Below are 72,089 nucleotides of genomic sequence, written 5' to 3' on the forward strand. Positions count from 1 at the left end.
TGAGCAGCATCCAGAGTTATTTGCAGAGCGAGACTTCGAGGGCGAAGTCTAGTTCTAGTGGGGGAGAATTGTAACAGCCCGGATTCCCAGGTATTATTCATTCTTATATTTTTGGCGAATTGTGAGGAGACTCGGCGAGTTGGAGTCCAAACTCGCTGAGTATGATCGCGGCTATGGGCACGGGTTTGCGTCTGGACTCGGCGAGTCCATGATGTTTAATGAAACCCTAATTCCTCGGGTTTCGAGCCTATTTAAGGGCACTTATAGCCTCTCATTACGGCTGCCAGTCCCTTGAGAGAACCCTAAGAGAGCTAATTCGTTTTGGGAGTGAGGAAGTCACTTTTGGGCCTTTGTATTCCTTGTTTAGCAAGAAGAAGGTGGAAAGAGTAAGGAGGGGGTGAGATTCCAGCAGATCCAGAGTCCAGAGGCTTCATTTTGAGGTAATAGTTCGAACCTCCTCCAGTTTTAGGGTTGATCTTTAGAGTTAGGGTTTTCTAACCCCCTTTGGAGAGTGATTATGTGAAGCAAATGGTCCCACTTCGAGTTTGTGCCTTGGATCTAGACTCAAAGAGGTCCAGAGACCTTAACCCTTGGAGCTTTTTGGGTTATTATAGAGTTATTGGACCTAGGTTGTAATTTTTGGGACCAAATCTCCTTTTGATGCCTTGTGGGGGTTATACAAGCATCAAGTTTCGAACTTTACGTGACATTCATGCTTGGGAATGCCAGATCTATGGTTTGGGAAAGCAGATCTGACCTCAGAATGTCAATAGAGTGTGTGCATGGCATGAACTCGCCGAGTTGTTCTTGAGACTCGGGGAGTAGGGTTGGGGTTTCACGTAAATTGTTCAGCGAGTAGACTCGCCGGGTTGGGGGATGACCCAGTGAGTCAGGGAGAGTCAATAGGGGGCTGAGTCAAGCCGGAACTCACCGAGTTGTTCTTGAGACTCGGCGAGTTGAGTCGTGGTGGCCCCGCGATTCATGCCAGGTGGAACTCGTCGAGTTAGGGAAGTACTCGACGTGTCAAGAGAGGATGCTAGGAAGTCAGTGAACACGTATAGACTCGCCGAGTCGCTCTAGTGCACTCGCTGAGTCCGGTCAAAGTTGACCGTTGATCGTTGACCAGAGTTGACCAGTGTTGACTTGAAAGGGTTAGTCAACCTTAGTTGTGAAAGTGTTAATGAGAGATATATTGTGTTATAGGAGGATTATAGCTCGGGGGATCGAGCGCGAGTGATTTCCGAGATTTGCGAGTTATCGAGATACGCGAGGTGAGTCTTCTCACTATACTTTACCTTGAGTAGGTAATCAGAGTTATGTGACAGAGTAATTGTATGCTATATGTATGTTATGTGTCGTACTGCATTATTTCTATGTGATATATGTTGTGCATGTTTATAGAGTTGGAACTGGAAGGTTCACAGAGTTAGAACCAGAGGGTTCACAGAGTAGGGTCCACGGACCCACAGAGTTATAGCCTCGAGTGGCTAATATGTGTTAGGTGTGGTATTTTGGGGAACTCACTAAGCTTTGTGCTTATAGTGTTGGTGTTATTTGTTTCAGGTACTAGTGATGACCATGGGAAGGTGTCGGCTTGATCAGTACACACACACGAAATTTTTATGTTATGAGATCTTGGGATTTTTGTATGGCAAGGATTGAGCTTCAAACATTGATGTTTTATGAATGTTAAATGAATTGTGTTTTTATAAAATGCGAAAAATTATTTTGAAATTTACGGTGTTACAATAAATATACTTTTCTCAAAGGACTATCCATATAAATTGTGCAGGTGAAGTGCAACCCAAATGGACCATGCCGGGTCGGGTCAAGTACATACAAAATATAGTTATGGACTTAGACATTAATCCAAAAGTCTCCCACTTGGATAAGTCTAAAACTATTATTAAGTATGAGTTCAAAAACCAACTGGTAATCGTAACTCTTAATTGTCGAACTCTGACCTTGTCAACGAACTCTGACCTTTGTTAATGACTTGTCCATTAGATGAGGGATCATATATTCCTCCATTCTAGATATCATATGGACTAAGACATGGATTATAAATCATTCTCTCTGTCCATTTGTTGTTTCCCGATTTCCAGTTTATGATAACTAACTAATTCAACAAATCAAATCAGTCCTGGCTTGGCCATCCACTCACATGTGTCATCGCTAAGTCATCGAGGGTCCCACATATATCTCTTTTATCCCGAAGGTAAAAGGAATGGATACACTTCGACTCATATGGCTTGTTCTATTACTTGTTGCATCATACACAAAGGCTCATTTTATAACATCGAGCTACCGAATGTGTTTTCGTGCAATTAATGTACAACCAACTCATAGTAACAAATCATATATCTAGGTTTGAAGAATATAAGATTTTATAGTCTCATGATCACTCGTGATAAAATCCATGAGGTGATTCAAGTGAGCACGGCTTGAATCCAATACTCAGAACTTATGATCACTCATGAGTGTTGTAGCACAACTTTGTCCACCAACTTGGACCTCTACAAGACAACCCATGACAATCTTGATTCATATCTATTTCCAACATATGACCGACTGTGGATGGTTTGAATAACTTAGTCATTCCGGAACAATAAGCTAGTTATTATGGAAGTCAAAACATGCAAAGTGATACACAAGAATAAATGAATCCAATATGGTATCAAAACCTATGAATATAAATAAAACACTTTCTATTTATCACCATATTGATTACTCATTATTCATTATTTCGGTTTTATCAACTTTATACTTGAATTAAAACAGTAGGTGTCCCATGCTCCAAGCATGTACAATATGTTCTCTAAAAAATAGCTTTGCTATACACCAAGTATGAACTCTATGTTTGTCTATGATCCTTTTCTTTGTGAACTAGATCAATTGAACATAATTTCAATGATTATCTTTTCACACTCCCAAATCCTTGTCGTAAATGTAAGAATTCCTAACATTTATTGAAACCTCTTTAGATTTTAAACTTATATGCACTGTTCCTCTTGTAATGATTATGCACAAAGCCACAAAGACTTGGCAACAATCATTACAGACTACTCCAATGGAGAGCAATTCCATGAAACGATGTCTCAAATTCAAAGCGCATTGCCTTGAACATGCTTCTTGCATTAAGTTTCTTCAACCTTACACAGATTGCTTCCACATATGAAACCAACTCTATATTCCCATTTTGACTACCACTTCTAATCAAGAGTTGCCTCTTTCCAGACTATTGCAATATAGTCCTTCCAATATTAACAGTATACTTCCAACTATCCTTGAGCAACCAATCTTTGGTAAACCTTAGATTGTCGTCAATAATTGCTTAATCACTTTAGTCATATCCAATTCTAGACATTGTTCCCCTTAATGCCCCAAGGCATTTGGAAAGTTTAGAAAGGATAAATATTATAGCACATGTCATCGATCTTGTACCCAAAGTAAATTGGACATGATTCATGATGTTTCACATAAAGACATGGTTCTAGACCAGTCTTTTACCATAATAATTTTTGTTTGTCATATTCTCAAAATTTGACTATGAAAAGGGATGTCGTAATCATAATCGAATTTTGACAACGCAATATATAGAATTTTCTTATGTTGAACCAATCCAACATGAAATATATATATATATATATATATATATATATATATATATATATATATATATATATATATATATATATATATATATATATATATGGGTCATTTTTATAATTAACTTCAATGATTATAAATTAAAAAAAAGATTAAAAAATATCAACATAGATCTCACGATAAATGACAAAGTTAGGTGCGAAAGTCGTCAAAAATCAATCACATAACCATTTTTGTAATTTATTTTTTAGAAGAAATTCATAGTTACTTTAAAATGACAAAACATTGAAAAGTTTTAGTGACTGAAATAGGAGAAATATATATTAATTGATTGAAGTAAGACATAACTAATAGTTACAAGCAGCAATTCAATTTTTTTCCAAAAAGAAAATAACATAATATTCTAAATATTAGGAAAAATAATAATCAAACTCCTACATTAATAAAATGACAAAAATATATTATATAATTTTTTGGTTTATTCTAAATCAAATAAATTTCTTAGTAAAAGTTATACTTTTTATTGCACGATATAATAATGTAATTAAAGTAGGAATGTAAGTAGGAATGTTTCGATAATTAAAATTAGAAATGATTATTTGGATAGATTTGTTCTGACCACGTAATACACTAAGTTTTCATTTTTATTAATTAATTTTGACACGAAGTTTTATTTATTTTTATTTTTTAATTTTAACACTATTATTTTGTTTCAAATCGAATATCCTATATTTTTTTTTTAATTTTGTTCATTGTTGACCATTTTTCATTGAAATCATATAAATATTTTATTTTTACATTTGAATCGTATAAATACATTTTTTTCATTTAAAAACCATATTTTCGTAAAAATACAAGGTTTTTTACATTCAATCTATAATGTTATGTATAAATATGTATCAGTTATATTATAAATGTATTTTCATTAAATACACTGTTTTAAAATGAGTTTTGATGTGTGAAATGCACGGTCAGATAAGATAACCAGAGATCGCTTTAATTATCAATATATCATTCGTTATATATATATATATATATATATATATATATATATATATATATATATATATATATATATATATATATATATATATATATATATATATATATATATATATATATATATATATATTAGGCGAATAGACGCACGTTGCACATAATACAACAATATATTTGAAATCTTTACAAATATATGTTTTGTAAATATATCAATGACATTGTTGTTAACTCTTATATAATAAGTATTATATTAAGTGTGTATAAACATTGTTTATTTTAAATTATATGACACTGTAGACATCTTTTAAAATTTTATAATTTCAATTGTCTGAATGACCTCTACATGCGGACTACTAATGAATAAAATTATCTTTAATAATATTTATAGTTGTGATAATTAATTAATTTAAAAAAAGTTTATTTGCTTATGATTTTAATATCTATCATTGTAATTATTTAAAAACATCAAAACTTGTTTTTATTTTTAAAAGTAACAATATAATTTTTGTATATAATGTTACTTTTAACTATTGTTGTTATAAGTTATTTATAATTATATATTTAGAAACTGTTACTTATTTTAAGTTTGTTTCAGAAATTTAACTTTTTTAAATTTTATTTGATGAATATTGTTAGTTTCTTTGATTGTAATTATTTAAAACAACAAACATAATTTTTGTTTTTAAGGATAACATTATAACTTTTTATATAACATTACTTTTACAGTTTTTATTGTAAGTTATTTATAAGCTACTGATTTTAAAATGCTTAATGATTATAAAAAAGAGTTTCATGGTCTTTTTTTAATTTATGATTATAATTTAGGTTTAACAGTATAATTTATAATATTTAACTATTTATAAAATAGTATCTTGATATTTTTTTAAGTTTAACTGAAATTATGATTTAATTTAAGCGTTTAACATTATATTAAAATTAATAATTTAACTATTTTGTATAAAATGATAAATTATACAAAAGTTGTGACTTTAAAATAAAAATTGCTTACATATGTCAACATATTTAAACAAATAAGTTAACTATAATACTCCCACCGTCCCAAAATTATAGTCCATCTTTCCTTTTTGGTTTGTCTCAAAATAACAGTCTACTTCTAAAAATAAATAGCATTTTTACCAAAATACCCCTTATTATTATTTAACAACTAAGCATTTAATTGAACATTAAATGCAAAGTAAGACAAAACTGTCATTTTATTACATATAGTTAGTGGTAATTAATGATTCCTTAATCTGTATGTTTTTTTTCTGTAGACAATAATATTGAGACGGAGGGAATATGTTACAAAGTTAAAGTCATAATTTCATAAATAGAAATAAAATATGATATTTTGTATTTTAGTTAATTTAATGTTAGAATATAGTTTTTGTATCAATTTAATATTATTAATCAATTTAATGCTAAGAAGGACCTTGGTGAAGCTGCCTATATTCTAGGGATAAGAATCTTGAGAGATCGGAGTAAAAGACTAATTGGACTTAGTCAGAGTACCTACTTGGATAAGATGCTGAAGAGATTCAGCATGCAGGATTCCAAGAAAGGAGAGTTACCCATCCAGAGTAACACCAGATTGAGTAAGACACAAAGCCCTAGCATTGAGGTTGAGATAGCAGAAATGAGTCAAACACCTTACGCTTCGGTTGTAGGATCGATCATGTATGCTATGACGTGTACTCGACCCGATGTAGCTTTTGCCTTGAGCATGGTTAGCAGGTATCAGGCGAACCCTGACAAGGCACACTGGACTGCGGTAAAGAATATCCTCAAGTACCTACGAAGGACTAAGGACTGGGTCCTTACCCTCGGTGGGAGTGATGACTTGAGAGTTGTTGGGTATAGTGATGCTAGCTTCCAGACTGATAGGGATAATTTCCGCTCTCAGTCGGGCTGGGTCTTTACCCTAAACGGAGGAGCAATTTCTTGGAAGAGTTCCAAGCAAGAGACAGTGGCAGATTCTACTTGTGAATCAGAGTATATTGCAGCTAGTGAAGCAGCAAAGGAGGCGATATGGCTGAAGAACTTCATTGGAGACCTTGGAGTTGTACCAGCTATTAAAGAGCCAATGGAAATTTTCTGTGATAGTGAAAGTGCTGTTGCCTTAGCCAAGGAACCAAGGGATCACGGGAGATCCAGACACATCGACAGAAAATACCATTTCATCAGACATCGGATCGAAGAAGGACTCCTCGTGGCAAAGAGGGTATCATCGGATGAGAACCCAGCAGATCCCCTCACGAAGGGACTGAGTAGGGTTAAGCATCTTCAGCATGCTCGGAGCATAGGGCTGAAGGATGATATAAGTTTTAGTAGTTAGATGACCCGGAAATTTGTAAAGTGTAATTGACATTTGATGATGAATAAAAGGTGTTTTATTTATGAGTAAAGTGTTGCTATCTCTTGTCAATCGTTTACTATATTTCTTTTGCATGTTTTGACTTCCAGAATAATTTTGTTTGGTATAACATATTATTCAAACCTCCACAGTCAGTCATATGTTGGAAGTAGATATGAATCAAGACTGTCATGTTTGGTTGTAGAGGTTTTGGACAAGGCTACAACAATCATGAGTGCTCATAAGTTCTGAGCATTGGACACAACCCACGCTCACTGGAATCACTTCATGGAATTTTATCTCGAGTGATCGTGAGACGGTAATATCATATAAGTCTTCAAACCTAGAGATATGATTTGTTACTTACAAGTTGGTTATGCATTGACTGTACGAAACCGCATTGGTAACTCGATGTTATAAAACGTACTTTTGTGTGTAATTCAATAAGTGGTAGAACAAACATATGAGTCGAAGTTTATCTGTTCCTTCTTGGATTAGAAGCTGGTATCTGGGCCCCTCGATGATTTTGTTTTGACCCATGTATCGGGCCCGGTCAGAACTAAGTTGATGTGTTCAATTAAGTTCTATGTCAAACAAATCGGAAATCGGGAAACAAATGCTGGACAATAAGCAAGACATGTTCCATGTATTTGTCCGGCTGATATCTAGAACAGAGGATTATATGATCACTTATCTTAAATGGCGTATCATCATCTTCTCAGTTCCGAGAGACCTTGAAAGAGCTACGATTGCCGGTCGGTTCCTGAAGTACTAGAGATATAGTTATTAGACTTATCCAAGTGGGAGACTGTTGGATAAGGTGTCTAAGTCCATAACTATTTCGGGCTTGTACTTGACCCGACCCGGCATGGTCCATTTGGGTTGCATGGCACCATGCAATTGGATAGACTAAATGAGAGAAATAACACTTGGAGATTATTAATATATTATAAGTTCTAATATATTAATAATATTATTTAATTAGTTGATCAAAGAATTAATTTGGAATTAATTAAGTGATCAAAGGATAACTAATTAAATATATGGGTTGGTTATGTAAATCATCCATATCTTGTATAGTGGGCTAAAAGGCTCCATGGATTATCAAGTTGGGTTCTACCCATAGGATTCTCCATGGATGCTCCATGGGAGTTAAAAACCCATGGGTCATGGAAATGAAGAGTCATGACACATTAGGGTTTACATGGTGTAACCCTAGATGTGCCAACACTATATAAGAGTCCCATTCTCCACAAAATTGGCAACACAAGTTGAACACTAAGAAACTAGAGGGCTTGGCCGATTTTGAGAAGTGTGTGTTATCTCAAGAGTCTTTCCAAGAGCATTTGGTGTTGTGTGAAGCATTTGAGGCATCACACTTGGGGTGCTAGGCTCACAAGGTTTCAAGGAACACAAGCAACAACAAGGTAAGTTATTCTATCTATGATTCAAGTTAAAATTGTTCCCCATGTATGCTAGATAGGAATATAACCTTGGAATTCAACTTTGCATGATAATTAGACAAACATAGATCCAAGGTTATTAGGGTTGCATGTACACTTAGGAAGTGTTAGAATGCTCAAAACCCATCAGTGGTATCAGAGCCTAGGCTTGTTTGTTTGTTATTTGTGCTTAAAAGTTGAAGAAAGTCGAAAATTTTGTTGTCTGACTGATGGACTCGGCGAGTCCATGGGGAGGACTCGTCGAGTTCATGTGTATCTTCAACCTACTCGGCGAGTAGGTTTATGCACTTGGCGAGTAGGGTCGACAGAGTGCAGAATTTCGACTTGAGTTGTTGGAAATGGATTAGAATCATTACCCTAAAATGTTTTGGTACTTGAAAACTTGTTTTAGAAGGTGTAATGTCTTTTCTAACTCATTTACAACAACTAGTTATCAAAATTACAAAGATTAAATGTGATTTTGATTCTTGAAAGTGTTCATATTCATATTCTTGTTCTTATGATGTTTAGATGATCATAGGAATTATTTGTAACCTATGTGGTAGATTAATTCATGATCATAATGTGTTTTAATGGAGTCCATAACTTGTCCTCAAGTTATGGAAAACCAAAAGTCTCTTGGATTAAAAACCATTAAAAGAACACAAGAGTTAGGAAAAATGAAAACTCCTCATTTTATTACTCTATTAAACTCATAAGTTACAAGAAATGAAAAGTTTTGAAGGTTTACAAAACTTGCCCTCAAGTTTTGGAACAAGTAAAGTTAAGTTAAAACTTTAGTTCCAACCCCTAGAATTTTAAAAGTTAAAATTCAACCCTTATACTTATATTATTATGATTTAATAATTATATATATGTATAAGAACAAAGTCGTCTTACCGCTAGTACGCCTCATTCACGAAGCCGGTCTATAAGGTGGGTATAAGGTTGTTGCCTATAAAATGGTGACTTAATGGGTGTCCACTCTCACCAACCGCTTGCTTGATCGGTGGAGGGTCGTTAGCCGAACGGGTAAGACAAGGACTTATTCTCATTCAAAGTATGATGAATATTATAAAGTAACTAAATGTTTTATTAAATTCCCAATCTTAGTTACTTTAGGAAAAATGTGAATAAGGTGCTATTCCATGAAATTACACTTTACACTTTGATTAAGTCGTTGGTGGAGCGTGTGTGGTTAACCGGCACACTAACTTGGACTTAACAAGGTAGGTAAAGGGTGACTTAGGGTTTATTATAGTATCGATGGAGCGTGTGTGGTTAACCGGCACATCGATTGAGTGATAAACTTTAAGGGTACCAAGTGATTTGCATGGTTACTTCACACCTCGTTTTGTGATCCTCGGTATCCCAGTCACAAAACTTGGAGGGCACACTCGAGATTGAAACATGCCTTTGAAAAGTTCATTGAATCTCAAAGAATCTAGGAATTTCTAAGAACCATTCAAAAACCTAATACTAAAATATTGCGGTTTTCGTGGTGGAAATTGGTGAATCGTCATTCACCTACCTTTCAAATATGATATAGCTTAGATTACGGCATACCTTTTCTAAGTTATATTATATTGTGATTGGATCCTAGCCTTAATATTACATTTGGGTGTTTTATTAAGGACTCTCTTATATCTAAACTAATCTTGTCCTCCTTCCTTCAGATGTCTTTCAACAATGCTTCTAGCTCTAATCCTAATGGCTCCTTTACCCTTATGAACTTGTGTGGGAAAGTCACCTTTGATGGATCCAACTTCAATGAGTGGATCAGAAACATCAGGATGATTACCCGCTACGAGGACAAAGAATATGTCCTTGACAAGGAGCTTAAGGAGATTGATGAGTCCACTGCAACTCCTCAGGAGATCGCTGAATTTCGGGCACATGAAAGGGATGCTACGAAAGTGGCTTGCATCATGACGGCCACGATGACAGCGGAACTCAAAAAGTCTTATGAGGATTTCTACCCTTATGACATGCACCAAGATTTGATGGAAAGATACCATCAAAGTGCAAGACAAGAGAGGTATGAAATCATCTGCTCCATGATAACAACCATGATGAAGGACGGGGAATCCGTCACGAGCCACATGCAGAAAATGCAAAGGTATGTGGATCGTTTGCTGAAGCTTAATGTGAACTTCTCGGAGGATCTTGCAATAGATATTATTTTGCATTCCTTACCATCGTGCTATGATCAATTCCGCATGACATATCACATGAACAAGGAAGAAGTCACCCTCAGCAAACTTCAGGGACTTCTCAAGACCGCAGAATCAGGTCTTAAGGGGAAGTCGGTTGCTATCACTCCTACTCAAAACTCTACTCCGGTTTTGGCAATTGGGAAGAATCGATGGAGGAAGAGAAAGAGATCTTCGAAGGGTACCAAGGCTCGGACCCTTGATGGCTCTTCTTCAAGTGGAACCAAGAAAGGTTTCATTACTCCTTCTTCTGACCCAAAAGAGGCTGAATGCTTCTATTGCCATGAAAAAGCTCATTGGAAGCGGAACTGCCCAAAATACCAGCAAGATGTGAAGGATGGGAAAGTTAAACCCAACCATGCAGGTATTTACACTATCATTTCTAATAACTCACCCCATTCTAATTCTTGGGTCCTTGATACCAGGTGTGGTATTCACATTTGTTGTGACTTGCAGGGACTAAGAAGAAGTGAGGATGTGGAGCAAGGAAGGATAAACTTGATCATGGGGAATAGGAAAGCTATACCTGTTACCAAGATTGGAGTTTATACTTTATCGCTAAGTAGTGGGTTTAGTTTAGATCTGAATAAGTGTTGTTATTCGCCAGGAATGGCAAGAAATATTATTTCCTTCCATGCTTTGTACAAACAAGGGTTTACCTTTTCATTTAATAATGAAGTTGGTTCTATTGATGCTTTCTTTAATAATATTCTTTATTTTAAAGCATTACCTTGTGATGGTGTGTATGAAGCTGTATATGTTGTAGATAACTTAGGAAATAATGTTTTGTGTATTGATTCTACTAATAGTAACTTGGATAAAGCATCTTTATGGCATTGTCGTCTTGGACATATAAGCAAGAAGCGCATAGGCCAACTCCAAAAGGATGGAGTCTTGGAGTCGTTTGACCTAAAGTCAGATGATAGTTGCGAATCATGCTTACTTGGAAAAATGACAAAGTCACCCTTCACAGGTTCGTGTGAGAGGGGTGAAGGTTTGTTGGACCTTATACACACGGATGTGTGTGGACCATTCAAACATGCCACAAGGGATGCTAATAGTTATTATTTGACTTTTACTGATGATTATAGTAGATATGGATATGTCTACTTGATCAAGCATAAGTCAGAGACTTTCGAGAGGTTTAAGGAATTTAAACAGGAAGTCGAGAATCAATTGGGCAGGAACATTAAGATGCTTCGATCCGATCGTGGTGGTGAGTATCTTAGTTCAGAGTTCCTCGACTATCTAAGGGAATGTAGGATAGTCTCACAATTGACACCTCCCAGGACACCACAGTTGAATGGTGTGGCTGAGAGGCGTAATCGAACCTTGCTAGATATGGTTCGTTCCATGATGAGTCGAGCTATGCTACCAATCTCATTCTGGGGGTATGCCTTAGAGACTGCCGCCCATATTCTTAATCTAGTCCCTACAAAGAAAGTTGCCAAAACTCCTCACGAGATGTGGACTGGTAAAGTACCTAAACTAGACCACATCAAGATTTGGGGTTGCGAAGCTTTCGTGAGACGCGAGACTCATGATAAGCTCGAACCTCGAAGCGAGAGGTGTATTTTCATCGGTTACCCACAACGATCCTTTGGTTACCTCTTCTACAGACCTAGTGACAATGTGGTCTTTGTAGCAAGAAGAGGCGTCTTTCGAGAAAGAGAGTTTATAAGCCAAGGAGACAGTGGGAGGCAAATTGATCTTGAAGAAATTCAAGAATCAAGCGGTGAAGGAACTTCAAACTCTAGCCCTCAACTTGAGGAGGAAACTCCTGTTGAGCCAATTGACAAATCTGTACCTCTGAGACGTTCCACGAGAGTTAGGAGTGCACCTGAGCATTACTATGGATTCCATATTACTGCAGAAGGTGAGACACTTATTAGTGATGAGACACTAGTAAGTCAAGATGACCCTAACAGCTACGAGGAAGCCATGGCAGGCCCCGAGTCTGCTAAATGGAAAGAGGCTATGGATAGCGAGATACAATCCATGTATGACAATCAAGTTTGGAACTTGGTTGAAAATGTACCAGGTCGTAAGACAGTAGGGTGCAAATGGGTCTTCAAGAAGAAGATCGACATGGATGGTAAAGTACACACTTATAAGGCTAGACTGGCTGCAAAGGGCTTCTCTCAAATTCCTGGAGTGGATTATGATGAGACCTTTTCTCCGGTATCCAATATTAAGTCTATTCGGGTTCTGTTAGCCATAGCTGCATTTCATGACTATGAAATATGGCAGATGGATGTCAAAACCGCTTTCCTTAATGGAAAGTTGGCTGAAGATGTTTACATGAGTCAGCCAGAGGGTTTTGTCAGCAACGAGTACCCTAATAGAGTGTGTAAGCTTGAGAAATCCACTTATGGATTGAAGCAAGCACCTCGCAGATGGAATCTTTGCTTTGATGAAAAGGTCAAGGAATTTGGCTTTTCTAGGAGTGAAGATGAATCTTGTGTGTATGTCAAGGCTAGTGGGAGTATAGTTAGCTTTTTGGTATTGTATGTGGATGACATACTACTCATAGGAAACGACATTCCAACCCTGCAGGAAGTAAAGTCCTGGCTTGGGAAGTGTTTCGCTATGAAGGACCTTTGTGAAGCTGCCTATATTCTAGGGATAAGAATCTTGAGAGATCGGAGTAAAAGACTAATTGGACTTAGTCAGAGTACCTACTTGGATAAGGTGCTGAAGAGATTCAGCATGCAGGATTCCAAGAAAGGAGAGTTACCCATCCAGAGTAACACCAGATTGAGTAAGACACAAAGCCCTAGCATTGAGGTTGAGATAGCAGAAATGAGTCAAACACCTTACGCTTCGGCTGTAGGATCGATCATGTATGCTATGACGTGTACTCGACCCGATGTAGCTTTTGCCTTGAGCATGGTTAGCAGGTATCAGGCGAACCCTGGCAAGGCACACTGGACTGTGGTAAAGAATATCCTCAAGTACCTACGAAGGACTAAGGACTGGGTCCTTACCCTCGGTGGGAGTGATGACTTGAGAGTTGTTGGGTATAGTGATGCTAGCTTCCAGACTGATAGGGATAATTTCCGCTCTCAGTCGGGCTGGGTCTTTACCCTAAACGGAGGAGCAATTTCTTGGAAGAGTTCCAAGCAAGAGACAGTGGCAGATTCTACTTGTGAATCAGAGTATATTGCAGCTAGTGAAGCAGCAAAGGAGGCGATATGGCTGAAGAACTTCATTGGAGACCTTGGAGTTGTACCAGCTATTAAAGAGCCAATGGAAATTTTCTGTGATAGTGAAAGTGTTGTTGCCTTAGCCAAGGAACCAAGGGATCACGGGAGATCCAGACACATCGACAGAAAATACCATTTCATCAGACATCGGATCGAAGAAGGACTCCTCGTGGCAAAGAGGGTATCATCGGATGAGAACCCAGCAGATCCCCTCACGAAGGGACTGAGTAGGGTTAAGCATCTTCAGCATGCTCGGAGCATAGGGCTGAAGGATGATATAAGTTTTAGTAGTTAGATAACCCGGAAATTTGTAAAGTGTAATTGACATTTGATGATGAATAAAAGGTGTTTTATTTATGAGTAAAGTGTTGCTATCTCTTGTCAATCGTTTACTATATTTCTTTTGCATGTTTTGACTTCCAGAATAATTTTGTTTGGTATAACATATTATTCAAACCTCCACAGTCGGTCATATGTTGGAAGTAGATATGAATCAAGACTGTCATGTTTGGTTGTAGAGGTTTTGGACAAGGCTACAACAATCATGAGTGCTCATAAGTTCTGAGCATTGGACACAACCCACGCTCACTGGAATCACTTCATGGAATTTTATCTCGAGTGATCGTGAGACGGTAATATCATATAAGTCTTCAAACCTAGAGATATGATTTGTTACTTACAAGTTGGTTATGCATTGACTGTACGAAACCGCATTGGTAACTCGATGTTATAAAACGTACTTTTGTGTTTAATTCAATAAGTGGTAGAACAAACATATGAGTCGAAGTTTATCTGTTCCTTCTTGGATTAGAAGCTGGTATCTGGGCCCCTCGATGATTTTGTTTTGACCCATGTACCGGGCCCGGTCAGAACTAAGTTGATGTGTTCAATTAAGTTCTATGTCAAACAAATCGGAAATCGGGAAACAAATGCTGGACAATAAGCAAGACATGTTCCATGTATTTGTCCGGCTGATATCTAGAACAGAGGATTATATGATCACTTATCTTAAATGGCGTATCATCATCTTCTCAGTTCCGAGAGACCTTGAAAGAGCTACGATTGCCGGTCGGTTCCTGAAGTACTAGAGATATAGTTATTAGACTTATCCAAGTGGGAGACTGTTGGATAAGGTGTCTAAGTCCATAACTATTTCGGGCTTGTACTTGACCCGACCCGGCATGGTCCATTTGGGTTGCATGGCACCATGCAATTGGATAGACTAAATGAGAGAAATAACACTTGGAGATTATTAATATATTATAAGTTCTAATATATTAATAATATTATTTAATTAGTTGATCAAAGAATTAATTTGGAATTAATTAAGTGATCAAAGGATAACTAATTAAATATATGGGTTGGTTATGTAAATCATCCATATCTTGTATAGTGGGCTAAAAGGCTCCATGGATTATCAAGTTGGGTTCTACCCATAGGATGCTCCATGGATGCTCCATGGGAGTTAAAAACCCATGGGTCATGGAAATGAAGAGTCATGACACATTAGGGTTTACATGGTGTAACCCTAGATGTGCCAACACTATATAAGAGTCCCATTCTCCACAAAATTGGCAACACAAGTTGAACACTAAGAAACTAGAGGGCTTGGCCGATTTTGAGAAGTGTGTGTTATCTCAAGAGTCTTTCCAAGAGCATTTGGTGTTGTGTGAAGCATTTGAGGCATCACACTTGGGGTGCTAGGCTCACAAGGTTTCAAGGAACACAAGCAACAACAAGGTAAGTTATTCTATCTATGATTCAAGTTAAAATTGTTCCCCATGTATGCTAGATAGGAATATAACCTTGGAATTCAACTTTGCATGATAATTAGACAAACATAGATCCAAGGTTATTAGGGTTGCATGTACACTTAGGAAGTGTTAGAATGCTCAAAACCCATCAGGAACAACCCCTAAAATGAATTTACTCCATTATCATCCCCTAAAAGAGGCCAAAACCTAACAAAACTAAAGATAAGGCGATCTAATCATCCATAAGTCAAGGTATGAACTTGATACCTTAAAGTGACTGCAAGAAATGGAGTGATTTTGGTTCCAAGACTTCCTTCTGCAAGCTAGAAACTTCAAGATTTTCTAATTCCTTCACAAAGCACAAAAAGAACACTAAACATCCTTTCATGGCTCCAAAAACTTGATAATGGAGGCTTCAACTCGATTTAGGGTTTGGACTACAATGGAGGCTAATAAAGAGGCCAGAAGAAAGACTTAAGGACTTTTAATAGGGTACAATACCCTAAAAATTTAGGTTTCCTTCCCATCTGCCAACTCGTCGAGTTGAGGCTCCCTAACTCATCGAGTTGGTTCATTAAATCCATGCGATCCTTCCATCTTCAACACGACGAGTTGGTGCCTACAACTCATCGAGTTAACCAAGAATTCGGGTTTTTATCAACAATTTCTCTTCAAGATTTCAGATGTTACAACTCTCGGCCACTTAAATTAGATTTCATCCTCGAAATTTCTCCTTACTAACACTCATAACCAAAACAAACACTTGAGGAACGCACCGGAAAATTCTGCACATAAACGACCTTCCTAAAACAATTATAACATCCCGAGACCAGGTATATCTCAAATAGCCCTTACTTTATTGAATTTGTCAAGTTTGGCCCTTAATTGAGAAAAGGTGGTAGCTAAGTACGCAGGGCGTACGCATGTGTACGCTCAACGTACTCATGTGCGTGATTTGGACGCGGAAGACACCTAGTACACTGGGCGTACTAGGTTCAAAGTGAAAACCCTAATTGTGTGGTGTGTCCCTATGTAAGGAACATGATGGCCTCATTTCCATCCACCATTTCCAGTCTTCAACTCCCCTGAAAACCCTAATTTCCGTTTCTTAGATTGAGGGGTCATTTGAAGCTTTTGAGTGATCTTTATGGGATTCTTTGGGTGAAGAAGGAGCTTTAAAGAGGGTAGAGTTAGTTTCCAAGCTTTGGATATGAGTTTCCATATGGTTGGTGCATCATTTGGACGTATCAAGCTCAAAGCTTTCTCATTGTTTTGATTTTGCATATTGTGGTTCATTTTAGGGTTTATGTCCCAAAGCTTGAATCTTTATAGAGTTTTTTGAACTCCAAAGCATACTACTTGCCCCTTTAAGTTTCTCTAGTTGAGTGGACTCATAAAAATGGGATCTTGGACGTCAAGATTTCCCCATGCATGATATCTAAGAACGTTTGTGAGTAAAGAGTGAGAGCTTATGAGTTCTAGACTTGGTAAGCCATGCTAAGGCTTAAAGTCACAAACTTTATGGAGGAATGGCCTTTAGTGAGTCCAGATTTGAGATTATATCTATGGTCTTAACGGATTAAGACAAAGAGAGTGGGAAAAAGTAAGTATGGGACGTACGCTGAGCGTACTCCCAGATATGCACAACGTAGCGTCGAAATTTTCTGATGCATGCATGGTGACGTAGTACACCCAACGTAAAGGGCTGAACACCTAACTTATGCGCTTGTTGTTGACTTTTGATGACTTTTCGGGTTTGGTCAAACTATGGACTTTGGAGGTCATGGAAGCGTAAAATGGTATTTTATCCTTCTGAGAATTAGTAGAGGGTTTAGCCTAACATCTTTGGGGGTCATTTATTAATTATATTTAATTACGACATATGTTAGGCGGAGGCTAGACCGGTGGTTCGAGTATGAGACATATTTGATTTACTTACGAGGTAAGTCTTCTCACTATAATTACCTGAGTGGTAATACGGTGTAACCGGAGGGTCTTATAAGCTTAAGATGATTTATGTGATATCATGCATTTTTCTTTTTGATATATGTTATATATTATTCTATGCTTTATTGGTTAAGACTGGAGGGTCTAACCCGAGTTGTGAGACCGGAGGGTCCTCACTGAGACACATGGACCGGGGGTCCTTATAGAGATATAGCCATGAGAGGCTAATTATTTGTGTGTGGTATTTTAGGGAACTCATTAAGCTTTGTGCTTACCGTGTTGTGTAATATGTGTTTAAGGTACTTCTCAGGACCGCGGGAAGGCGCCGGCTTGATTGTACACACCAGTTACAGATCATAATTTTGAGGGTTATGTGATTTTATTAAACATTTGTTGACTTGAGTTTTTGACAACTTATACATCTTGTGGTTTTTGGAAATGTGATATGGAATTTATGTGATTTTAAAAATGAAAATTTTACTTTAAAATTTACAGTGTTACAAGTTGGCATCAGAGCCTTGGTTTGAGGGATTCGGATATACTCTTGGGTATGTCTGGACTCAAACTGAGGATTTGAGAAAATTTTCTAAAAAGAAATGATTTTTCTAAAACGAGTAATAGTTTAAAGAGAAAACGTGACGGAGAAGTGTGTAAAATCAGCCAGAGCCCGAGCGGCGATTTCCCAAAAATACCATTACTTGTTTACATTTTGAGATATTACAGCTGTATGCTAGAAGATAGGCTAGATATTTCAGAAATTAGGGATAGATTTGTCTGATTCATGATGCATTAGCCTAAGGGATGCTATTGATTGATATTATATGCTATTTTCTATGTGTATGTGATGAGTAGGAGTGCCTAGCAGGAATCTTTTAGAAAGAGTTTTGAGTCGAGGAGCAATCTAGGAGAGATACCTAGATGAGAAATTGACGACTATACTAAGAGGGTATTTTAGTATCCGTGAAGGATAGACTACTTGTGAATTACGATCCTTGGAGGAGGACTTAGGATGACTACAAGTTGGTGTGGAAGGTAGTATTGGGCCCATACTACTGAAAGCAACAGATCTATATGCGGCCTAAGTAAGAACCTTGGAATGCTAAGGAGCATGTAAGGGTGGGTAATCAAGTGTCTGAGTGTTTGAGCTAGTCTCTGATGATTTTGTGTTTGCGATTCAGAGCCACTATGGTGATTACCCGCAACAACCCCAGGAGCAGTGATACAAGTGATGACGAGATTCGCATGATCATTCATGAGGAGGTGGTCGCAGCTATCAGAGAGGCCATACCAGAGATGTTCGAGTCAATTAAGACCACGCGTATTGAGACTTATGATGAGTGATACACTGCTAGCATAGAGGCTACTGCTGCCGCAGCCACTGCAACCCTACTTGCTGTGAAGCCTCAGGGGAGTGATTCCTTGTAGCTTCGGGAGTTCAGCAACACGAAGCAACTAGAGTTCGACGGGACCTAGGACCCGATTGCTGCTATGAGATGGATTTCTGATATTAAGGGATGTTTCTTTACTTGTTTATGCCCTGAGGACTTAAAGGTTCGATTTCCGTTGAACCAGCTTCGCTTGAGAACGAAGGATTAGTGGAGATTCGTGAGGACTGTTTTTCTCCTGCGGATCATGCAAGAGTGACATGGACGAGATTCACATAGCTATTCTGAGATGAGTACGTTCCCCAGGTGGAGAGGGAGCGGTTGGCCCAAGAGTTTTTGTCTCTCAAGCAAAAGACAGAAACTGTCATAGAGATTACGAGAATGTTTCATGAGAGGGTGTTGTTTTGCCCTGGGTATGTGTCCACAGAATAGGCACGTGTGATTCGGTACTTGAGCATACTGAGACGAGATATTTGATAGTTCGTTGCAAACTATTCGTATCAGACATTGGCTGGGCTACATGCCAATGCTAGGAGGACGAGATTGAGCTAGAGTTTCATAGTAGATGGAAGGATAAGTCTCATGGTAAAGACAGGAGACCAGTGCAGTCCCAGTCGGCGACCAAGCGGGCTAAGATCATTGATTCGAGAACCGGAGGCCAGAAGGGCCGCAATTATGGCAAGTGCAGCAAGAGTCATGAAGGATCTTGCCGAGCAGTGATTTGCTATAAATATGGCAAGGAGGGGCATATGGAGAAGGACTGCCCCACGGGATTTGCGGTTTGCTTTCATTGCAACCAGACTGACCACCGAAAGGCCGAGTGTCCTCAGCTTACACAGGGATCATGCTAGGATTTTGCTCCTACTACTTTGTGCGTGACTGATGGCCGACCAGTGAAGGCTGAGGCTCCGAGAGCTCGTGGGAGAGCATTCCAGCTGACTGCAGAGGAGTTCCGCACAACGCCTAATGTTGTTGCTGGTACATATCTCCTTATTTACATTATTTTAAGATTCGTTTATGCTTATACTGTGTCGCTTATAGGTACTTTTCTTGTGAGTTTTGTGCCTACCTTGGTGTTATTTTACTCAGGTGTGAGTCAATCTTTCGTGTCCTTATCCTTTAGTCGTTACATTAGTGTTAAACACAAGTCATTGAGCCTGAAGTACCTTATGGATTAGCCCATCCTGAATATGAGTCATAAGAGGTGCTTGGATGTAGTGAAAGACTATAACTGTGAGATTTTATATCACCCTGGCAAAGCTAATGTTGTAGTCGATGCACTGAGTCGTAGAGCAGTAAGTGCTCCAATCTGAGACGTGTACATGAGGATGACGGTGATGACTCCAGTCTTAGATACCATTCGAGAGGCCCAGGTGGTGGCCATGAGACCAGAGAACTGTAAGAGAGAGTGGGTGACCAGGCATATTTATGAGTTTGAGACGAATAGTCGGGATCTTATGACCTTCCATGGGCGGGTATGGGTGCCATATACGAGTGGAGCTCGACATATTTTGATGGAGGATTCCCATAGGTCGAGATTCTCGATCCATCCGGGGGCCACAAAAATTTATTTGGACTTAAAAAGGGATTATTGGTGGCCCTTTATGAAGAGAGATGTGGCATGGGTAGTCGAGAGGTGCTTGACCTGTCGTCAAGTCAAGGCGGAGCACCAACAACCTCATGGCTAGTTGCAGCCTTTAGAGATTCCCCTGTGGAAGTGGGAACAAATTTCCATGGATTTTATCACCAAATTACCAAGGACTGTGCGAGGTGTCGATGCGATATGGGTGATTATAGATCGGTTGACGAACAGTACTCACTTTAGGGCTATCAGTGAGAGCTCTTATGCGGACATCGATAGTGTCAGATCGAGATGTGTGTTTCATTTCTTGGTTCTGGAAGAAATTTCATAAGAAGTTGGGTACCCGTTTGCATTTCAGTACCGCATATCACCCACAGACAGAAGGGCGGAGCGAGCGGACGATTCAGATGCTCAAGGACATGCTACGCGCATGTGTTATGCACTTCGGCGGTGTTGGATTAATGTCTAAGTCCATAACTATATTTGGTATGTACTTGACCCGACCCGGCTTGGTCCATTTGGTTTGCACTTCACCGACACAATTTATATGGATAGTCTTTTGAGAATAGTATATTTATGATTTATATTAATATATTATAAGTTCTAATATATTAATATGGAATCATATTATTTAATTAGTATTGATCAAGAATTAATTTAGAATTAATTAAGTGATCAAAAGGAACTAATTAAATATGGACTCTTATATATATATATATATATATATATATATATATATATATATATATATATATATATATATATATATATATATGGAATGGGCCAAGTTCATTTAGGTTGGGCTAAGCTATCATGGATAGTCCATGGAGTTGTAACCCATGGATCCTATGAAATGAAAGGTCATGGGTATTAGGGTTTACAGGGATGTAACCCTAATCCTCCATACTATATAAAGATGTCTTTGGCATAAGAAATGGAACGAGAGTGTGAGGACATAAGAGTGGGCCGATTTTAGTGTGCATACATACTCTCTCAAGTTCTTCCAAGGTGTTTTGGTGATTTGTGATTCCACTTGAAGCTTCCACACTATTGGGGATAAGCTCTTAAAGCTTGAAGACATCAAGCTACATCAAAAGGTATGCCATCTAACTAGAAATTTGTAGTATATGTGCTTCATAATATGCTAGTTACGATGAAACCTTGGAATATTTAATATTTGCATGTATAATAGAGAAAACATAGATCCAAGGTTTATAGGGTTGCATGTACACCATAGGAGTGTTAGAATGCTCAAAACCCATCAGTGGTATCAGAATCTAGGGTTGTTTTCTTGTTATACTTGCTTAAACGGCTGAAAAATCAAAGAGTTGTGCTGTCTGGGCAGGGGACTTGACAAGTCCAAGTGCAAACTCATCCAACTTGCCGAGTTGGTTAATGCACTCGACGAGTTGGACCCCCTAACAGCATATCTTCGAGTTTTAAAGCTGGAATTGGTCTAGAATCATTATCTTAAGCTGTTTTGGACTTAGAAAACCTGTTTTTAAAGTGGTAATGATTATAGTAAACCAATTTCAAGGTTAAAATCAAAATTTCAAACTTTATTTATGTTGATGTAATTCTTGAAATTGTTGATATGGCTTGTTCATGCTTATGAGTTTAGGTAGATCATAGGAATTATTTACAAAAGTGTTTGTTAGTTAATTCTTGATCTAAATGTATTTTAATGGAGTCCATAATTTGTCTTCAAGTTATGGATTACCAAATATTTTTTGTGTTACCTTGTTTTATGAGTTATTTTAGATTAATGAAAAAAAATATGGGTTAGTTGTTTTCATTCCAAATTAATCTAAAAGTTTTTCATAAAATGTGTTTTTGTAACTTGTCCTCAAGTTATATGAAAAGTCACATCTATGAATCTTAAAACTCATAAAAATGCCTTAGCTTACTAAAAAATGAAGAGTATTTTCTTACAAATAGTTTTTATGGCTCCATAACTTGTCCTCAAGTTATGGATGTCCAAGAGTCTCTTCATTAAAAAATTTAAAGCTTTAATTAAACTCAAAATTTATGAAAAATCTAAGAGTTTAGAATAGTTTCAAAGCATGCCCTCAAGTTTTACAATTTGTAAAGTTTTCCCATGAATACTTTAATTCCAAGTTTAGGCCTTAGAATTTTAAATGTTAAAATTCAACCCTTATACTTTATAATATTATAAGTTAATAATATATATATATATATATATATACATACATATATATATATATATATATATATATATATATATATATATATATATATAAGAGCAAGTCAGTCTTACCATTAGTAGGCCTCATTCACGAAGCTGGTCTATAAGGGGGTATAAGGTTACTGTCTATAAAATAGCAGTTTAATGGGTGTCCACTCTCACCCACCACTTCCTTGACTGGTGGAGGGTCGTTAGCCGAACGGGTAGGGCAAAGACTATAAATTCTCCCTTCATTAAAAGTATTATTGATAAATACTGAGTAACTAAACCTTTTATAAATACGCAATCTTAGTTACTTAGGAAAATGTGAATTTGGTGCTAACCCATGAAATTACACTTTTCACTTTGCTTAAGTCGGTTAGTGGAGCGTGTGTGGTTAACTGACACACTAGCTTGATTTAACAAGGTAGGCAAAGGGTAACTTAATATTTATCATAGTATCGGTGGAGCGTGTGTGGTTAACCGGCACATCGATTGAGGGGTAAATATTAAGGGTACCAAGTATATTTGCATGGTTATTCACTCCTTGTTTTGTGATCCTCGGCATCCCAGTCACAAAACCTAAAGGGCATACATGAGATTGAAACATGCCATTGAAAAGTTCAATGAATCTAAAAATAATCTAGGAGTTTCAAAAACCCATTAAAACCTAATAATACATTTCGTTTATCTTGGTGGAAATTGGTGAATCGTCATTCACCTACCTTCAAATATTTATAGCTTGGATTATGACATCCCTTTTCCAAGTTATAAATAGTTTGTTGGGTCCTAGCCTTAATATTCCATATTGGGTGTTATATTAGGGACTTTAGATCAACTATCTTGAATATCTCCCAAAAATTTCTAGTTCAGACATCTATGATTCTACCAAATCTCTTGGAACTTCACTTCCTCCACCTCCTCCAATTATTCTCCCTAACCCACAAGTTCAAGGTCACTCAAGCCCTATTTAGCAAGCAAGGTCTATGTATGATCGCATCTTGGAAATGAAGTCACATATTGACAAGCCGGGAGAGTTGGGTGTCAAAGTCTTGAGAAAGTTAGTGGTTCAATCACTTTCTAAGTCACATAGTGAGTTCCTTTAGGACTCCTATGAAACAGACTATGATAAGACCCTTAGTGATCTTATCTATTTGCTTGGTGCTATTGAATCAGGAATGATTTGGAAGGCTAGTAAAGCAAATTTGATTAGAAGATCGACTTCCCAAAACTTTATGGACATTGACAATGGTGACACTGGAAATCCAGAATAATCATTCTCTTCCCAAGGCAATGGATTGACCATAGTCAACTAGGTTGACCAAATGGTAAAGAGAAAAGCTAAGTCTGTGATAGTGCCATGTACCATTACCAAAGGGTCCACATGTTAAATTGCCAAATGAAGGGGAATTGATTGCGAAGCTGCCAAATTTACCGAAGGATGTTAAAGTTAATAAGTTTGACTCTACTTCAGGTAAAGTCCATTGTCTAACTCTGTTAAGCTCATATTTGGAGATTCTTATTACATAATGTGACTGAGTCACATGGTGATGTTATAAGAATCAAAGAAAAGTGAAGAAACTTAAAGGAAGTATATGTTGATTCTGATCACGAAGATGGATTTCGATCGCATGGGTTGATGATCAGAATTTTGAGCTGCTGCTTAAGAGTTATGATATATTGCTTTGGAATAGATAACAACATGTTTTCATATGTATTTACATTGTAAGGATAAGTTTTTCCGCAAGTTTTAAAATAAAAGAAAAGTTTTAATTTTATTTATTTTAAGTATTCTTACAATGGAATTTGTGAAAAATTGTTGTTTATATGATTCCATTGATAAGCAATATTGGAATATGAATTTGATTCTTTCATTTGTGGTAGTGTCTAATTTACCAAATAAGGAAAGATTCTCATCACCCAAGGTTTCAGTTGGATAGAAACTTGGAAATCATGCAAGATGTAGAGTATGATGAATGAGAATTTTTATATTTGAAAAATTAAGATTAATTCCTTGTTCACATGTATATGTGAGTCAAGTGAAGGACTAAGGGACCGAGTACACATTCTGGTGCACTGATCAAGTCCACCACAAAAGATCGATAAGACTATTCGTCATGATTTACTAAAGTTTAGTAAATATGGTTATACTTAAAAGTTTAAGTATAATTCTAAAACATTGGAAAACTTTCGATGTATAGCAGAACGAATGAGAAGAATCAAATTAGGCAGAAAGATAAAAGTTTCTCAAATCTGAAAAGATGGGAGAGTACTTTAGTATCATGTTTTGTGATCATCTTAATGATCAAGAGACCTTATCACAATTCATCCTCTAAGTGTATTCTGATAGTTAAGAAGAGGAGTTATGAATTGTTGAAGTGGTTAAATCAAGAAGATGATTCATACTTCGTTCCAAAAACAATTCTTAGAGTTATACTCTAAGATTATAACTTGAGTGAGATGTCTTAAAGAAGGTTTAAAACACTTGTCAAATGTAAGAGTAAAAGTTTTCTACTCTTGTACATTTTAAATTGGTAATTTCTGATGTTTTGGATAAAACAAAGACCAACTAAGGCCAATTGTGTTAAGTGTCTGTCTGGATTAGAATCCACACTATCTCTTGAATATTTGGCAATAAAGTCTTATAGGTCAAGGAGACAGTGGGAGTCTAAAAGATCCTGAAAGGGTTTCAAGAAGTAATCAAGAATAAAACTTGTATTTCATCTCTAACACACAACTAGAGGTTTATAACCTATTGTGCTGACATTTATGTGCCCATTCCAGTTAAGTTGGCTATACATTTGAGTTCTACATGTTCTCAATTGTTTGCATAGCTACTTGGAAGCAATGACAGGCCCTTGAGCTGCCAGGTGGCAAGAAGTTAAGATTGCACACGTTCAATCCATATGAGTTAGGATTTGTCACTAACCTAGTCTTGTGATTATGGTTTCACAAATTCACGTGGATAAGAACACATACACCGTAAAATCTAAGTGTCATAAGGTTTCTCTTCGATTCATGAAAATGATGGTGAGGAAATTCTTTCACTAAGTAGATTTTAAGTAGATAGCAATTGTGATATTTGCAGTTCTCAAACTCGTTAGTGGAGCGTACGTGGTTAACCGACACACTAACATTGACTTATGAGAAATGGCAAAAAGTCTAAACAATTGAGACTATGATTATGGCATCCCTTCTCATAGTTCTGAAATTGTTTAGACACACCTGTGAGCTATCTAAGATAAGGTGTATGATTTTAATAAAGTCTTATCAAAGAAATCTAGTATCAGAAATCTGAACTTTGGTAAGAATGTCAATAAAGTATTGACTTCTAGAGGTCCAATTGTTTTCTAGATACATGTCAAAGTTAGTGGGAGCATAAACGTTATGCTAATAATCATCATGTTAGTGGGAGCATGATAATTATGATAAGTATTGCAAGTTAGCAATGTTAATTATAGAAAACAAAAGTTTCAATTCGTGAGGTTGCAGGGGTTGAAAAATTTGTTTTACTATAATTAAGGGAGAGGAAATTATACTTCATTTCAATTCTAAAAAGCGTAGATTGGGTTTATAATCATTCTAAAGAGCTTATATTGAGATGTTAATCACCTTTAGTCAAGAATATATATATGAATTTCATGTTGGATTGGTTCAACTTAAGAAAATTCTATATATTGCATTCTCAAAATTAGATTATGATTACGGCATCCCTTTTCATAGTCAAATTTTGAGAATATGGCAAACAAAAAATCATTATGGCAAAAGACTAGTCTAGAACCATGTCTTTATGTGAAACATCATGAATCATGTCCCATTTACTTTTGGTACAAGATCGATTACATGTGCTATAATATTTATCCTTTCTGAATTTTCCAAATGCCTTGGGGCATTAAGGAGGAAAATGTTTAGAATTGGATATGACTAAAGTGATTAAGCAATTGTCGAGGAAAATCTAAGGTTTACCAAAGATTGGTTGCTCAAGGATAGTTGGAAGTATATTGTTAATATTGGAAGGACCATAGTGACATAGTCTGACAAGAGGCAACTCTTGTTCAGAAGTGGTAGTCAAAATGGGAATATAGAGTTGTCTTCATAAGTGGAAGCAATCTGTGTAAGGTTAAAGAAACTTAATGCAAGAAGCATGTTCAAAGCAATGCGCTTTGAATCTGAGACATCGTTTCCATGGAAATGCTCTCCATTGGGATACTCTGTAATGATTGTTGCCAAGCCTTTGTGGCCTTGTGCATAATCATTACAAGAGGAACAATGCATATTAGTTTAAAGTCTAAACAGATTTCGATAAATGTTAGGAATTCTTACATTTACGACAATGATTTGGAAGTGTGAAAAGAGAATCATTGAAATTATGTTCAATTGATCTAGTTCACAAAGTAAGGATCATAGATAAACATAAAGTGTATACTTGGCGTATGGCAAAGCTATTGTTTAGAAAAACATAGTGTGCATGCTTAGAGTATGGGACAACTAGTGTTTTAATTCAAGTATAAAGTTGGTAAAACCGAAACAATGAATAATGAGTAATCAGTATGGTGATAAATAAAAGTGGTCTATTTATATTCATAGGGTTTGATACCATATTTGATTCATTTATTCTTGTGTTTCGCTTTGCATGTTTTGACTTCCATAATAACTAGGTTATTCTTCTGGAATGACTAAGTTATTCCATCCATCCACAGTCGGTTATATGTTGGAAGTAGATATGAATCAAGACTGTCATGGGTTGGCTTGTAAAGGTCCAAGTTGGTGGACAAAGTTGTGCTACAACACTCATGAGTGCTCATAAGTTCTGAGTATTGGATTCAACCCGCGCTTATTTGAATCACTTCATGGATTTTATCACGAGTGATCTTGAGATGATAATATCTTATATTCTTCAAACCTAGAGATATGAGTTGTTACTATGAGTTAGTTGTACATTGATTGCACGAAACCGCATTCGGTAACTCGATGTTATCAAACGTGCCTTTGTGTAAGATTCAACAAGTAGTAGAACAAGCCATATGAGTCAAATTTTATCCATTCCTTTTACCTTCGGGATAAAGCGATATATGTGGGCCCCTCGATGATTTAATGATGACAAATGAGTGCTTGGCCATGCCAGGACTGATTTGATTTGTTCAATCAATCAGTTGTCATGAATCGGAAATCGGGAAACAACAAATGGACAGAGAGAATGACTACAATCCATGTCTCAGTCCATATGATATCTAGAATGGAGGAATATATGATCGGTTATCTAATGGATAAGTCATTGACAAAGGTCAGAGTTCGTTGACAAGGTCAGAGTTCGATAGTGGCTTTAAGAGCTACGATTGCCAGTTAGGTTTTGAAGTCATACTCAATAATAGTTTTAGACTTATCCAAGTGGGAGGCTGTTGGATTAATGAATAAGTCCATAACTATATTTTGTATGTACTTGACCCGACCCGGCATGGTCCATTTTGGTTGCACTTCACCGGGATAGTCCTTTGAGAATAGTATATTTATGATTTATATTAATATATTATAAGTTCTAATATATTAATATGGAATCATATTATTTAATTAGTAATGATCACGAATTAATTTAGAATTAATTAAGTGATCAAAATGAACTAATTAAATTTGGACTCTTATATATATATATATATATATATATATATATATATATATATATATATATATATATATATATATATATATGGAATGGGCCAAGTTCATTTAGGTTGGGCTAAGCTATCATGGATAGTCCATGGAGTTTTAACCCATGGATCCTATGAAATGAAAGGTCATGGGTATTAGGGTTTACAGGGATGTAACCCTAATCCTCCATACTATATAAAGAGGTCTTTGGCACAAGAAATGGAACGAGTGTGTGAGGACATAAGAGTGGGCCGTTTTTACTGTGCATATATATTCTCTTAAGTTCTTCCAAGGTGTTTTGGTGATTTGTGAGTCCACTTGAGGCTTCCACACTATTGGGGCTAAGCTCTTAAAGCTTGAAGACATCAAGCTACATAAAAAGGTATGTCATCTAACTAGAACCTTATAGTATAGGTGCTTCATAATATCCTAGTTAGGATGAAACCTTGGAATATTTAATATTTGCATGTACAATAGAGAAAACATAGATCCAAGGTTTATAGGGTTGCATGTACACCATAGGAGTGTTAGAATGCTCAAAACCCATCAGGTGGAAGTTGGGATACTTATCTACCCTTGGCTGAGTTTTCATACAACAACAGCCATCACTCTAGTATCGATATGCCTCCCTTTGAGCTTTTATAGGGAGGAAGTGTTTAACTCCCATCTATTGGGGAGAGGTAGGGCAAAGAGTGATGGGAGCACTAAGATAGTGCTCAAGATGACATAGCAGATCCACCAGGTCAGACAAAGGTTACTAACGGTCCAGAGTCGTCAGAAGAGTTACGCAGACCGACAACGTTCAAAGCTAGACTTCCAGGTCAGGGATTTTGTCCTTCTGAAGGTATCCCCACAGAAAGGGGTGATCCGGTTCAGGAAGCGGGTCAAGTTGGGCCCTAGATATCTCAGTCCATTTAGAGTGATCGTGCGAGTGGGAAAGGTAGCTTACCGTATAGAGTTGTCTGCAGAGTTGAGCCAGATTCATAACACCTTCCATGTGTCCCAGCAGAGGAAATGTGTATCCGATGAGACGACTGTGGTCCCTTTACAGGACATTTAGATTGACGATCGCCTGAACTATATTGAGAAGCCGATAGCGATCTTGGATAGGAAGGTGAAGCTCTTAAGGAATATAGAGGTACCTTTGGTTTAGGTTCAGTGGCAACATCGGAAGGGGTCCGAATGGAGTTGGGAGTCGGAGTCCGAGATGCGGTAGCAGTACCTAGAGTTGTTTCTAGGGGATGACTTCGAGGGCGAATTCTAATCCTAGTGGGGGAGAATTGTAACACCCCGAAATAAGGTATGTATCGATAACCCTTACTTTCATTGAATTGTCAAAGCTAACCCTTTATTAACAAAAAGGTGGAAAATGAGTACGTGGGGCATATGCGTGTGTACACTCAATGTACTCATGTGCGTATTATGGACGCGGAGGCCACCTAGTATGCCCAGCGTACCTGGTTCGAGTACGATACATACTTGCTTTACTTATGAGGTGAGTTTTCTCACTATACTTACCTAAGTGGTAATACAGTATGACCAGAGGTTCTTATAAGCTTATGTTGATTTATGTGATATCATGCATTTTTCTTTGTGATTTATGTTGTATAGTATTCTCTGCTTTATTGGTTAGGACCATAGTGTCCAACCCGCATTATGAGAACGGAGGGTCCTCACTGAGACACATGGACCGGGGGTTCCTTATAGAGATATAGCCATGAGAGGCTAATTATTTGCATGTGGTATTTTGGGGAACTCACTAAGCTTCGTGCTTACCGTGTTGTGTGATATGTGTTTCAGGTACTTCTCAGGATCGCAGGAAGGCGCCGACTTGATCGTACACACCAATTAGAGATCATGATTTTGAGGGTTCTAGGACTTTATTAAACATTTGTTGACTTGGGTTTTTGACAACTTATACATCTTTTGGTTTTTGGAAATGTGATATGGAGTTTATGTGATTTTAAAAATAAAAATTTTACTTGAGTTCTGGTCAAAGTCAACATCCTGGGTTGACTCAGCTTGCCGAGTTGATTCATCAACTCGTCGAGTTCCATGAATCATAAACCCTAAAATCGCGATCCAACTCGTCGATTTCTTTCAGAACTCGTTAAGTTCCTCCTATCCACATAATCGGGACTTCTCCAGTCAACTCATCGAGTCATCCTTGAACTCGTCGAGTTTTTCCCTTTACATAATCAAGACATTTCGACCCAACTCGTCGAGTTCCTCTATGGACTCGACGAGTTCTTCAGTCTGTTAAGCCATCTTAATAAATTAAGCTTCTATCCTTCATATTTAAGCTGCATACTCCATCTACAAACTGAAAATGTCCTTTTAAAGGTAAAGTTTCCAACATTAACTGTTAATTGCCTTCCTTAATGGGTTTAGCTTAAACCCTAACTCTTTAAGACCTAGATGTTGATCCAAAAGCCATTTATACTTCAAGCTAAGGCATACAAACTGAGATCTAGACCCTAGACACTATATGAATACGTAAAGTCTCTAACTTTCTCTCCATGCATGGCCTTTTGGAGCTTAAAAGGCCAAAATGACATCCTAAAGCTTGCATGGGGCTTCAATGGCAATAAAGTTTGCACCTCTATGCTATGAAGGCCCTCCAAGGTCCTAGATCTGGAAGTATACTCACCTGGAATGTCCATTTCCCAAGGACCATGACACTTGGACCAAAAACTCAATAAAAATGAAGATGAAGAGATCTAAGTAATCATTAAGCAAGTTTGAGACTATCTTACCAGAAAATGTTGCAAATGGAGTGAAGTTTATGGATCTACTCTCTTCTTCTTGAGTCCTCAAGCTTCTTCTTCTTCCAGAAGCTTCAAATGCAGAGGTTTTCTCTTAAAAATGACTCAGAAGCTCACACAGGGCATTAGGGTTTCGAGATTTAGGGTTTGGGACTTAGAGGATATAAATGAGGCCAGCCATTGGAGGTTAAGGTGTTTAAATAGGGAACTAAACCCAGAAAATTAGGGTTTCACTCTGCTAGTCCTACTCGTCGAGTTGAGGCTCTCAACTCGTCGAGTAGACTTTACATCCCGCGTCTAAATTCCATTCCTACTCGACGGGTTTGGGGCCTCCAACTCGTCGAGTTTCCATACAAAAGTGAATAAATTTTAATATAAAATTCATACCAGGAACCGGGCGTTACAAATCTCCTCCACTTATTTTAGACTTCGTCCTTGAAGTCTGCTGCATCTGGAAATAGCTTTTTGTAGTGCTCCCTCATCTCATCATCCGGATCCCAAGTCCATTTCGAGCCTTTGAGGTGTTGTCATTGCACCTTCACCAACTCCACCCTCTTGTTCCTCAGGTCCTTTGTCTTCCCGTCGAGGATGGCTACTGGTTGCTCGATGTAATTCAGGCTGTTATCCACCTAAATATATTCTAAAGGCACCACTACGGAGTCATCTACCAAGCACTTCCGCAAGTGGGAGACATGAAAGGTGTTGTGGATCTGACTAAGGTCGGCGAACAGATGAAACCTGGCCCACCCGGGCCAATACCCTGAACGGACCAATGTATCTAGGGCCCAACTTGCCCCACTTCCTGAACCGAGTGGCACCTTTCCAAGGTGACACCTTCAGGAGGACCATATCTCCTACCTGAAACTCCAGGTCTGATCGTCATCTGGCGGCGTAGCTCTTCTGCCGACTATGGACTGTATCGATTCTACTCCGGACCTGCTGGATCTTCTCTGTCGTCTTGAGTACCACTTCGGTACTTCCCATGACCCTCTTCCCAAACTCACTCCAACATATTGGGGCTCTGCACTTCCTCCTATAAAGCATCTCAAAAGGAGGACTGTTGATGCTGGTGTGGTAGTTGTTATTGTAGGAAAACTCTGCCAAGGGAAAGTAGGTATCCCAACTACCACTGAAATCTAAAACGCATGCCCCCAGCATATCCTCTAAAGTTTGGATGGTCTGCTCACTCTGACCATCCATTTGTGGATGAAAAGCCATGCTAAAGTGCAGGCGAGTACCCAAGTCGTAATGAAATTTCTTCCAGAATCTGGAAGTGAACCGTACATCTCGGTCAAAAATCATGGAAACAGGCACCTCGTGCCGAGCTACTACCTCTTTGATGTAGATGTTAGCCAGCTTCCCGACCGAAATGCTCTCCAGGATCGGAATGAAATGGGCACTCTTGGTCAACCGATCCACGATGACCCAAATCGAATCCACTCCCCGTGCGGTCATGGGAAGCTTCGTGATGAAATCCATAGTAATATCCAATGGCTATGTCTTTCCATGAGGTCTCTGGTGCTCAGCCTTGACCTTCTTGCAGGTCAGGCACCTCTCAACATACCAGGCTACATCCCGCTTCATGCAGTGCCACAAGTAATCAGGACGAAGATCTCTATACATCTTCATTGCCCCTGGATGGATGGAAAATCTGGACTTGTGCGCCTCCTCCATTAGGATCTAGTGCACACCGCCTGCGTACGGAACACACACTCTACGGTGAAGTGTCAACAGACTGCGACTATCATAGTCGAAGGAGGAAATATGGACTTGTCCAACCATCGCTGCTGTCTCATGTTCAGATTTGGCTGGTCCATTAGATACCTCAGGCTCTTGTGGTCCGTGTAAATGATACAACGGACCCCATAGAGGTAGTTTCGCCAAATCTTGAGGGCGAAAACAACCGCCCCCAACTCCAAGTCATGCGTCGGGTAATTCGCCTCGTGAGGCTTCATTTTCCTCAAGGCGTAGGCGATGACGTGCCCATCTGCATCAACACTGTGCCCAAACCTGAAATGGACGCATCAGATAATACTACAAAATCCTCAACGCCCCCTGGTAGGTCTAATATCAGTGCCTCGCACAGCCTCTATCTCAAAGTCTTGAACATTGTCTGCTGCTCAAGCCTCCAACAGAAGACAACGACCGTTTTCGTCAGTCGGGTCAGGGATACTGCTATCTTGGAGAAATCCTGAATGAATCTCCGATAATAGCCTGCTAGCCCGAGGAAACTCCAAATCTCGGATGGAAACTTCAGAACCTCCCATTTCCTCACGGCCTCCACTTTGGCCGAGTCAACCAGAATACCGTTCTAGTTGACAAGGTGCCCCAGGAACTGCACCTCGCGCAACTAGAAATTGCACTTGGTAAACTTGGCATACAAGCGATCCCTCCTTAGGGTATCCAACACCTCTCGCAAGTTCTCCTCGTACTGCTCCTGTGTCCTGGAGTAGACCAAGATGTCATCAATAAAGACTATCATAGACCAATCCAACATCGGTCTACAAATGTGGTTCATGATGTCCATGAACGCAGCAAGGGCATTGATGAATTCAAAGGGCATCACCACGAACTCATAGTGGCCATAGCGTGTCCAAAAACCATTCTTCTATACATCCTCATGTTTGACTCTCATTTGGTGATATCCTGAACGCAAATCTATCTTGGAAAACCAAGATGCCCTTGAAGTTGGTCGAAGAGATCGTCAATCCTCAGGAATGGGTAACAGTTCTTAACCGTTACCTTATTTAGCTCTCGGTAGTCTATACTCATCCGATGTGACTCGTCCTTCACAAAAAGGATTGGGGCTCCCCAAGGCAAACTGCTCAGCCTGATAAATCCCTTGTCTAACAACTCCTGCAATTGTGTACACAACTCCTGCATCTCGGGAGGAGCCAACCGATATGGTGCCTTGGCTATCGGAGCTGCACCCGGAACTAGGTCAATGCTAAAGTCCACCTGCCTCTCCGGAGGTATACCAGGCAACTCTTCCGGGAACACATCCGGATACTCCCTCACAATTGGCACATCACTCACATAGGCAACATAACCTGTGCAACCCTGCTAAAGGTAGCGCCTCACCGTAGCTGCTAAACAGAAAGTAGGCCCGCGTTGCAGCCTCTCGCCCTGAATCACCAACTCTCCCCCACTTGGGGTCCTGACACGAACTAAATGTTGCTCGCAGTCGATCACCACCACATTAAAGCTCAACCAATCCATGTGTTTGATGACCTTGTTCCCACGCAAAGGAATAGGAACCAAATCCAGGAGGCTCGTCATACATCCTCAAGACACAATCTCTGTAAACCTCTGATGCCCGTACAGATTAGTCGTCCGCAATCTTGATCTCTAAAGGATAGTCCATAAAGCCTGAAGACTCAACAAACCTCTTGCTGAGTGCAAGAGATATGAATGATCCGGTAGCCCCGGAATCAAATAACACATGTACTGAGATGTCGTTCACATGGAACAATCCTAAATAAAATACATAAAATATAAATATCAAAATTGTCATGTAATAAGAGTTAAGGAGAAGAAAACATACCCCTCACCACATTCGGTGTGGCACGCCCCTCCTAAGTGGTCAACTGGAAGGCTCGGCTCCATACTACTACAACATCTGTCCTGCCATGTCAGCCATCTATGATCTGCAGGGTTATTGGAGTTGGCGTCGTCCCTGGCGCTCCTAATGTCAATCTTGGGCAGTTGGCCTTTTTATGGACCTTCTGATTGCAATGAAAACAAATCAGGTCTGATGTCTGAATGGTGGGTGCAGGGGCAGTACAATCCCTGCCAAAGTGCCCAAGCCTGCCGCACTTATAGCACCCTGATCCCCCTAATCTGCATATTCCCTCATGCGCCTTGCCACATTTCCCACAGTAGCTCTGGCCCTTCTAGCCCTTCGACCTAGAGTCGTATCCCTTGGGTTTCTTCCCTAAGACCCTAGTCGCCTTCCCAGTCTCCGTCTTCCTCTTCCTGATGTGCTCTATATCAATCTCCATCTCCCTCGCCCTCGCTATCATGTCATCTAAATTCGGACATGTCGATTAGTTGACATTACTTCCGTATGTCAGCGCTCATATCATGGTACCAGGTCTTCTTCATCTCCTCATCAGACGCGTACTGAGGCACTAGTAAGGCCCTCTCCCTAAACTTGGTGGTAATCTCCACCACTGACTCAGTAGTTTGTCGTATATCCAAGAGCTCCCTGGCTAGCTACTGAATCTCCCCAGCTGTGGCAAACTCGGCTCGAAATCTGGTCACAAAGTCCAACCAGGTCATAGCCTCAATGGCTGGGGCTCCCAACATGTCGCTAGCTGCCTCCCACCAGTCCTTAGCCTTCCCTCTCAAACAACTAGCAGCAAACCCGACCTTCGACCCCTCAGAGCAGAAGCTCATCACCTGTGCAGAGTCAATGTCTGCGATCCATCGTCTCGCCACAATGGGGTCCTTCACCCCGCTGAAGTTTGGCGCTCCGCATCCCCTAAAATCCTTGAAGGAGAGCATGCGAGTCCCTGACTAGCCAGGTACCATGTCACTCCTGAATGCCCAAAGATGATCCTCCATCAGCTCAATGATCCCTTCCTTGATCGACCCGAAAATCACCGGGGTCTCCTCAAGGATGCCTCTCGTAATCTTATATGCGATGAACTTTCGCAATCCATCATCAACCATCTCGGAACCTGTACCTGAACTAGATCCAGACCTTGAACCTCCTGCTTCGTGACGTGTCACAACCATTCTGAAACAAAACACACAATCGTCAGGGTCATTCATAGCCTCGAGATACTTCACACACTACAAGTTCCCTGGTTTAGTCTCAGCTCTCCTTGATTCGAGTACGGATCCTCTACTTTCAGTAGTACGGGTCCATACTACCTTCCACATCTATCCGTACTTTCCTCAAGAAGTGCCTTGACTCTACCAAGTCCCTTTTTAATACTACTGCTCGTTGTACTACTCTAATCCTATGCTTACCCTAGGGTAATCTTCGACCCACTCTCCGCCATCAGCTGCATAAGAAGTCCCTGCTACCTTTCCCTAACTAGCTTGGGAATACCATTACATATTACTAAGACCAGATAATTCTTCGAATGAGAGGTCTCTCCTTACAGCAGTTAGAATCAGATGAGAGCTACGAAATAGGGCTAAACCTAACCTTCTGAAATTATTTAGTCCTCGTAATATGTAACTTAACATATTTGTTTACTAGTTAATTAAAGATAACTAGTAGTCCTAAAAGCACAAAGCAAGCAGAATTCGGGCATTGAGTAACCAAAACCAAGCATATCCTAATCAGGCTATCATATCGCTGACTAGTCAGTACTATCATGCAGTTTAATAAGCACATACAGCAGGCACATAAGGCATCCTCCTAGATCCTTAGCCCTAATCTAGAATGCAGTTCTCATACATATACAATAGGAAAATAAGGCGTCCTTCCTAGATCCTTAGCCCTAATCTAGCATGCAATTCTCATAATCATATCATATATCATAGCAAACATGTATGGGTATCTTGGGGAAAACTTACTTGAGCTCGACGATTACACACATCACACATCTTGTTTTTTCTCAAAACAATTAGTTTTAATATCTTAGAAAATTGTTTTCACTGTTAAAATTTCTCAAACCCTCGATTTGTGTCCAGACACCCCCGAAGGTGTGTCCGAATCCCTCAAACCAAGGCTCTGATACCAACTTGTAACATCACAAAATTTAAGGCCAAAAATTGTATTTTAAATTAAACAATTATAAAACCATTTGTCTGATAACAATCATAATATCACTTATATGAAAAACCAATCTATCAATAGTCAAAACATGTCATAACAAAACATCATCAGAGTATAAATCTCAAAGATCTCCATGTGGAAAATGTAGTGTGATGTGTTGCGATCATGTCGGCTCCCTTCCCTTCAAAGAGGAAGTACCTGAAACCAAAACTGAAAACCGTAAGCACAAAGCTTAGTGAGTTACCCCATCATACTACATACCATACAATAACATATTGCTTAGCATATTTGGGTGCTGGCCTCCCCTTCTTTCTCTTTCAACCGGTAATTACCTAGCATATCTAGGTACTGGCTTACCCCTTTGGTCTCTTTCAACCGATAACTACCTTAGCATATATGTGTGCTAGCCTACCCCTTTGGTCTCTTTTAACCGGTAACCGAGAACTATTTCACCCCTACTACTACCACATAATACCCTAGCATATACACATAAATCACATACTGCCTAGCATATCTGGGTGCTGGCCTCCCCTTCGGTCTCTTTCAACCGGTAACTAGGTCTATCCACCCTTCCTACCACTATCGCATAATAACATAACATACTAGCACATAAAGCATAACAGATAGTGCCATACCCAAAAAATATAACAAAGACAATCATCTCAACTATAATCAAATACTAGTTGGCCGACATTGGTGCCTTCGACCCACTCCTACTAGAAGGTAACTCACCTCAAATGTCATGAAGTAGTTGAACTGTCCTCGGCTCTGAAATCAACCCCACTCAAACTCCTACACATAAAATATTACCTTTAATTACCCTTTCATACTTATAACCACTTACGAGTCAACTTTGGTCAAAGTCAAAGTCACAGTCAAAACCCTGGTCAAAGTTAGCCTTCTGGTCAAAGTCAACATCCTGGGATGACTCAACTCACCTAGTTGATCCATCAACGTGTCGAGTTCCATGAATCATAAACCCTGAAATCGCGATCCAACTTGTCAAGTTCCTTCACAACTCGTCGAGTTCTTCCTATCCACATAATCGAAACTTCTCCAGTCAACTTGTCGAGTTTTTCCCTTTACAGAATGGGGACATTTCGAGCCAACTCGTCGAGTTCCTCTATGGACTTGACGAGTTCTTCAGTCTCTTAAGCCATCATAATAGATTAGGCTCCTATCCTTTAGATCTAAGCTCCATACTCCATCTACATACTGAAAATGTCCTTTTAAGGGTAAAGTTTCCAACTTTACTCGTTAATAGCCTTCCTTGACGGGTTTAGCTCAAACCCTAACTCTTTAAGACCTAGAACTTGATCCAAAAGCCATTTATACTTCAACCTAAGGCATACAAACTGAGATCTAGACCCAAGACACTACATGAACACGTAAAGTCTCTGACTTTCTCTCTATGCATGGCCTTTAGGAGCTTAAAAGGCCAAAATGACATCCTAAAGCTTGCTTGAGGCTTCAATGGCCATAAAGCTTGAACGTTTATGCCATGAAGGCCCTCCGAGGTCCTAGATGTGGAAGTATACTCACTTGGTACGTCCATTTCCCAAGGACCATGCTACTTGGACCAAAAACTCAATAAAAATGAAGATGAAGAGATCTAAGTAATCATTAAGCAAGTTTGAGACTTGCCTACCAAAAAATGTTGCAAATGGAGGGAAGTTTCTAGATCTACTTTCTTCTTCTTGAGTCCTCAAGCTTCTTCTTCTTCCACAAGCTTCAAATGCACAAGTTTTCTCACAAAAATAACTTACAAGCTCACACAAGGCATTAGGGTTTCAAGATTTAGGGTTTGGGATTTGGAGGCTGTAAATGAGGCCAACCTTTGGAGGTTAAGGTGTTTAAATATGGAGCTAAACCATGAAAATTAGGGTTTCACTCTGCCAGTTCTACTCGTCGAGTTGAGGCTCTCAACTCGTCGAGTAGACTTTACATCCCGCGTCCAAATTCCATTCCTACTCGATGCATTTGGGGCCTCCAACTCGTTGAGTTTCCATACAAAAGTGAATAAATTTTGATTTTAAATATATACCAGGAACCGAGCATTACAGTCGATAAATGTGTTTTTTGGACAACAAGCACCACCTTATTGATTGTGGTTCATATAGGCGTGAACAAGTCATAGTTCGGTTATCTACACCTCAAAATCTCGGATACATAAATAATAATACAAACTTCGACAATGTTGTATGTAGTATAAGGCTTTGCTTGTAGAATGTTGAACGACTTGTTTGTATTTATTTATATAAAATAAATACTTTATATTTCACCTCACGAAAAAATTGATTTTTTACTTATGTGTTATAAGTAACCTAACATAAATACTTGGACCGGTTTACAAGTATACACTTCACAGTGATATTTTTGGTATGAACATCTTTTTGCAAATACACCAAATTTTACTATTTTCTAAAACTCATGGAGTCAAAAACTTGTGGAACTCACCAACAAATTTTTGTTGACATATATTAAATGTGTATTCTCAGGTAACAAAGAAGCTGGAGGTAACACATCGATTTCAAGGAATATATATATATATATATATATATATATATATATATATATATATATATATATATATACTTTAATTCAAGTTATAAATCTAGTTTATTATATTGTTTTGTTTGAAAAACTATGATGTTGTAATCGAAATTAAAGTTTGAAATGTATAAATTTATAAATGTTCAATATATGTGGTTGATTGTGGTTCTAATTGTAAAATGTCGCACCCCCGATATTTCCGTCATCGGTCAAGGTGTGACACAAATACCCTAAGTTTGAGCCAAAGTCAAACTGGTTAAAAGTCTACGGCCAAAGGTCTACAAGGTCAAAGGTTAACCTAGTCAAAGTTAACGCCACATCGTGACCATTCCTTTGTCAAGTTGTGGGGAAGTATAGACAAAACAGTCGTGATGTTGGGTTTTATCACGTCATGACCATTCCTTAGTCACGTTCTGAGGACTTCTAGAAGCTATATTTTTACATTAAGGACTTACTCCGTTAAGTACTTTATTCTAACTTTCTATAAGGCTTCTCTTCCATCTAAAGTGCCATAATAATCCTTAGTTTATAGACATAGATGTCCAATGCATGTCCTTCCCTAAAACTAGGTCAAAATCATGAAGAAATGAGCTCAAACTCATTCATGGAACCAAAAACTCCCAGAAACTCTGGATGTACAACATTTAACCGAAAAGGACCTCAAGTATCCATAAAGTTGCAAACTTTATGGGATCCAGTCCTTCAAACTTCCACCACGTTAAGAAAAAGGTCAAAGAACTTAGATCTACAAAACATGATGCCAAAAATTTTGAATCTTAAACACTTACAAAGGTCCAGAATATGCAAAAGAAAAGATGATGATTATGAGGTTTCCTTGCTTGTCAACACATTAGAACACCTTCTTCTTCTTATTCTTCTTCAAGCTACCAAAAGCATCAAAATGAGCCAAGAATCACCAATAAGAATTAGGGTTAGTGTTTCTGAGGTTTGAGAGTGATGAAGGCTGAAAATAGAACCCTAAATCTGAGATTAGGGGTTTAAATACAAAAGAAAACCCTAAAAGATTATGGGCTTTGGCTGGAACCCTTGTCAAGTCGTGATCATACCCATGTCACGTCGTGACTTTCTTTTGCGTACGCGTTCTCATTGTGGCTAGTCACATTGTGATCACCTTATGGTCACGTCGTGGCGCATTAATTTTTCCAAAAATCATGTCTTTGACTCATATATATCATACACTAGTCCAACATGGAAAATAGGCATTACAATATCACGTCATCAAAATTAACATGTCATTATGTCACGTCAGTAGAAAATCGGGTTGACAAGTTAAGTTGTTAGAATCGTAACAAAATTAGAAACGTAGCGTCAAATTTTTAATAAAAAAAAATAATGCAATGTCAAAATCAAATTCAAAGTAAATATAATGACATTTGTGATACTTACCCAAGCAATTAAAAGTGTATGCAACTATGGATACGAAAATATACCGAGTTCATTTGCACCGAGTAATACATTCAAAATTTAATTTAAAACTATAAAGTTTTGATATTTATTCAAAATGATGTAAAAAAAAATAAAAAAATAAAGCAATAATCAAGCCCTTCGGTTTATTTTTAATTTTATAAAATGGACCAAAAGGTGGATGCATTTACAATCAAGCCACTGGCCAATCGACATGCGGTACACTGTTCTTTTTGCACTTTAAAAGGCTTTGATACAACATGGACCACTTCCTACCTTCGTTTCCTTCTTCTATATAACTCCCCTTCCCCTCCCCTCTCCTCCCTGTAACTCCTCTACCTTCCACCACCACAACTACCACCATCTACCGCCATGCCTGAAGCTCCGAAAATCCCACATGGAAACTCCATGGACGATTACACTCTTACAGAAAAGAACAAAAAAACTCTTGAGTTCATCGAAGATGTCACCTCAAACCCCGACCAAGTCCAGCAACGAGTCCTTTCAGAAATCCTCACACAAAATGCCAACGTCGAATACCTCAACCGCCATGGTTTTTCCGGTCAGACTGACCGTGATACCTTCAAGAAACTTATACCTGTCATCACCTACGAAGACCTCCAGCCTGATATCACCCGCATCGCCAATGGCGACAAGACCCCAATTCTCTCCTCTCACCCCATTTCTGAATTCTTAACAAGGTACACCATTTTTAATCATACAATGAATTAATGGGTTTTTGGATTATGATGTTGATGTTGATTTTGACTTTTATATATGATTGATACAGCTCTGGAACATCTGGAGGAGAGAGAAAATTGATGCCCACCATTGAAGACGAGCTTGATAGAAGGTCATTACTCTACAGTCTTCTGATGCCTGTGATGAACCAGTTTGTCCCCGGTTTAGATAAAGGCAAAGGGATGTATTTCTTGTTTATCAAATCAGAAGCCAAGACTCCAGGTGGGCTTGTAGCCCGACCCGTTTTAACCAGTTACTACAAAAGTTCCCATTTCAAACAAAGACCTTACGACCCTTACACAAACTACACCAGCCCTAATGAAACCATTCTTTGCTCTGATTCCTACCAAAGCATGTATTCCCAGATGCTTTGCGGACTTTGTCTTCACAACGAAGTTCTTCGGGTCGGGGCAGTTTTTGCTTCCGGGTTCATCCGGGCAATAAGATTCTTGGAAAAAAATTGGACCTTTTTGTGTCATGATATCAAAACTGGAACCTTGAACCCCACCATTACTGACCCTTCCGTTCGTGAAGCTGTGATGAGGGTCTTGAAACCCGACCCCAAATTATCCGACTTTATCGAGTTTGAATGCTCCAAGAAATCATGGCAGGGGATCATAACGAGGCTATGGCCGAACACCAAGTATATTGATGTCATAGTTACAGGAACTATGTCACAATACATACCCACTCTTGATTACTATGGCAATGGTCTCCCTCTTGTTTGCACAATGTATGCTTCATCGGAATGTTATTTCGGTGTCAACCTCAACCCTCTTTGTAAACCTAGTGAAGTGTCCTACACCCTTATTCCGACCATGGCTTATTTCGAGTTCCTTCCTGTTCATCGTAACAATGGAGTCACTAGTTCAATCTCGATGCCAAAATCACTCAACGAGAAAGAACAACAAGAATTGGTCGATCTTTCGGACGTGAAGCTCGGTCAGGAATACGAGCTTGTGGTTACCACTTACGCTGGTTAGTATTCGAGATTTAATCTGGTTGATGGTATAATTACTCACCCATGATTTTGATGTTATGATTGTTTGAAAATTTCAGGTCTTTATAGGTATAGAGTTGGTGATGTGTTGAGAGTTGCAGGATTCAAGAACAAATCCCCTCAGTTTAACTTTATATGCCGGAAGAACGTGGCGTTGAGCATTGACTCCGACAAAACCGATGAAGTCGAACTACACAAAGCAGTTGAAAACGCAGTGACCCATTTGATGCCGTTTGACGTGACCTTGACTGAGTACACAAGCTACGCAGACACAACGACCATCCCAGGCCATTACGTCATCTTCTGGGAACTTAGCGTGAACAACGAGGCGACTCCAGTTCCACCATCCGTCTTTGAAGACTGCTGTCTCGCCATTGAAGAGTCGCTCAACAGTGTGTACAGACAGGGGAGGGCTTCGGATAAATCCATCGGACCACTGGAGATTAAGATCGTGGAAAATGGGACGTTTGATAAGCTGATGGACTACGCAATCAGTTTAGGTGCTTCGATCAACCAGTACAAGACCCCACGGTGTGTCAAGTTTGCACCAATCATCGAGCTGTTGAGCTCGAGGGTGGCGTCTAGTTACTTTAGCCCCAAGTGCCCGAAGTGGGTTCCGGGACACAAGCAGTGGGGGAACGTGTGTTAGTGTAGAGAAATGAATGTTAGCCATGAGTCATGTTACTTTGGTCGTTTGTTGTTGGATTAGGCAATGTACATTAGAAAACAGTTTGAAGCTTCATTGAAACTTCATGAACTCCATTGACTTTTCATCTCAATTCCAGCCGGTAAACCTGCATATATATATATATATATATATATATATATATATATATATATATATATATATATATATATATATATATATATATATATATATATATATATATATATATATATATATATATATATAAATAAACACCAAAAAGGTTGAGAATGCGAGAACAAAATATATTCATTTGTGATTTCATGTATTCATTTGGAGAGAAATGATAAATTTTTACGTCTTTACTTTAAAAAAGAAAAAACATATTCATGGTGATTGTGCGTAAAAATTTATTATTTCTCCACAGACGAATACATGGAATCAAAAATGAATATAGTTTTTCTCGTGTTTTCAACATTTTAGGTGTTTTTGTTTGATCATATATATATATATATATATATATATATATATATATATATATATATATATATATATATATATATATAGAGAGAGAGAGAGAGAGAGAGAGAGAGGGATAGGTTCAAATGTTTTTCACATCTATTGTGTGCTAAAATGCACCAATAAGAACTAAGTAAACATTAAATGTATATTAAATGATATCCATATTTATAATTCCTTTTTTATGGAGATTAATTTAATTCGTCATTAATGTCAATAATAATATTCTTTCCGAATGAATTCATATATAAAATAATAAGAGTGTATTTTAGGAGAATGAGAGTATATTCTACTAAAATACACCCTCATTCTTCATATTCCATACAACTTTATTATATTTTAAGTGAGTGAGTCCTGAAATAATGTTATTGCTGACATTAATGACAAATTTAATTAATTTCCATAAAGAGAAAATTATAATTATGGATATCATTTAATATACATACAATTATGGAAACCATTTAATATCTATCATTATTTAATTAAATAATAATATAAATTTATTAAATTCCTACTGGTGCATTTTAGCACACAATAAATATAAAAAACACTTTAACCTTAGGATTGCCAAAATGAGGCAACCTTAGGATTTAGTTGTTGGATTAGGTGTCTAAGCCTATAACTATAATTGATATGTACTTGACCCGATAGTATCATTATCCATTTTGGGTTGCATTAATTGGTACAATTTGATAGGACGTATATTTGAGAAAGAGGTTATTTGTGATTTATTAATATATTATAATTGTTAGGATATAAATCCTTAAAGATTGAATAGATTCAATAACCAAACAAAGAACATAAAGGTAATCAAACTGATGTTGAATGATTAAAAGTCATGCCTCAGATGAACTCGATGAAGAATTTCAACTGTAGATGCGTGCTAGGGTTTACAAGAATATCTCTATAAAAAAACGTTAATGATCTATGGTGCATGCATGCACTATTAATACTCTAATCCTAATTAACAAGACGACTTGGACATACCCAATAGCGAATACAAAATCGACTAACTAAATAAGCTGAATGACACAATACTTAACACCTTATAATCTCCCATTTTGCATCAATTGAGGCGAGAGATGCTTCACTGTTGTGTCTTCTTGATCGTCTTGAAGAGATTGGGAATCACAACAAGCAAAGTCCTACAAAATAGGATGTACCACCGAATCATGTCGTTAAAGTTCTTCTTCGCAGCATCGTCATTTAAGGTGCACTTGTTAACAAACTCCAAGATATGTTCAAGACAGGTTGTGGAGAACAAATGTTTGTCAGGTAAAGCGAAAAGACATTTTTGAAAAACTCCAGGGACATCAGTTCCTCGTTGAAACATTACAGTTAGGTGAACTGTATTGATCTTTCCCATACTCATTTCGCTCATATCGATGGCTTTCCCAATCGGATTCATTGTAGGCTTTCGCTTAAGAACCTTAGCAATCTCAATATCCAGCTTCGCGACTTCGTATATATATATATATATATATATATATATATATATATATATATATATATATATATATATATATACACACACACGAAACCAACATTCACTTCAGATGAGCAATATTGGGTTTGTATTTTTGTCCTTCGTTCAAAAGAAGATTCAGCAACAAGATCCAATCATGTGGATTAAGGTTGGGCAGATCTGCAAGCGTGAAATCATGCAAAGTGTTTTCAGATCCCCTTGTCGCTTTGAACTTTGTATTCACGAAGCTTCCAGTAGCGATTGGCCTGTGACCTTGACAGTAGTTAGTTTCTGAAAACTCCAATTCAGGTACTGAGCTTTTCCATAAGGGAGATAAAAGTCAATCAATGCTTTATCCTCTTTCGTGTCAGGTGAGGGAAAATCTACAATGGAATCAAAGCAGTGAAAAACGAAGGCCCTTTTCATTATTGGCATACCAAATTGATTATCCTTTGCGTTAGTCTGATTGAATGAAGTCACCGGCTCCAACCAATGGACACTAGGGAACTCAATAACATCATACATCAATCGCTCCAACGTCCATCCTGGAAAGAGTGTTTTCTTGCATTCCAATACGTCGTGATCTTCTTTCTCTGCTTGTTCTTTTTCTTCAATTTCCCTCGCAAGACGAGCACTTTCATTAAGCTCATGTTCACGTGATTTTCTTTTCAGTTGATCCTCTTCACTTTCGTCTTCTTCATCATCAATACCCATTGGAGTTTTACTTTTTGAACCCGAAGCTACATTGATCTTCGGTTCGTTTTTCTTTGGTTTCTCCCCTGTTTCAGAGGGACAGGGGCCTTTGGAACACCGTCAAGTCTGTTTAGAAGAGCAAAGGAAGGACGAAGCTTATCAGCTAAGTGCCGACGTATGGTGATAGTCAAGACCGGATCATGCACTTCAATGAGGTCGGACAACAAGGAATTTACGTCACTGATGCAAGACTTCATGAACGCTCGTTCAGATTTGAGCTCATCGATTTCTGACCTCGCTTGTTTGAGCTTGAGTGTTTGAGTACGGACTTGTGTAGTGTGAAGAGAGAACTCATTCATAATTTTGCTTTCTACGGTCAAATCATCTTGGAATTTGGTGAGCCTTGTAGAAATCGAAGAGTGGAAGGTGGTGTTATCATCAGAGATACCGGAGCAAAGTTTTGCCAGTTACTCGCGTTCAGACTTCTGTGAAGTACTAAGCTTCAATATGGCCTCATTATCCTTGACAACATTTGCTTCAGCTGCAGTAGAGAGGTCTGTCATGAACACCTTTGTTTCTAAGATTAGTTTATCGACTTTTTCGGTCGCTTGCTGATTTGAAATAGTGGAGTCCTCAACAACTTTGTTCGCTTGAGAAAGGTTTGATGCATCATCCTTTACCAAAGTATCGAGCAAACTCTTAACGGTGGCTTCAGAATAAGCGTGGCTCGTGGAAGTAGTAGTTGTGACAACCCGAAACTTCTAACCTATGTAATTGATCCATGTATCAGCACTAAAACTTGAGTTCATTGTCTTTTATTAATTCTTGTGGTTCCATATGGGTGCTCTAGACTTAGTATAATCTAGATATGAGTCTTAGGAAGGGTTGGAGAGTGTTTAGTATCACAAAATCGGGCCAAACTCACCAAATAAGGTGTGTGCGGCCACACACCTATGTCTGCGGCCACACACCTGTGTATACGGCCACACACCTGTGTGTACGGCCACACACCCAACCGCAAACACCCTCAACCTCACACCCAATTCAATATATGGATGGATACCCCTTCATTCATTGATTTATATGTTTCTCTTCCCTCTCTCTACTTTCTCTCTCTCTAAATCATAAACCAAGAACACTTTGAAGGCTTCATAATCGTGATCTACTCCATCTTCAAGTTGATCATAGTGGTAAACACTTGAATCCCAAGCTTAAAACTCATCATGTTCATGATATTCATCAACCCTTGAAGGTGTACGACCGCACACCTTCATATGGGGGCAGCACACATTCAAAACTCTCAAGTATGAAGAGCATGCACTTCAAAAATCATCATACAGACTCAAATGAGGAGTGTACGACTGCACACTCCTGTGTACGACCGCACACACCCTCTGTACGGCCGCACACTCTTTTGTGTTGCCTCACACACACTCCTGGCCGCACTCCCCAGCCGCACACTCATTTTCAAGACCATACAACCACTCTAATGCCCATATTTGGCCCTAAACTTGCATAAATCATTAAGTTTGGATCATAGGACACTTATTCTTAGTAATTCCAAGCCTTAAGGATGTTTTCCCATCATGTTTAGTCATGAAACACCTTAGTTCTAACTCATTTATGTGTCATCACATGAATAATAGGGGCCATAGGCGTTCAGGGCATCCGTTGTCACTCGAACCCTACATTAAGCGGTGAGTTCATACCCCTACTCTTTTCAATGTTTTTCACTGTTTTCAGGGGGAATACAAGCAAAGTACAAGGAATACTTATACTCAAAACTTGTTTTACATGTGTCGTGTTCCATATTACATATGCTTTTAACACTGATAATCATAACCAATAACAGTTTGAACATGTAGAACATGATGGGTTTTAGCCATAAGAACTTTCCTATGTGCGCATGCAAAACCCTAATGCTCGGATCTAGGCTTTCTAATTAAACATGCTTTGAATCCAAGACTTCTAATAACTATTTAGGCTAAATAACAACATTGAAACAGATCTAGAATCATACCTTTGAATTCCTTGTTGACCTTGTTGTCTTGGAGCTTCTAGAGTCACAAATGTCACTCCTCTAATGGCTTACAAACACCAATAGCAAGAGGGATGATTTAAGAGAGATGAGAGGGAAGGAATTTCGACCAGAGGTTCCTTACTTTAGGTTAGGTGTTGAATTCCATCAGCCATAGGGTCTATTTATACTTGTAGACTCCTTAAGGATTATAGATAAGTCCCTATCAGATGATCTTCTCTTAAGGCTATCCAAATCCATTCCTAGATAACTCTAATGGACGATTTTAGCTATCCTATAGCCTCTAGAATCCGTCCATAGCATATCCAAATGGATTTACAGTCTAAAGTTTAACTATCAAACAATTGACAGTTTATACCCCTTTATTTAATTAATCTCTTTAAGTCACCAAATTAATTCTAATTAATTCTATGACTTATATTAATCAAATAACAAATATATTATTCATTATATTATTCTCATAATATATTAATAATATTTACTCTCTCTTAATAAATCATCCTATCAAGTTGCTATGGTGAAGGCAACCCAAAAGGACCATGCACAACCGGATCAAATACTTGACTAATATAGTTACAGCCTTAGACACTATTCCAACAGTCTCCCACTTGGATAAGTCTAGTAACTATACAAGTACAATTCGGTTTGCAATCGTAGCTCTCAAAGACGCTGTCAAACTCTGATCTAATCAATCTTGTCCTTTAGATAAGGGAACGTACAGTCCTCTGTTAGATATCATGCTGACAATCCTATGGAATGGTTAGTCAAGCATTTAGGTTTCTCGATCTCTGATTTATTTGACATAGAACTTAATCGAACACATCAATTCAGTTCTGACCGGGCCCGACACATAAGTCAAATCAAATCATCGAGTGGCCGAGATATCGCTTTTACCTTCTTAGATAAAAGTTACAGATAAACTTCGACTTATATGCATTTACTTATTCATTAACCAACTATACACAACAATGCGTTTTATAACACCGAGTTACTGATGTGTTTGCGCATTATCAATGTACAACCAATTAACAAATAACAAACCATATATCTAGGTTTTAAGACTATATGATATTATCGTCTTGCGATCACCCATTTATATCTTATTCCATAAGGTGATTCCAGCAAGCGCGGGTTTGTTCCAATGCTCAAAACTAGTTCATAAGCACTCATGAACGTTGCAGCAACCCTTTGCTATGTCTAACACCATTTAGACAATCTACACACCAATTCATGACAATCTTCATTCATATCTACTTCCAACATATGAACGATTGTGGACAATTTGAACATTCTATTATTCCTAATAATTTCAATTATTCTGGAAGTCAAAACATGCAAAGTGAAACAATAGTTAAACAATTAACATAAGACAGTAACATTACTCATAAATAAAACTCTTTTATTTAATCATCAAATGTTAATTACATTTATCTATTACACGTTTCTAATACTATCTAATCTATGCTAATATCATCCTTCAGCCCAATACTCCTAGCATGCTGTAAGTGCTTAACCCTACTCAGTCCCTTCGTAAGCGGATCTGCTGGGTTATCTTCTGATGATATCCTCTTCACTACGAGTTGTCCTTCTTCTACACGATGTCTAATGAAGTGATATTTTCTGTCGATATGTCTTGATCTACCATGATCCCTCGGTTCCTTGGTTAAGGCAACCGCACCTTCGTTATCACAAAAAATCTCCATGGGCTCCTTTATGGCAGGTACGACTCCAAGATCACCGATGAAGTTCTTTAGCCATGTTGCCTCCTTCGACGCTTCGCTCGCTGCAATGTACTCTGATTCGCACGTTGAATCAGCTACGGTTTCCTGCTTGGAACTCTTCCATGTCACTGCTCCTCCATTTAGGGTAAAGACCCAGCCCGACTGCGAACGGTAATTGTCCCTGTCGGTCTGAAAACTGGCGTCACTATACCCTCGCACCTTCAAGTCATCACTCCCTCCGAGGACTAAGAACCATTCCTTCGTCCTCCGAAGGTACTTAAGGATATTTTTCACCGCAATCCAATGTGTTTTGCCAGGATTCCCTTGATATCTGCTAACCATGCTCAAAGCGAAGGCTACATCAGGGTGAGTACAAGTCATAGCGTACATGATTGAGCCAACTGCGGAAGCGTATGGTACTCGGCTCATTTCTGCTATCTCAGCTTCGGTACTCGGACTTTGAGTCGTACTCAACTTGGCATTGCTTTGTATCGGTAATTCTCCCTTCTTTGAGTTTTCCATACTAAAACGTTTTAGTACCTTCTCTAAGTAAGTGTTCTGACTAAGTCCAATTAGTCTCTTACTTCTTTCTCTCACTATCCTTATTCCCAAAATGTAAGAAGCTTCTCCGAGGTCCTTCATAGCGAAGCACTTCCCGAGCCAGGACTTAACTTCCTGCAGAATCGGGATGTCGTTTCCTATGAGTAATATGTCATCGACATATAGAACGAGGAAGCTTACTATACTCCCACTGGCTTTGACATATACACAAGACTCGTCTTCGCTTCGTACAAATCCAAACTCTTTGACTTTCTCATCGAAGCAAAGATTCCATCTGCGAGATGCTTGCTTAAGTCCATAAATGGACTTCTCAAGCTTACACACTCTATTCGGATGCTTCGGATCCACAAACCCCTCGGGCCGAGCCATGTAAACATCCTCAGCCAACTTCCCGTTAAGGAAAGCGGTCTTGACATCCATTTGCCAAATCTCATAATCATGAAATGCGGCAATAGCTAGCATCACTCTAATAGATTTAATCTTCGCAACTGGTGAGAAGGTCTCATCATAGTCAACTCCAGGAGTTTGAGTAAAGCCCTTCGCAACCAATCGCGCTTTATATGTGTGCACGTTTCCATCCACGTCGGTCTTCTTCTTGAAGATCCATTTGCACCAAACGGTCTTACGTCCGGGCACATAATCAACCAAATTCCAAACTTGGTTATCATACATGGATTGGATCTCGCTATCCATTGCCTCTTTCCATTTCGCAGACTCCGGGCCTGCCATGGCTTCCTTATAGCTATTAGGTTCATCAAGATTTATTAGTGTACTATCACTAATATACGTGTCCCCTTCGGTAGTAATATGAAGGCCATAAAACTGGGGATGAACTTTAACTCTATCGGAACGTCTAAGAGGTAAGGATTCGTCAATCGGTTCAACCGGAGTTTCCTCCTCGGGTTGAGTGCCAGCGGTAGAGGTTCCTTCATCTATCGACTCTTGAATCTCTTTAAGCTCGATTTGCCTCCCACTGTCTCCTTGGATTATGAGTTCTCGCTCTCGGAAAACTCCTCTCCTCGCGACGAAGACCACATTGTCCTTCGGTCTATAGAAGAGATATCCAAAGGATGTCTGCGGGTAGCCGATGAACATACATCGCTCACTTCGAGGTTCAAGCTTGTCGTGAGTATCTCGTCTTACGAAAGCCTCGCAACCCCAAACCTTGATATGTGCCAATGAGGGAGCTTTCCCTGTCCACATCTCGTGAGGTGTTTTGGCAACCTTCTTGGTAGGGACTCGGTTAAGGATATGGGCGGCAGTCTCTAAGGCATACCCCCAAAAAGAGATACGTAGTGAAGCACGACTCATCATAGAGCGAACCATATCCAATAAGGTTCGATTACGCCTTTCTGCCACACCATTCAACTGCGGTGTCCTAGGAGGCGTCAATTGTGAAACTATTCCACACTCCTTGAGATAATCGTGGAATTCAAGACTTAGGTACTCTCCTCCTCGATCGGATCAAAGCATCTTGATTTTCCTGCCCAATTGATTCTCCACTTCATTCTTGAACTTTTTGAACTTTTCAAAGGTTTCTGACTTTTGCTTGATTAAGTAGATATACCCATATCTACTATAGTCGTCGGTAAAAGTCACGTAGAAGCGGTTTCCATCCTTCATGGTTGATCTAAATGGTCCACATACATCGGTATGTATTAGGTCCAACAGACCTTCACCTCTTTCACATGTACTTGTGAAGGGTGATTTAGTCATCTTTCCAAGTAAACAAGATTCGCATGTGTCATCTTCCCTAAGGTCGAATGACTCCAACACTCCATCCTTTTGGAGTTGGGCTATGCGTTTCTTGTTGACATGTCCAAGACGACAATGCCACAAGGATGCTCTATCCATACTAGTGGAAGAATCAATATTCAAAACATCATTTCCTAAGTTATCAACAATCATAACAGTTTCATATATTCCATTACATGGTATAGCTTCAAAGTAAAAGACACCATTTAGATGAGCCAAAATAGAACCATTCTCATTATTAAAAGAAAATCTAAATCCTTGTCTATATAAACCATGAAATGAAATGATGTTTCTTGCCATTTCTGGCGAATAGCAACAATTGTTCAAATCTAAAACCAAACTATTCCTAAGCACTAAAGAATACACTCCAATCTTGGTCACAGGCGACGATCTTCTGTTCCCCATGATTAGATTTATCCTTCCTTACTCCACATCCCTACTTCTTCTTAGTCCCTACACATTAGAACAAATGTGATAACCACAACCGGTATCAAGGACCCAAGAAATAGCATGATTAGAATCGTTAGATTTAATTGCGTATATACCTGCGAAAGATGGCTTGATCTTTGCTTCTTTGATTGCTTGCAGGTACTCTGGGCAGCTTCTCTTCCAATGTCCTATCTTGTGGCAGTGGTGGCACTCTGCCTCCTTCGGGTTAGGACAGGGCTTAGCGGGATCAACTTTGGTCCCACTAGAAGAGGTACCATCTCGGGTCTTCACCTTGCGATGGTTCTTCGATGAGGCTTTCCTCTTCTTTCCCTTTCCTTGACCAATAGCCAAGACAGGAGCAGCGGGCGGATTGGGAGTAGGTGCAACAGACTTGTCCTTGAAGTTGCTTTCAGCGACTCTCAAGAGACCTTGGAGTTTGCTTAGGGTGACCTCCTCTTTGTTCATGTGGTAGGTCATCCTGAACTGGTTGTACATCGGAGGCAAAGAGTGAAGCACCATGTCGATCGCCAAGTCTTCCCCGAAGTCAACATTTAACTTGCGAAGGCGGTCGACATACCTTTGCATCTTTTGCAAGTGCACGGTAAGAGATTCTCCATGACCCATCTTCGCGGAAATCATGTTAGTGAAAATCTCATACCGCTCTTGTCTCGCGTTTTGGTGGTACCTCTCCAATAAGTCTTGGTGCATCTCGTACGGGTACATGTCCTCGTAGGACTTTTGGAATTCGGAGTTCATGGTAGCAATCATGATGCAATGTACCTTCGTTGCATCTCGCTCATGAGTTTCAAAGGCGGTGATTTCGGTTGGAGTAGCGATTTCGGTGTTGATTTTCTCGAGCTTCTCATCAAGGACATACTCCTTGTCCTAATAGCGAGCAATGGTGCGAATGTATCTTATCCATTCGCTAAAGTTCGTTCCATCGAAAGTGACCTTTTGGCAAAGGCTCATCAACGTGAAAGAACTAGCAACAGCGTTGTTTGCGTTCGACATCTATAATTAGAAAAGGACAAAGATAGATTAGAATAAGAATCCCTAATTATCACCCAATAAGAAAAATTAGGGCTAGGATCCAACAATAACATTTACATATTAGAAAAGGGATGCCGTAATCTAATATGCAAATAAATTGAAGGTAAGTGAATGACGATTCACTAATTCTCCATCACAAAACCTAAACTGTTAGTCCTAAGTGTTTTTGAGAACTCCTAGGTTCGGATGAGATTCATTGAAACTATTCAATGGCATGTTTAAATCTTGATATGCCCCTCTCGTTTGTGACTGGGATGCCGAGGATCACAAAGCGGGTGTGAATAACCATGCAAATTCACATGGTGCCTTCATTGTAACGATCACCTATTCGATGTGCCGGTAAACCACACACGCTCCATCGAACTATGATAAACAATGAATCACCCTTTGCCACCTTCGCTTAGAATCAATTAGTGTGCCGGTAAACCACACACGCTCCACTAACTTCTTAGCAAGGTGCAAAGTGTAATTTCATGGGATTGCATCAATTCACTTTTCCTAAAGTAACTAAGATTGGGAATTTTAAAATATGTGTAGTTACTTTATATTTCTTATTATACTTTTAATGAGAGGATGAGGTTGCCCTATCCTACCCGTTCGGCTAACGACCCTCCACCAATCAAGCAAGCGGTGGGTGTGAGTGTACACCCATTAAGCGCCATTTTATAGACCGCAACCTTATACCCACCTTATAGATCGGCTTCGTGAATGAGGCCTACTAACGGTAAGACTAGCATTTAGTTATACATATATATATATATATATATATATATATATATATATATATATATATTATACTAGTAATATCATATTAGTATAGGGTTGTATTTTAAACCTTTTAAAATCTAGGGTTTTGAAATTTAAGTTGTCTAAATTAAAACTTTTAATCATAAATATAAATTTCAAAACTTGAGGGCAAGTTTTAAACATTTAAAACATGGAGGATCAAATAACAAATAATTCCAATTAACAATTAATATCCTAATTATCTATATTTGATTTATTCAAGATTTCTTTTAAGATAATTATCAAAATAATCAAAATAATTAATTAATTATCATATAAGGAAATTAAATATTTTATTATATGATAAATATCTTTAATTAGATCAAGATTGCAGTTATATTTATCAGAAAAACAAATTAACATTGATCTAATTAGTTTATGGAAAGTTTAGATAAGATAATTACAAAGAAATCCCGAATCTGGCCATTCCTGACGCCTGGACTCGCCGAGTGCACAAAGGGACTCGCCGAGTCAGGCCTACTCGCCGAGTCCACCTTGGAACTCGCCGAGTCCATGACTCAGAAACCTAAAAATCGAATTTTGCAGGTTTGTTTCAGTTAATCAAGCAACAATTTAAAGAAAACCAAGCTAGGCTCTGATACCACTGATGGGTTTTAGCCATAAGAACTTTCCTATGTGCGCATGCAAAACCCTAATGCTCGGATCTAGGCTTTCTAATTAAACATGCTTTGAATCCAAGACTTCTAATAACTATTTAGGCTAAATAACAACATTGAAACAGATCTAGAATCATACCTTTGAATTCCTTGTTGACCTTGTTGTCTTGGAGCTTCTAGAGTCACAAATGTCACTCCTCTAATGGCTTACAAACACCAATAGCAAGAGGGATGATTTAAGAGAGATGAGAGGGAAGGAATTTCGACCAGAGGTTCCTTACTTTAGGTTAGGTGTTGAATTCCATCAGCCATAGGGTCTATTTATACTTGTAGACTCCTTAAGGATTATAGATAAGTCCCTATCAGATAATCTTCTCCTAAGGCTATCCAAATCCATTCCTAGATAACTCTAATGGACGATTTTAGCTATCCTATAGCCTCTAGAATCCGTCCATAGCATATCCAAATGGATTTACAGTCTAAAGTTTAACTATCAAACAATTGACAGTTTATACCCCTTTATTTAATTAATCTCTTTAAGTCACCAAATTAATTCTAATTAATTCTATGACTTATATTAATCAAATAACAAATATATTATTCATTATATTATTCTCATAATATATTAATAATATTTACTCTCTCTTAATAAATCATCCTATCAAGTTGCTATGGTGAAGGCAACCCAAAAGGACCATGCACAACCGGATCAAATACTTGACTAATATAGTTACAGCCTTAGACACTATTCCAACAGAACACACTATCGTATTATTTGTGAAAAACATTATAAGATGTTGTATTTTATATTTTCACAAATGGTTTTCCACATTATAACAGTTAAAAGCATAACCTTTGAACTTTGAACATGAAACCTAGTACATTGTTTTGTCCTCGGTAACACTCCACAGAGATACGCGAGTGGAGGATCATTGTTTGTGACAGTATCTATCTGTATTATTACTAGTAAATTTGTTATTCCTATAAATTAGAGACACGTCCTCGGTAACACTCCACAGAGATACGCGAGTGGAGGACCGCCCCGTATCCAGAATCTCCTGGAGGGAGAGCGTGACTTGAGTGTATAGATCTATACGGGGCTGACTACCCCACACCTGGCTGCTAGCTACAGCCGAACCGAAAGGTTCAAGGGTGACGAAAGTCATAAGGTGATGTGGACTACTTATTGCCATATCTAGTCTATCGTATGGTTATGGAACTCGTAATTTGGCTAACAGGGATTTACATGTTAGTAATAATGGGTTAGTAACCAGTTTACTTTACACTTATTAGTTTTATGTACATGATAAAACTAATACATTTCACGAGGATAACCAGGTTTTCAGTATACATGTTTTACATTACATCTCAACTCGGTAACCAACTTTATGGAAAATATGGGATTTTCCTGGGATAACAGTTGTTCATAACCAGATTTGTGTAACAAAACAGATAACCAAACTTTACATATAAGAAAATACGGGATTTTCTTGGGTGTGTAACTTTTTCAGAAAACAAAAGGAAACTTGTACATTTTCAGAAAACAAAACCACTTATGAACTCACCAGCTTTATGCTGATTTTCAAACTGCTTGTATTCTCATGTCCACATTAGACAGGTACCCAGTGATCCTTTTTGGCGAAGACGAAATGCGTAGAAGATGCGTCTTTACTTTTGTTCTTATGTACTTATGTATAACAACTGTAACTGTTGGTTTTCAAACAAATGTAAATCTATATATGTAATGTAATGGTTGTTTACTTTGCTTCCTATGTACATTGGATTTGATACTCAACGTGGAGTCCGCCCCGAAAACGTTTCCGCCCTGGGTTTCGGGGTGTGGCAGATTGGTATCAAAGCCCATGTTTATAGTGAAGTAAGTATACCAAACCTTACATGGTATTAGACTATATACACTAAGGGGCCTAAGTGCTCTGAACTAAAAGTATACTTTAAAATATAAGTATTTTCAAAAAGTATATAAGTATACCTAACCGTTGAGATTCGTATTTACAAGTAGAACAAAACATAAGTAAATGGGTGTTGTATGCTACGGTTAAACCTGGGCAGTTATGTAGTCGTGTCTAGGATCAATATAGCCTGGCCAACTATATTCATTCGAGACACGGCCAACATGTGCTTGGGAGTGACTTTAGTGTTTGACATGCCTAAAATTTACCCTAATACCTCAAACATCGAACCAAGGTCGTAGCGAATCATGAAATACTATGGGAGTATTTCTCGATCCAATCCTTTGTAGAAATCCTCATTCAAGCGTTTCTCCTCGATCATTCTTTTAGCGATAATTTATCTGCTTTGATAATTCATTCCTGCTTTATCGCTTATTTGGAATATATATCTATTATATCTCTTGATTCAATTCAGAGGACTTACCATCCTCTCTTTCCTGATCTTTATAGATCAAGATTCCTCCAATAAAGAGACCCAGCTCAAAGAACAACAATCCTCCTCCGCCACCACCTCCTCCTCCTCAATTTGACCCTATGCTGTTCTAGGCAGCTGTTACTGCCGCAGTAGCAGCCGCCATGTCTCAAATGAACCCCAGTGGTTCAGGAGGTGGTCCCCAGCCCCAAAACCAAGAAGATAGCCAGGGACACCGAAAAGAGGGTTCCTATAAAGATTTCATGAACGCGAAACCCATGTCCTTTGATGGCACTGGAGGTGTCATTTCCCTCACCCGATGGTTCGAGAAAATCGAATCTATCTTCAAGATCTGTGCCTGTTCGGAATCTGACAATGTGAAGTTCGCATCATGTACCTTTATCGATAAAGCCCTGATTTGGTGGAACGGCCGATTCAAATCCCTAACTCTACCTATAGCCAATGCTATGGGTTGGGAGGCCATGAAAGAACTCCTTCTAGCTAAGTACTTCCCTCTAGGCGAAATACAGAAATTAGAGCACGAGCTCTGGAACCTGAAGATGAAGGGTTCTGATATTGCCGCATACACTTTTAGATTCGATGATCTAGCACTACTCTATCCGGGATTGGTTACCCCGGAGAGTAAGAAGATAGAGAGATTCATCTGGGGATTGACCCAACCAACAAAAGGAAACGTCTTAGCTGCGAAACCGAATACTTATGACAGCGCCAAAAGTTTAGCCCAAACCCTGATTGACCACGGTGACGATATTGAGGAAGCAACTGCCACCCCTGAACCAACCAAGAGTTGTAGTGAGAAAAGGAAGTTTTGGAAGAAGAAGAAGGGCCAATCTTCTCAAGGGTCCTCAAAGAAACAGCAGACAGTAGTGGTCCATGCTGCTACTACCCCTGTTGCTGCTGCTTCTGTTGTAGGATCCACAGCTCAAACACCTACTAATAGGTATGCTGGTAACCTTCCCCAATGTGAAAAGTGTAAATACCACCATAACCCAGGCCCCTGCCGTGAACATACATGCACCAACTGTGGTAAAAAGGGGCACACGATCCGATCCTGCAAAGCACCGGCCCAATCAACCAATCAATCTTCTGGAGCAGGTGTTGGTCAAGCCTGCTACAATTATGGAGAAGTCGGGCATTTCAAGAGAAACTGCCCCAAGAAGGCGACAACTGATAACACCGCGAGAGTCCTAGCCATGGGACGAGAGGAGGCAGTCGCCGATCCCACCATTGTTTAGGGTACGTTCCTTCTTGATAAATCTTATGCTAGTATTCTTTTCGATTCGGGTGCCGAAAGAAGCTTTGTTAGTCATTTGTTCAAGCATAACCTTAAACATAATCCCCAACCATTAACCGAAACATTTACCGTTGAGATGGCTAACGGTGAGAAAGAAAACGCTAGCGATATCTTCATAGGTTGTACCCTTACCCTGAACGACCATTCTTTTCCCATCGATCTTATGCCAGTCTCCATAAAGAGCTTTGACGTCATCATTGGCATGGATTGGTTGAGTCCCAATCTTGTTGATATCCTTTGCTTCAAAAAAGCCATCCGTCTCAACCTTCCCTCTGGTCAGACTTTCATGATCTATGGAGATAAGCTTAGCTCCAATCTTCGTATCATTTCCTGCATCAAAGCTCAAAAGCTTCTGCGGAAGGAGTGCCAAGCATTCCTAGCCCATGTCATTAACGAGAAACATGAAGTTAAAGACCTCGCGAGCATCCCCGAAGTCTGTAACTTTCCTGATGTCTTTCCCGCAGAGCTTCCAGGAATTCCTCCCGAACGTCAAGTTGAGTTTCGCATTGACCTAATTCCTGGAGCTACCCCCATAGCCAAGTCTCCATATCGCTTAGCCCCAGCGGAAATGCAGGAGTTATCCAGCCAACTCAACGAGTTACTCAGCAAAGGGTTCATCAGATCGAGTTCCTCACCATGGGGAGCTCCGGTTTTGTTTGTGAAGGAGAAAGATGGACCCTTCCGAATGTGCATCGACTACCGCGAACTTAATAAGTTAAATGTTAAGAACCGATATCCTCTTCCTCGGATCGATGACCTCTTCGACCAACTTCAGGGAGCTAGCTACTTCTCAAAGATAGACCTTAAATCAGGGTACCATTAGCTACGAGTTCATGAAAGTGATGTTTCCAAAATAGCTTTCAGGACTCGATATGGACACTACGAGTTTGTAGTGATGCTCTTCGGTCTAACCAATGCACCGGCTGTGTGCATGGACCTGATGAACCGGGTGTGTCGTCCCTTCTTAGACAAGTTCGTCATTGTGTTCATTGACGACATACTTGTCTACTCCATAAGTGAAGAAGATCACAAGCAACACTTGAGGTCAGTATTGGAAACCCTTAGATCCGAAAAGCTGTACGCGAAATTTTCCAAGTGTGAATTCTGGATTCGGAAGGTAACTTTCCTTGGTCACGTGGTAATCAAAGAGGGTATTCACGTGGATCCATCCAAGATCAAAGTGATAGAGAATTGGTCGGCACCGCAGACACCCATAAAAATTCGTCAATTTTTGGGTCTCGCCGGTTATTATCGGAGATTTATCCAAAATTTTTCCAGAATCGCCAAACCTCTAACCACTCTGACACAGAAAGGTGTACCCTTTTGTTGGAGTGAAAAGCAAGAAAACGCATTTCAAACGTTAAAGCGAGTCTTGTGTAGCGCACCGGTCCTGTCCCTGCCCGAAGGAACAGAGGACTTTGTTGTTTATTGTGATGCGTCTAACCAGGGCTTAGGCTGTGTGCTTATGCAAAGGGGAAAAGTGATTGCTTATGCCTCAAGACAGCTAAAGGCACACGAAGTCAACTATACCACTCATGACCTGGAGTTAGGAGCCGTAGTCTTTGCACTGATGATCTGGAGACATTATCTTTATGGAACCAAGTGTACGATCTTCACTGACCATAAGAGCCTGCAACACATCTTCAATTAGAAGGACTTAAACATGAGGCAATGGAGATGGGTAGAACTACTCAGTGCTTATGAGTGCGAGATCCGCTACCATCCCGGAAAGGCCAATGTGGTGGCAGATGCCCTTAGCCGAAAGGAAAGTTCGAGCCACGAAGTGAAAACCCTGACGATGACTATCTATTCCCATTTATCCATGCAAATCCAAGAAGCCCAGCTAGAAGCCCTTAAACCTGAGAACGTATCAAGCGAAGCGTTGAGGGGAATGGATAAGAAACTTGAGATCAGAGGTGACGGAGTCTACTGTTTCATGGACCGAATCTGGATTCCAAAGTTCGGAGGATTCAGGGATGTTTTCATGGAGGAAGCACACAAGACCAGATACTCTGTTCACCCGGGTTCGGATAAGATGTACCTAGATCTCAAGAGACAATATTGGTGGCCAAACATGAAAGCCGATATCGCTACTTTTGTGGGCAAGTGCTTGAATTGCGCCAAGGTAAAAGTTGAGTACCAGAAACCCTCGGGACTGCTCCAGCAGCCCGAAATACCCGAGTGGAAGTGGGAGATGATTACCATGGATTTCATCACCAAGTTACCCAAATCTCCGAGTGGGTACGATACCATTTGGGTAATTGTTGATCGTTTGACAAAATCTGCTCACTTCATTCCGATCAAAGAATCATTCAAGATGGAAATACTTACGCGAATCTACATTCAGGAGGTAATTCGATTGCACGGTGTACCTACATCCATTATCTCCGATCGAGATAGCAGGTTCACATCGAGATTTTGGAAATCTCTCCATAAGACCCTTGGAAGTAAACTAGACATGAGTACGGCTTATCATCCTCGGACAGATGGACAGAGTGAGAGAACTATCCAAACTCTGGAAGACATGCTGAGAGCGTGTGTCTTTGATTTCGGAAAGTCATGGGACACTCATCTACCCTTGACCAAGTTCTCGTATAATAACAGTTAACACACCAGCATCAAGACTGCCCCATTTGAAGCCCTCTACGGTCGCAAGTGTAGATCCCCTTTGTGTTGGGTTGAGGTAGGGGACACGCAGCTAGCCAAGAGTCGATTCCCCGACAGTGCTCTCACTGGTCCTGAAATCATTCGCGAAACCACCGAAAAGATCATCCAAATCCGGGAACGATTGAAAGCTTAACGGGATCGCCAAAAGAGTTATGCTGATAACCGACGGAAGCCTTTGGAGTTCCAGGTTGGAGACCGTGTCCTGTTGAAGGTCTCGCCCTGAAAAGGCATGGTACGCTTTGGAAAGTGTGGGAAACTTAATCTGAGGTACATTGGACCCTTTGAGATCCTCGCCAGGATCGGTCCGGTAGCCTATAAACTTCGATTACCCCATGAGCTTAGTAACATCCATCCTGTTTTCCACGTCTCTAATATTAAGAAGTGTTTATCCGATGAAACCCTTGTGATCCCTCTTGATGAAATCGAGATCAAGGAAAACTTGAACTTCGTAGAAGAACCAATCGAAATCATGGATTGAGAGATCAAACGTACGAAACAAAGTCGCATCCCAATAGTGAAGGTTCGCTGGAATGCCAAGCGAGGACCGGAATTCACTTGGGAGCGTGAAGACTCGATGAGACAAAAGTATCCACATCTCTTTCTAAATCCATGATTTGTATCTTAATTCTGAATTTCGGGACGAAATTCCCTCTAACAGGGGGATAATGTGACAACCCGAAACTTCTAACCTATGTAATTGATCCGTGTATCAGCACTAAAACTTGAGTTCATTGTCTTTTATTAAATCTTGTGGTTCCATATGGTGCTCTAGACTTAGTATAATCTAGATATGCGTCTTAGGAAGGGTTGGAGAGTGTTTAGTATCATAAAATCAGGCCAAACTCACCAAATAAGGTGTGTGCGGCCACACACCTATGTCTGCGGCCACACACCTGTGTGTACGGCCACACACCCAACCGCAAACACCCTCAACCTCACACCCAATTCAATATATGGATGGATACCCCTTCATTCATTGATTTATATGTTTCTCTTCCCTCTCTCTCTACTTTCTCTCTCTCTAAATCATAAACCAAGAACACTTTGAAGGCTTCATAATCGTGATCTACTCCATCTTCAAGTTGATCATAGTGGTAAACACTTGAATCCCAAGCTTAAAACTCATCATGTTCATGATATTCATCAACCCTTGAAGGTGTACGACCGCACACCTTCATATGGGGGCAGCACACATTCAAAACTCCCAAGTATGAAGAGCATGCACTTCAAAAATCATCATACAGACTCAAATGAGGAGTGTACGGCTGCACACTCTTGTGTACGGCCGTACACACCCTCTGTACGTCCGCACACTCTTTTGTGCTGCGTCACACACACTCCTGGCCGCACTCCCCAGCCGCACACTCATTTTCAAGACCATACAACCACTCTAATGCCCATATTTGGCCCTAAACTTGCATAAATCATTAAGTTTGGATCATAGGACACTTATTCTTAGTAATTCCAAGCCTTAACGATGTTTTCCCATCATGTTTAGTCATGAAACACCTTAGTTCTAACTCATTTATGTGTCATCACATGAATAATAGGGGCCATAGGCGTTCAGGGCATCCGTTGACACTCGAACCCTACATTAAGCGGTGAGTTCATACCCCTACTCTTTTCAATGTTTTTCACTGTTTTCAGGGGGGAATTCAAGCAAAGTACAAGGAATACTTACACTCAAAACTTGTTTTACATGTGTCGTGTTCCATATTACATATGCTTTTAACACTGATAATCATAACCGATAACAGTTTGAACATGTAGAACACACTATCGTATTATTTGTGAAAAACATTATAAAATGTTGTATTTTATATTTTCACAAATGGTTTTCCACATTATAACAGTTAAAAGCATAACCTTTGAACTTTGAACATGAAACCTAGTACATTGTTTTGTCCTCGGTAACACTCCACAGAGATACGCGAGTGGAGGATCATTGTTTGTGACACTATCTATCTGTATTATTACTAGTAAATTTGTTATTCCTATAAATTGGAGACACGTCCTCGGTAACACTCCACAGAGATACGCGAGTGGAGGACCGCCCCGTATCCAGAATCTCCTGGAGGGAGAGCGTGACTTGAGTGTATAGATCTATACGGGGCTGACTACCCCACACCTGGCTGCTAGCTACAGCCGAACCGAAAGGTTCAAGGGTGACGAAAGTCATAAGGTGATGTGGACTACTTATTGCCATATCTAGTCTATCGTATGGTTATGGAACTCTCAATTTGGATAACAGGGATTTACTTGTTAGTAATAATGGGTTAGTAACCAGTTTACTTTACACTTATTAGTTTTATGTACATGATAAAACTAATACATTTCATTAGGATAACCAGGTTTTCAGTATACATCTTTTACATTACATCTTAGCTCGGTAACCAACTTTAAGGAAAATATGGGATTTTCCTGGGATAACAGTTGTTCATAACCAAATTTATGTAAGAAAACAGATAACCAAACTTTACATATAAGAAAGTACGGGATTTTCTTGGGTGTGTAACTTTTTCAGAAAACAAAAGGAAACTTGTACATTTTCAGAAAAAAAAAACCATTTATGAACTCACCAGCTTTATGCTGATTTTCAAACTGCTTGTATTCTCAGGTCCACATTAGACAGGTACCCAGTGATCCTTTTTAGCGAAGTCGGAATGCATAGAAGATGCGTCTTTACTTTTTTTCTTATATACTTATGTATAACAACTGTAACTGTTGGTTTTCAAACAAATGTAAATCTATATATGTAATGTAATGGTTGTTTACTTTGCTTACTATGTACATTGGATTTGATACTCAACGTGGAGTCCACCCCGGAAACGTTTCCGCTATGGGTTTCAGGGTGTGACAGTAGCAGATGCGAGAAGTGTATCCTACTTAGCGTTCAGCTCTTTGAGATGCCTCTGAGTTAGAGGAGCATAATCATCACTGTATTCTTGAATAGAGAATGGAATGTAATGGAACGTATCAAGGTCCAGTCCTTCGGCACCAAGATGGTCTTTAGAAGTTGGTTGAGGCTGAGGGGAAATAAGAGAGGTGGTGGAGGTAGAGACGAAACCTGAAGTCTTTACCCCCGCATCAGATGCATTGACATTAACAGGAAGTTCGCCTGTGGTGGTGGTTGTTGTAGTTTCAGTGTAAACAGGTGGTGGCTGAGGTGTAAAAGTATGTGGTTTAAAAGTAACGAGTGGTGATTAAGATATAATTTGTGGTGAGTGAGTAGAGATAGGTGGTGGACAAGGTGTTATTGTAATGGGAACAGAAGTAGCAGGAGGTGGTGGTGGTTGTGAAGGAACAAAATTTACCTCTTGGTCGTTTATGTGGACATCATCCGATTCATCCCAATGAGCATCTTCCTATTCACTTTCTAGGGAGGTTGAGGAAGGGACGCGAATCTTACGAACAATTTTCTTCACCCGCTTTCGCTTTAGGGTGGAAGAAGCAACTTTGGACGAATCACCTTTCGTCTTTCTCTTTTTGGACAACAAGGGTAGGGTAGAAGGACCCTCTTTAGGTTGCTTAGGCTTGCCCCCTTTCTTGACTTTATCAACCTCTTCAAGTGTCTGTTGCATCTACGGAGTGAGGATTCTAGGACCGGAGACTTGAAGCTTCTTGTATTCCCCAATCAGCTTGCTCGTACCAGACACACACCTGTACATAGAGGAACGAAGTTAGCTTTTAGGTTACAAGTATGACAACGAGAGCATTGAGTAGGATTTGCCTTAGAACGAGCTTTCGTGCTTTGACTGAAAGGTTGTTCCCTATGAACGTAGTTGGAATTTTGGGATTGCCAAAATTTCTTCCTTTCATTTAGATTGTTCAACAGACTTGTGAATGTTCACTTGTGGTTTCACCTTTTTGGCATAGGTTTCGTCCTTCGCTGGACGAGGATTGGTTTCGTTTTGATCCTCCTTGGTACTATTTGGGCTACCCTTCTCAAATGTTGATTGATTGTTCAGTGGTTCTGCCACATATCTACCTTTAACTCTCTAAGAGGTTCTTTCAGATAGACACTTCATTTCGTCAACATTATCAATCGGTACTGACCAAAAGAATTCATCACAACCATCTTTGTTGTCTTCATTAACGATGGATGTTAGTTTGATTGTTTGATTTTTGTCTAGTCCTCCAGTGGCGAACACTTGATTCGGTACAATTTGTACTTTTGGAAAAACAGTTGCTTTCGCTTTTAGAGTTTTTGGTTGATTTTGAGAAATACGCGTGAATTCAACCAAATTTTCAGAAATCAAGTCTTTTACTGGTTTGTTTTTAACAAACTCTGAGCAATCCACTTCGTCCTCCACTGAAATTTCGCTCATATCACTATCCTCATCGAATTCAGAGGTACTTTCAATATTTATTTTATTTTCTAAACTCAATTTAACATTCAATGTCGAATTTTAGTACAGTCTCAAACTTGATTTGCTTCTTATCTTTTTCGTCCAAAAGTTGTTTCAACATATTTTTGTGGTCTTTGGACTTAATATAAGATTCAATTTGTTCTAGTCCAACCCTATATGCATCAGAAGTTTCTTCTGACGAAACTATGGATTCACAATTATAACAGTCGACATCAATTTCATCTTCCTTTAATTCCAGAAATAGTAAGATCATTTTATGAATTTTCTTACCAATTCCTCAATCAAGATGCAACTGAGTAATGTTAAAGTAAAGCCTTTTAGCAATCAAACAGAAAATTTTACGTTGTTTTAAAAGATTCAAATTGTCACATTGCAAATAAATTAATTGATCCCTAGACTTAGATGACTCCGACTCAATCTTCTCAATCCACATTCGCCTCTCATCTCTCTTTGATAAAACCCTGCTCAATTGATCGGTTAGGTTAGACTTTGATAATCGTGTTCGTTTAAAACTATCACTAATGCTTGAAAAAGTGAATTTTAAATCGTTCAATTTGGTTTCATATTTGGAAACAGGTATGTGTAGAGATTCGAGAATGGTATTTACCTTTTTAATTAGCTATTTGGATTCGCTGATCTGTTCTAGAACTGGTCGTGCAACGGAATAACTATCTTCTCCTCTTTCACTTCCAGTAGCACTCGCTTGTGATCCCTCGTTCGTCACCATCAAACACTTTCTTGCGAACTGAGAACCTTCTTCCTTTGCAAAGAATCCCCTTCCACGCATGGGCTTGCGAACTTCATCATCCTCTGAATCTGTTGACCAGACCTCGACCCCTCGAAGCTCATTTTCTGTAACATTTTCCTGCACAATCAAACAAGGCATAGAGTTATCAGTAGCTTTCTTCCTCTTGATCTCCTCTATCTTTCGCAAGTGGTATGTCTCATCGTCTTCTCCTTCTTTTCTCTCATTCAACTTCCTTAGCATGCAATCCTTGGCCAAATGGTTTTTTCCATGACAATAGTTACAGTCATAGCCAGAGTCACCAACGACCTTTTTTTATCCTTTTTCTCATCTTCCTTTGGAGTAGCACTTTTATTTTCTTCTCACCTTTTTTGAGCTATAACTTCCTTGCCAGTTTCTATTCTTGTTCAATGGAAACTTTTTCCTTGGGAATCGCTTGGGATTCAAAACCATCAAGGCATACTCTTCATTGGTAAGATTACATTCAAAGTGATCAGATTTGAACCATCCTCTGCAACTGTATTGCCTTTTGTAACCAGAGCTAGAGACCCCATAATTGAAACTACCTTCACTTCGTTTGACACTATGCTTTCATGATATTTAAGAATGCCAATCAGTTTAGCCAAAGTATAACTTTTACATTTCTCATGCACCTTAACTATAGAGACAACTACCATCCATTCATAAATGTAACCTTTTGCTCGATCACTTCTCTTCCAATGTCGTGTTTGGTCATCCTACTGAGAAGATGGTTGTAGCGATTGAAGGTCTGACTAAGATTTTCTTCTGGCTTTTGTGTGAAAGCCCCAAACTCCGAAAGTAGGAGTGTGTGAGTTGAATACTCAAGGTCTGCGTCTGTGGAGTAAAGTTCCTTGAGCATGTCCCATATTTCTTTCGCAGTGTCACACGAGCTAACCAAGCGAAACGAGTCTGCCTGTAGGGAAAATCTGATGATCCTCATAGCTTTAACATTCCTAATGAGTTTCTCTTTCTCATATTGGGGCATGTTTTTGACATCAAGAAGCAATTGGTTGTATTCTCTATGAGTTTTGATTTTTCTTTTGGTCTATGTGTGAACAAATGGACATAGAGTAATGGCTTCCCATATCAGATAACCATTGTCGTCTCAACCTAAAGTGTAATCTTCAAAGTGGAGCGCCCAGACTTCATACTCGTGAGGGAAGAGTATTGGGATCCTTTTTGTTGATCCAATACTACTCAAGATATTTAGGGAGTTAATTCTTGAATCGGCGTGTTGCATCTTAACAAGATCTTTGTTACCTGTTATGAATCAGATGTGCAAACTAAAGAAATAAAAGGGTAATATCAATGTCACAGTAAGTCATCAGAAAACCAAAGAAGACGACCAAACAAGATCCTATATCAGCAGAAACCCTAGTAATTCAACAAACAGAAGAGATGCGTATAGATTACACAATCTCCTGCTCTGATACCAATTGTCAGGATATAAATCCTTAAAGATCGAATAGATTCAACAAGTAAACCAAGAACACAAAGGTAATCAAACTGATGCTAAATGATTAAAAATCACGCCTCGGATGAACTCGATGAAGAATTTCAACTATAGAGGTATGCTAGGGTTTACAAGAATATCTCTATCGAAAACGTTAATGATCTATGGTGCATGCATGCACTATTAATACTCTAACCCTAATTAATGAGACGGCTTGGACATGCCCAATACCGAAAACAAAATGGACTAACTAAATAAGCCCAATGATGCAATACTTAACACCTTACAATAAGTATAATATATTAATTGAGAAATCATATTATTTAATTAGTATTGATCAAGAATTAATTTGGAATTAATTTAGTGATCAAAAGAGACTAATTAAATTAACGGGAACTGATTAAGTAAATCAGTGATACTTGTAGTTTGGGCTAATGATCCATGTTGATTATGTGGACTAAATCTTTGTGGAGTCCATGAAGATTTAGTCAAAAGGACTTATCATATGGATTATTGGATTAAAGGCCCAAGGAAGTGGATTAGGGTTTACAAGTTGAAACTCTAGGAATTCCACACTATAAATGTAACCCATAGCACCACCAAAATGGCCAATGATTCCATGGGAAAACCCTAGCCGATTTTGTGTGTTCCTAACCTCTCTCTCAAACTCCTCCATTTGTTCATGGTGTTTTGTGAACCATTTGAGGCATCACACTTGAGGTGCTAAGCTCTTGAAAGGCCAAATTCTATATGCTACAACTAAGAGGTATTCTTCTAACTAGTTTTTTTATGTTTCAAATATCTATGTTGTATTCTAGTTATAGGTCTCATGCTTTGGATAATTTTATTGCATGTATAAGTAGAGAAACTTAGATCCAAAGAATTAGGGTTGCATGTGCACCATTGGTATGTTGTAGTACATAAAACCCAACATTACTACCTTTAACATGGGCACAAACCCGGAGATCTAGGGCACGGTCATGCACGAGACCGTAGGTTTTGTAGCATACCGTGAGCTCTGAACGCATTTTTTAGCCAAATTGCGCTTCTTTTGCCTGAACATGCTTTTTGACCATGCTTTTTATTGAAATTTCAACTGGCATTTAATCTTCATTCCTCTTTCACTTTAACTTTAACCCAAGTCATGTTGCTCAAATATGTAATGAAAAGGACAAACACGACCCATGTTGGTGTGACACAGACCGTCTTTCATATGTAGTCCTTTGCTATGATAATGTGCAACGAATCAGGTTATTTCTTTATGTTTTCTTTTACAAAATGACCGATCAACCTTTTTTTAATGCTCTAATGCACCAAGCTCCAGGATCCAAGTTCCATGCTCTGCGTAGCTCAAATGCTCCGCACTCCATAGCTTGCAAAATAAATCAAACGATAGTGAAGTGCCAGACATCATGAATAAAACATGTAAGTTCCCAAATATTTAACTGAAGGATCTTGTATGCTCAAGAATCATATTAAAGTGATATTGCTAATTAATATATGATACTACTATGTCACACTAAGAACAACTTGATACAATTAATTATCTATTAGAAATTGATTTTAATAAATATTCAACAAACTCTTATAGTTAAATTGGAAGTTATTTATTTCTAGGAAATAATTAATTTTCATTAGCAAGTAACATTACTTATTTCATGTGGTATAAATTAACATGACATGCACAACTTTTTAGACTAGATGAATTCCTTTTTGTGTTTTACCAAAAAGTCAAGGTTTATATTTTATAAAGGAAGTGTATAAAATTTATAAACTACTTGCACTCTTTTTTGATGAAACGATGGCCTCTTTAAGGCATGGGTTTTTCATTTTTTAGCAAAAAGTATCGAAGGTTATCTTACATGCATAGACTTAATAATGATCTAGGGACATGGTTGCTTAAAAAGTGCTAAGACATTTTGGTTCAGGATTTCACTTTATGCATTAAGAGAGATGAGACTTTCATTTTTTTTGTCTTAGACTTGGAATGGCCAAAATTTGTATGCTCCCTCCCATTCTCTGACTTTTGGTTCATCTTTTGAAGATTTAGTCACTTGCTTATGCTCTCTTGAAGTTCATATTTGTTATGAACTTCAAGCTTAAGATTTAAGAGTTTAAGACTAGCATCTACATCAAGTTGGCTTCTTGTTGGTGTCTCTAAATTTCATCATTCTTCATCAACTTCCAAGCCTCCTAACAGGATCTGAAGAACTACACAGGTTGTTATTTCTTCATCTTCTTATTTGGTTGGTGTTGGTTTTTCTTTCCAAACGTTTCTAGATGATCGTTGGTGGGTTTAACTTGTTTATGTTATTCAAAAAATATAATAAGTTTTTTGTTGCTAAAATCATGTTTTTGAAACTAATTTTTGAATTAAAACCCAACAATTGTTATCAAGAACCACCTTGCAAGATTGGTTAGATTTTTTGATTTTTGGAAATCTTAGTTTTTAGAAAATATGGATAACTTGGTTTTGTATAACAATAAGTTCATACATATTCTCTATGACAACTTTATAATTGTTTTTTTTGTGACAAAATTTTCATTCATATTTTATCATTTAAAGTTGTCTTAAAAAAACAAAGGTTGTTTAATGTGTATGTTGACATGTATGATGTGCTTAAACTAGCCAATGATCATTATATATGTTGTGTTGTTGTGTTTGGTAATTTTATTATAAAAATGGTCGTAGATTATTTATTGTTATGGTATGTTATAAATTAAATAGGTTAGCTTTTTTGGTTTATTTTTATAAATAATAGATTAATTGCTAGAAATAATTTATTTATACAAAAATATTACAAGAAATGAAGTTAGGAACCATTTTTTGAAGACCAAAGAGCAATTTTCGAGTTTATGAGCATGCTAAAAGTTAGTGATAGTTTCTGAAAAGTGTCACTAATGTTGTTTACAAAGGGTTGTTGGACTTTTAACAACAATTGTTGAAATATTGCTTTCAAGTAGCTTTTTAAATCTTTTGTAAGCAAATGATGTTTTCTCAAGTGGGAGCTTCTAAAACAACATTACAAGTTAAAATCTCCCTTTAGGAATGGATTTGACATTTTTTGTGTTGGCTCACAAAAAATGTTATTAATTGGTTATGGTTATGCACATTTATTTTATGCATAACGTGTTGTTTATTTTATGCAATTATTATGTATGGTTGATAAAATAGTTTTTCACATCCTAAACTAATTTTCGGACAAAATAAACATCACATGGAGGTTGTTTTTCAAAATTTATAATGTGGACATAAGATGTAACAAGTTATTGTTTTAAAATAAAATCCAATTTTATAAAAACGTTAAGAACGTCGAATTTTGAAATACTCAAATATAAGTTTTAAAATGACGATTTTCATAACTTATACAAACTCCAGATAAATATGAACAAGAAAAGGAAGTTTTATTAAAGATATAAAATGTTCATTTGTAGTTATTAAAATTGAATCGCATCAAATTATATGAAAACTAACTTTTTATATAGAACTTTTAAAAGTGATTTTCTTTTGAAAATTGATACCATGGTTTATTATATGCATGTAATAACCATTATGTTTTTCAAAAATATAATTATAAAACATATAAAAGACACTTTTACAATCCTCAAACAAGGCAAAAAGGGTCGATCCTCAGAAACACAGGGCAAAATCTATATCTCTTTGCACAAGGTAGTTTCGTAACAAAAAAAAAAGAATTTGTATGAAAAATCTGAAATAATGTAAATAACAATCAGCTTTGAAAACATGCAGAAAACTAAACAGATTTGTAAACAATTTATTGGAATGGTTCTTGTTCTAGTTCTCAATGTTATCATTTAACTTGATTATGACTTGATGTAATTCATGATTACGCTCTAATACCTCTCGCTTGCCAAATTATCTAACTAAAACACGCTCTTTGACTAAACGTAGCTTTACTAATTCAACCTAAACACGCTTTTAGATTGTATTGAAAATCTTCATTAAATTTTGTACAATCTTACCAACAATCTTTATTTCTTCTCATACGCTCGGAAGTTTGAAAACATGTGATATATGTTCTCCAATTAGAAAACCTATTGTTTGTTACAAATCATTAACTTTATAGAATGATTAGGTTCCCTAAAAGTTAATTAACTATACAAGAATTCAATTCATATAAGTAGCCAATCAAACATAAATCAAATACAAGGACTCTAGTTTAAAAAATAACATAATCACTAGAATAGAATTATAATTTAAATATCAAGCCATATTGTAACGACAAAATTTTCAAACAATTTTTCTCATTTTAAAAACATAAATTAACTCATTTCATAATTCTCAAAATCACATGT

The 72,089-nt window shown here is 38.5% G+C and overlaps 1 protein-coding gene across 1 annotated transcript; it reads left to right on the plus strand.

The window, feature by feature from the left end:
* The first annotated feature begins 41,092 nt into the window (after positions 1-41,092).
* Positions 41,093-43,318, plus strand: LOC111901018 (indole-3-acetic acid-amido synthetase GH3.6). The gene is made up of 3 exons (XM_023896884.3): positions 41,093-41,499; positions 41,589-42,517; positions 42,599-43,318. Exons 1-3 carry the CDS (start codon positions 41,171-41,173, stop codon positions 43,186-43,188), a joined length of 1,848 nt encoding a protein of 615 aa, XP_023752652.1. The 5' UTR covers positions 41,093-41,170; the 3' UTR covers positions 43,189-43,318.
* Positions 43,319-72,089: the final 28,771 nt, after the last annotated feature.

This window comes from Lactuca sativa, chromosome 7 (assembly GCF_002870075.4).
Source record: "Lactuca sativa cultivar Salinas chromosome 7, Lsat_Salinas_v11, whole genome shotgun sequence".
Classification (NCBI taxonomy): domain Eukaryota; kingdom Viridiplantae; phylum Streptophyta; class Magnoliopsida; order Asterales; family Asteraceae; genus Lactuca; species Lactuca sativa.

Excerpts from the sequence above, each read along its gene's own strand:
- LOC111901018 (XM_023896884.3), top strand. The coding sequence starts at position 41,171 with ATGCCTGAAGCTCCGAAAATCCCACATGGAAACTCCATGGACGATTAC. Across the intron at positions 41,500-41,588 it reads ATTTCTGAATTCTTAACAAG|CTCTGGAACATCTGGAGGAG; the intron begins GTACACCATTTT and ends TGATTGATACAG. Across the intron at positions 42,518-42,598 it reads TGTGGTTACCACTTACGCTG|GTCTTTATAGGTATAGAGTT; the intron begins GTTAGTATTCGA and ends TGAAAATTTCAG.